Genomic DNA, 72,089 nt, shown 5'->3' on the forward strand with positions numbered 1-72,089 from the left:
CCTAATTTGGCTCAGTGGTTAGAGTCTGGATTGTAAGCTAACCCAATTGATTCTGGTTTGATAATTTGGTGTCTAAGGTAAGTTGGACAGATGCGACCGACTGATTTTTAATTGGGAGATACTCGACTCGAATACGTTCTTGTCGAGTTAATGGCATATCTCTTCCATCGATCTCACTTATCTGGCCATATGTGTCGATCCAATTATGATTTGAGGTGGCTAACAATTCGAGCTGACCCATACCACTAGGTTAGTCATAATTGTTATGACTATGTCAAGTCAAGTTCAATGAGATCTAAATCAAATCTCTCTAAGAAAATATTAAGTCTAGGTCTTCTACCATTGTGAATGTGCGGGTCCTTCCCGGAGTTGATTATTCTCGGCTGGTTACAGTGGCTCAGTTATACTGGAAAGATGCAACCATGTCCATTAGGCATTGGATGCCATGAATTAGAGGATGGGTTGGGCTCAATATTCCGGATACGGTGAGGGACCCAATCAGAAATCTAGTTCGTGCAAATGGTGGGTCTGACTTAACTAAGGATTGGAGCAATATTCCAGACACGGTGAGCTTCATGAATTAGAGACCAAGTTTTGGGTGCATCATGATTAGAGAATTATTGGACAAGAGTTATCCACTCATCAGTTGACCCATCACCAATAACTGTTAGGTGAGGTGATGAGCCAGGTGGTGAGACCGCACCACCCACTAGAAATCACTGATCATGGAGATTTTCACATCTCTACCAAGGGAGTGTAGGGATCTGAGAAAATAGTGGGAGCTTAATTTGTTTAAAAATGAAACTCCTAAACAAATTGGTTAAGTCTGATTACAAAATCTAACTAGAAACTTTTGACTCTCTACAGGAAACATGTCTACCTCCAACCTCCTGACCAAAATACTAGACACCCACAGATTGACTAGACCCAATTTCAAAGATTGGTTGAGGAACTACAGAATTATTCTGGGTTCTAAAAAATTGACTCATGTCTTGAACCAGGACCCACCTGCCATGCCAGCACGTCCGACTGCTGAACAGAGAGCATCTCTGAAAAAGTAGACGAATGATGATAACAAAGCAAGGTACTACATATTGGGTGCAATGTCTGATGACTTGTAGCACCAACATGAGAATATTTTGACTACCCACCAAATGTTGGCTCACCTGCAAGAGTTGTTTGGTGAACAGAGTCGCGTGGTCAAGTATCAAGTCTGTCAAAGATTTTTTAAGGCCAAGATGCGTTATGGGCAGTCAGTCCAAGATCATTGTTTGACAATGATCAAGGATCTTGAGGAGCTTGAAAAACTCGGTATCATCTTAGACAAATATTTTCAGATTGATGTGATCCTTCAGTTCTTGTCCGATGCATATGGTCAGTTCATCATGAACTTCCATATGCATAAGATGCAGTGTACCTTGATCGAGTTAATGAACATGCTGGTTACGGCTGAGCTTTCTATGAAGGGTTCAAAAGGCTCAGTTCTTACTGTGGAGCAGATTTCTTCCAAGAGAAAGTCTTTTGGAAAGAAAAAGAAGTCTACGAAGAAACAGAAGGTGGATGGCAAGAAGAAGAAGATAGAACCGAAGAAGAAGGCTGCTGATAAGGAAAAATTTTTCTACTGCCAATCAGATGGCCATTGAAAGCGAAACTATCCTCAGTACCTGACCACCATAAAGAACAAGAAGGATGGTCCTTCTGAGGTATGCTCATTTTAGAATCTAACCTTACGGTTTCTTCTGCATCCATTTGGGTGCTTGACTCTGGTTCTAGTGCTCATTTGTGCACTTCTATGCAGGGTCTTGAAGAGAGCAGGAGGCTGAGGGATGGAGAGATGATCCTACACATCGAGAATGGAGCAAGAGTTGCTGCTGTGGCTGTGGGAACCTAACCTCTGCGATTACCGTTAGGATTAGATTTAGTTTTAAGAGACTGTTATTATGTGCCTGCAGTAAGCAGGAATTTGATTTCTGTTTCATGTTTAGCACAAGAAGGCTATGTGATTAGCTTTCATAAGGACCATTGTAACATTTTTTATGAAAATAATAAAGTTACAAATGGTTTTATCATTAACGATCTCTATCAGTTACATGTTGATGTACCTGTATTTAATATCGAGCAAAATATGAATGCCATAGGAATTAAAACGCCTAGAGATAGTCTAAATAATAGGTATCTATGGCACCTAAGGCTAGGTCATATAGTGGAAGACAGGGTTAACAAATTGGAGAAATTTGGGCTATTGAGTCCGTTGACTTTCGAGTCATATCCAGTTTGTAAATCATGCCTTCAAGGCAAAATGACCAAGCTTCCTTTTGTGGGACATGAGGAAAGGGCCACAGACCTACTTGCCCTAGTACATACGGATGTGTGTGGCCCATTTGATGTGCCGGCTAGAGGCAACTACGTCTACTTCATTACCTTTGCCGATGATATGTCTAGGTACGGGTATGTGTTTCTAATGAAACACAAGTCTGAAGCTTTTGAAAGGTTCAAAGAATTCAGACATGAGGTAGAAAAATAAACAAGAAAGCCCATTAAGGTTCTTCGATCAGATCAAGGTGGTGAATATCTTAGTCGAGAGTTCCTAGACTATCTTAAGGATAATGATATAGTCTCTCAATGGACTCCACCTAGAATACCACAACTCAACAGGATTTCAGAATGGAGAAACTGGACCCTATTAGATATGGTCCGTTCCATGATGAGCTTCACAAACCTTCCTGAATTTTTTTGGGGACATTGTCTCATGACAGCAATATATGTATTGAATAGGGTTCCCTCTAAAATCGTTCCTACCACACCGTATGAGATATGGCATGGTAAGAAGCCAAGTCTGAATCATCTCAAAATTTGGGGTTGTCCAGCTCATGTTAAGAGACAGCAGGCGGACAAGTTAGAGTTCAGGTCTTTTAGAGCTCGATTCATAAGATATCCTAAAGAGTCATTAAGATACTATTTCTATATTTTGGAAGACCATAATGTGATTGTGAGTCGAAATACTATTTTTCTTAAAAAATAGTTTATTTAAGATGGTGGCATCAGAAGAATAATTAAGCTCAAGGAGAATGTCTCCCAAGAGCAACGAGCTAAAGAATCTGAGGAATCAAATCAATCAGAACCAGTCTTAACACAACCTCTTCCACCTCGTAGATCGACTAGGGTTTTCCATCCTCCTGAAAGGTACTTAGGTACCATACAAGAGGATTTAGAGAAAATATTTCTCATGGAAAATGGGGTTCATGGTGATGATCCCAAGACCTATGACGAGGTGATATCAGATATCGACTCTGAGAAATGGTTAGAGGCAATGAGATCAGAAATTGACTCGATACACTCAAACCAAGTCTAGACCTTGGTAGATCCACCTGAAGGTATTGTACCTATTGGGTGTAAATGAATCTTCAAGAGAAAGGTAGGTGCAAATGAGAATGTAGAGACATTCAAGGCTAGGCTCGTAGTGAAAGGTTATAGTCAGCACGAAGATATTGACTATCAGGATACCTTCTCGCCCGTAGCCATGCTAAAATCCATCCACACATTGCTTGCTGTTGCAGCCTATTTTGATTATGAAATATGGCAGATAGACATGAAAACGGCATTCTTAAATGGATATCTTGAGGAAGATATCTATATGGAACAGCCGCTTGGTTTCACATCCAGTGATGATGATCACAAGGTCTGCAAGCTGCAAAGGTCCATTTATGGACTTAAGCAAGCATCTCAGAGTTGGAATACTCATTTCAATGATGTGATCAAAATGTTTGGTTTCATCAAGAATGAGGAGAAACCATGTGTTCAAAAAGGTCAGTGGGAGCACGGTTGTCTTCCTCGTATTGTACGTAGATGACATCCTCCTAATTGGAAATGATATTTCCATATTGACCTCAGTCAAATTATGGTTGTCTAAGGAGTTCTCTATGAAAGATCTAGGAGAGGCATCCTTTATACTGGGTATTAAGGTCTATAGAGATAGACCAAATAGGATGCTCGGACTTTCACAGAAGATGTACATAGAGGAGATGCTAAAAAAGTTTAGCATGAAAAACTCCAAAAGAGGTTTAGTACCTTTTAGACATGGCATTCATCTCATCTAGGAGAGGCATCCTTTATACTGGGTATTAAGGTCTATAGAGATAGACCAAATAGGATGCTCGAACTTTCACAGAAGATGTACATAGAGGAGATGCTAAAAAGGTTTAGCATGAAAAACTCCAAAAGAGGTTTAGTACCTTTTAGACATGGCATTTATCTCTCCAAGAAGATGTGCCCTAGCACACCTAAAGAGATTGAACGCATGAGCAAGATCCCTTATGCTTCGACAATAGGGAGCCTCATGTATGCCATGCTATGTACACGACCTAATATAGCCCATGCTATGAGCGTCACAAGTAGATATCAGTCGAATCCAGGTGAAGAGCACTGGACTTCTATGAAATATATCCTTAAGTACTTGAGAAGGACTAAGGATATATTTCTAGTCTTTAGCAATGGAGAACTCCAGATTCAGAGATATACAAACTCAGACTTTATGTCTGATATAGATGATCGAAAGTCGACATCTAGGAGTCTATTCATTTGCAATGGTGGTGCAGTCAGCTGGAAGAGTTTCAAGCAGACGGTGATTGCTGATTCCACCATGGAGGCAGAGTATATTGCTGCATCAGAAGCTGCGAAGGAGATATTCTGGTACAAAAAATTTATCGCAGAGCTTGGAGTGATGTCATTGGATGCCATACCTCTTTACTGTGACAATAATGGCGCCACAGCCCTAGCTAAGGAGTCAAGGTCTCACAGAAGTCCAAGCACATCGAGTGGGGATTCCATTTGATTCGTGATTACCTCAAAAAGGGTTATGTCGAGGTCAAGAGAGTTGACTCCATAGACAATGTGGCAGACCCGCTGACAAAGCCATTAGGCCAGCAAAAGATCGAAGCCCACCTTGAAAAGATGGAACTTAGATATATAGCCAATTAGCATTAGGTCAAGTAGGAGTTTGTTAGATTTGTGTCCTAGATGCTAGATTGGCCAACACATTCTTGTACAAATCAAAGGGCAAATTTATAATTTTGACTATAAATCAATAAATGGGTTATTCTTCTATCACATTGTGTACATTGTGTCTGTGATACATCGTTTGAGTTAGTAGGAATGTCAATTCATATTTTCAAGAGTTGAAAATTTAAGGCATGAATTTACATAACTAACTCATAAACAGCTCCTGACCATAGGATCATCATGAGGATGGTGATCGATCTGAAAGGTTGGTGTACGATCACTTTCTTAGGATAGATGTGTCTTGAGTCTATGGTGTGGAGACACCGAAGCAAGAGTATAGTTATTCATTGAGAATGAGAGTACTGAGCGTGACCATATCGAGCAGTCATAAGGAAGTCTATCTTCTCGTCGATGACTAGCTCGATGCTACAGTTGTGTGTCTAGTTCTTTGACCTGAGTTGCATCGACAGTTTACCTTGAGTGTGTTATAGTTTGACTATACCATAACTCGATCTCCTAGCCATTCGAAACCCTGAAGTGTATGTTGGCTGTAGCATATTCATTATAGGAACTAGGTTGCACCAAGATGGGATCTATCAACCTTGGTAGATGAGATGAGTAGTCCTATGATGATCGAAAGATCGAGTCCTTAAGCCCATGGTCATGGCAGAGTGAAATAATGGAAAAAGAGTTTTTCATTGGGGTTTCACATTGGACTCAGATCGATCGATTGATTCATATGACTGATGTTGGGTTTGATGAGTTCACCTTAACCGTAATTCAGTCGGGACTCATGATAGAGGAACTCAATCACACAGGTAGCTGCACTGAGAGGTTCATCTTCAGTTCTGATGGGTTGCCACCACATACTACTAGATGTCACTGGTGGATTTTGGGAGCAATTAGAATGATATTGATGATCGATCATTCTAATTGTCTGAATCAGAAGAGTTCTGGTCCATCGAAAGAAGTTTCGATGATGTCGATGATGAGATCACGACATGTCTCATTACCATATGAAATTGAACCTAACTGGATCACACAAATAAGGGTTAGGATCTGGATGTCATCAATTGGGCTAGCCTAATTGATTTGGATAAGATCTAATTAGGTTCAAGAAAATCATGCTAGCACACGATTGAGCCTAACTTTCTCCTCGTGTAATCTTTTCTATCTCTACTCAGCCAAATGTGATTTGACTCATCCAAAGAACCTTGAAAAAATTTTTCTCAGTATAAATGAAGCTTGTCTAGCTCAAAAAAGGCTTATCTTAATTCATGAGATGAATTTAAGATAAGCACCTGCTAATTCCTGTCACCTGCCAATTTCATTTTAGGACATTTGTCAAAAGTTGACATATGGGTCTTAAATTGAAGGCCACTTGGCAAGAGCTTATTTGAGAATTTTTGTAGAGCCAAACCACATCAAATTGGATGCCATAATCAGATTATGGTGTGAGCCCAATTGGATTAAGTGGGCACCCCAAGTGGATAAGGTTGGAGAGTCTTGATAAGATTGGACTCTTTGGCGCCAACCTCTCTTTGTCCTTATCCAGTGTTGGTGCCAACTTTGAGATAGAGGCTTGGGTTCTTATCTGATGTGATCAGATGACATCAAGCAACCAATCAAAATTTTTCCAAAATTTATTAGAATTTTTTGATTGGTTGAATGATGTGGCACTATGCAGCATACAGGGTCTATATAAATCCTTCTGTGGCTAGGGTTTTAGAAGGAAGTTATTTTATGCACAAAACCTAATAGCTGCCACCCCCTCCCTTCTTCTCCACATCCTCCCTACTCTCCTATCTCCCCTCTTCACGTCCAAGGAGTTGGACATTCATCTAGAGTAAGGAAAAGGCATGGTGACGCCTAGAACAGGAAGACTGCAGGACATCTTCGACAGGTTGCTGCTCCAACTTCAGAAGGAGTTCTGAAGCACTTCCAAATCAGATAGAGATCTAATTTTTAGAGCATAGATTTGTGAGGAGAAGATGTTCTAGGTCCTATCTGAGTGGATATCGATAGAGGCCAGGCACTTGCATGGCTATATCATAACCTTGGGCTGTGCTGAGATCATCTACAGGGTAATCAGATTACCCTTGAGGTATGTCCATACTTCTCATACTTTTAGATTTAATTTTAGATTTTAAATATCAAATAATAAAATTAAATCTAATAGATATTAGATCTGAAATAGTGTAAGATAAAATTTTTAAATTATTCCGCCCCAGATTTGATGAAATCTGGAAGATCCTACAAAGAAAAAAGGCAGTTTTTCCTTCAGAACGAAGAGATGTATATGATACAACCTAAAAGGTTCACATCCACAGATGAGTCTAAGGTGTGCAAGCTTCAGAGATCCATTTATGGATTGAAGCAAGCATCCAGGAGTTGGAACATACATTTTGATAAGGTGATCAGAACATATGGCTTCGTCAAGAATGGAGAGGAATTCTACATATATAAGTGGGTTAATAGTTCAATAATTAGATTTCTTATTTTGTATGTGGATGATATTCTCTTAATCAAGAATGATGTCCCTGCATTACAAGAAATAAAAGTGTGACTGTCATCATAATTCTCCATGAAAGATCTAGGAGAAGCAGTCTACATTTTAGGGATGAGGATCTATAGAGATACATCTAAGAGGCTACTCGAACTCTCCCAATCTATGCATATAGATACCATGCTGAAATGGTTCAGCATAAAAAATTTCAAAAAAGGCTATCTTCTGATAGGCCATAGAATTTTTCTTTTGAAGAAGGATTATCCGACAACCCCTCAAGAGAGAGAGCATATGAGTAGAATTCCATATACCTCGGTAGTAGGTTTTATAATGTACGTCATGATATATACAAGATCAAATGTGGCATACTCACTAGGAGTAGTGAGCAGATACCAATCAGATCTGGGTGAGAACCATTGGAAGGTTGCAAAAATCATCCTTAAGTATTTCAGAAATACTAAGGACCAGTGGCTCATTTATGAAGAATCTGACTTGAAACTCATGGGATACACTATAATTTTCAGTTAGATCATGATGATAACAAAAGCGTGTCTAGATATATCTTTATCTTAAATGGTGGGGCTGTCTATTAAAAAAATTTTAAGTAATACACCATAACTGATTCAGTATGTGAGGTAGAATACATCATGGCATCTGATGCTACAAAAGAAGCTGTGTGGCTGAGAAAGTTCATTATCGAGCTTGGAGTGGCACCCTCCATCGATGGTCCAGTTCTACTTTATTGTGATAGTACTGGCACCATAGCTCAGGCAAAGGAGCCAAAGGCACATCAGCGGATGAAGTATATTCTGCATCCCCTACCACCATGTCCGAGAAATTATGAATCAAGGTGACATCGACTTTCAGAAGATCGATGAAAAGGAGAACTTGACCGACCCATTCACTAAAACTTTTACAGTAAAGAAGTTCAAAGATCACAAAATGAAGATGGGTATACGATACTATACCCGTTGGCTTTAGTACAAGTGAAAGTTGTTAAGAAATATATCTCAAAGTCAATCGTCAGTCTGTTGATGGTTGTGCTATTTGTTGTAATTATATATAAATTAATTATTAATAAAAATATTTATTTGATAATTTTTTATCATAAGCTTGTACATCTTCTATATCGAACTTCTATATTATGATGAAAGTCTTTAGGACTATTTTAAATTGATAAAGAAAGATTTATCATTTAGCCCTTAAATGAGTTCGTGATCGAATGATGTGCTATTACTAAGATGATAGACATATCAAGTGTAGGTCATTGTGTGTCATATAGGTTGGTTGTCCTTTTAACCAAGGAGCATGGAGATGCCAATATGGCATGTAAGTGAAATGCAAGAGTATATTTCATTGAACATGACCAACTCTGGAGCACTCTGCTGTCAAGAGTTATTTCGAAGGGATATGGGTATAAGTGTCCGTCTGACCTGAGATCATCATGGTGACTTGCAAGCAACTCACTGTGCTTTGGTGCCGGACTATCTAAATTTTTAATTTAGGATCGAAAAGTTTCTGGGCATAGTCAAGTACTTGTGAAGTCGGTGCGTGAGTCAAGATAGAATCGACCACTCCAAAAGATTGAAGAGAATGCTTTGTATTTCAATTTAGTAAGATCTTAGCTAGGGCAGTACTTATGAGGAGTCACAGAATTTATTAGGTTGAAACACATAATGGATGCACTGTTAAGAGTTGACAGTTTAAACTCTAAGTCATTCTAGCATCAAGGGTCAAAGGGATGAATTATACAGTAACTATATCCAAGTAGGTTCTTGAGTATTGCTTTGCATATATTCGGCCTATCCAAATATCGCATACCATTGCTAGATGGTTACTTCGATTGATGCAGAAATCTATTTTTATGCTACTGACTTAGATTCGAATCTATGGGGTCACATACATTAGAAGTTTTTCTCTGATCAGATAGCTAATCTGAAGAGTTTCACTGGACTCGGACTCTGGTGAAGAGTCCCAATAGATGGGGACTTTAGTGAAGAGTCCCACTGGACTGAGATTCTATCATTAATGGAGGATTAATTAATGATTAGATTACTAATTTGTTCAATTTGATGGAGCATTAAAGTCTGGATCAAGTCTGATTGAATTGGATTCAATTAGGTCAGATCTGATTAGGTTATGAGATGAGCTAATCGATAAGGGAGAATTGATCTTGATTTGATCAGATTTATGGATCAATTAATTTATTAATTTAATTAGATTTAATTAAAGTTATTGGAGCCTAATTAGATTAGATTCATCATATTTTATTTGGATCTAATTGGATTGGGTTTGAAAGAAATCCAATTAGTTAAACCCTGGAGTCCTAGATGAATGGAACTCTCTCCCTTGCGCCTTCCCTTCTCTCTACCCCTTCTTTCATCGCACAAGTTGGTTTGTGTGCTGAATAATCCATGCCAAAACTCTTCTTATGTCACCCATTAGTGATAGGATAAGGTTGGTTTTAAATTGAATTCAAATGGTTTGAATTTAAACCTAAAACCCTATCCTTCCATACGTTGGCTCCTTGTGAAGGTGCCTATTATGTGCAACAAAAAGGAAGTGTTCTTGATTGTTTTCCTTGCCCAAAATCCTCTGGAAGATTCCTCTTTATGTCAGATAATGGTGAAACAAAGTTGGTGTTAAATTAAAATTCAAAATGATTTGAATTGCAACAAACTCTGGCTCTTATCCTATCTAATCTGATGATGCTAGCAACCATAAAAATGCTTGATTTTTGTGCACCAATCACTCTAATTTTTATCGTAAGATACCAGAGGGTTGAATATCTTTTTTGGGATGTGAAAATTGGGGTGGGTTCATACCATCTTGGCATGTGCAAAGGAGGAGATCGATCTCCTCTAGGGTGAGAGACCTAGAACTATTCTACGATTTCTGGATGAGAAAAAAATCAAAAGGGAAAAGAATCTTGATCTAATTTTTCTTCACCATCCAGCATCCTCCTCTAATCTATCTTCGACATCGAAAAAGTCTAAGGTGATCGAAGAAAGAGTTCAAATCAGATCCACCATCAAAAGCCGACTGTATGAGCTAGCACTCCCACAGAGGGCTGTTCGGTCCGAATGCTTCGTGTGGACTATCTTAGAGGCTGGATGCTTATGCAACTATGAAAGATCAGAAAGAACTTTCAGATTCATATTCTTGATCATGGAGTTTGACTATGAAGGAAAAACCGGTTTTTTCCTTGTAGGATCTTCCAGATCTAATGAGATTTGGGGCAGAATATTTCAAAAATTATCCTACGATATTTCAGATCTAAGATCTATTAGATCTAATTTTTATTATCTGATATTAAATTTAAAATTAAATCTAAAAATATAAGGAATAGAGAAATACCTCTAGGGTAACTAGATTATCCTGTAGATGATCGCAGCAATGCTCGAGGTTCTAAAATAGCCATGTAGTCATCAAGCCTCTACCAATATCTACTCGAGCAAGATCTGGATTGTCTTCTCCTCATGAATCTTTGCTCCAAAAATTAGATCTGGATTTGATTTGAAAGATCTTCAAAAGATCTTCTGAAGCTGGAGCAGCAGCTTCTCGACAAATCTCTGCAGCCTTCTAATCAGGAAGCCACCACACCTTGGACAAGCACCAGATGGACGCCCAACCTCTTGGATGTGAAGAGGGGAGGGAGAGGAGTAGAGGGGGCATGGAGAAGTAGAGAGGATTTAGGCTTTTTCTAGTTATTGTACAGACTCTCTTAACCCTAGGCACAGACAGGGTTTAAATAGACCCCACTGCGCCATGCAGTGCCACATCATTCGACCCATCAAAAAAATTTAATTAATTATAAAAAAATTCTGATTGGTGGAGTGATGTTATTTGATCATATCAGAAAAGAATCTCCATAATTCCTCCTACTGTTGGCTCCAACACTGGATAAGCACAGTGAGATTGCGCCCCACAGTCCAAGTTAATCAAGGGATCAAAGTCCTCATCTCATGGAACTCTATCCTTATCCACTTGGGGTGCACGCCCAATCTGAATATGGTGCTCACTTTGAGGCCCAATTTAGCAAGTGGACACTCCACTAAAACTCTCCAATGACCTCTTGCCAAGTGGCCTTCAGTCTAAGGTCCATGGGTCAACATTTGACCAATGTCCTAAAAAGGAAATGGCAGGTGACAGGAATTAGCAGGTATTGTCTTAAATTCATCTCATGAATTAAGATAAATCTTTTCTAAACTAGATGAGAAATCTTCTCAAGGTTCTCTGGGTGAGTCAAATCACATTTGGCTCAGTCGAGATAGAAAAGATTACACGAAGAGAAAGTTAGGCTCAATCGTGTGCTAGCACGATTTCCTTGAACCTAATTGGATCTAATCCAAATCAATCGAACCGGGCTAGCTCAATTGATGACATCCAGACCGTAACTCTTATTTGTGTGATTCAGTTAGGTTCATTTTTGTATGGTAATGAAACATGTCATGATCTCATCATCGACATCATCAAAACTCCTTTCGATGGACCAGAACTCTTATGATTCAGACAATTAGAATGATCGATCATCAAGATCATTCTAATTACTCTCAAAATTCATCAGTGATACCTAATAGTATATGGTGGCAACCCATCAGAAATGAAGATGAATCTCTCGGTGCAGCTACCTGTGTGATTGAGTTCTTCTATCATGAGTCTCGATTGAATTAGGGTTAAGGTGAACTCGTCAAACCCAACATCAGTCATATGAATCAATCGATTGATCCGAGTCTGATGTGAAACCCCAATGAAAAACTCTTTTTTATTATTTCACTCTGCCATGACCATGGGCTTAAGGACTCAATCTTTTAATCATCATAGGACTACTCCTCTCATCTACTGAGGTTGATAGATCCCTTCTTGGTGCGATCTGGTTCCTATAATGAATATGCTACAGCCAACATACACCTCAGAGTTTTGAATGGCTAGGAGATCGAGTTATGGTGTAGTCAAACTATAACACACTCAAGATAAACTATCGATATACCTCAGGTCAAAGAACTAGACACACAACTGCAGCATCGAGCTAGTCATCGATGAGAAGGTAGACTTCCTTATGACTGCTTGAGGTGGTCATGCTTAGTACTCTCATTCTCAATGAATACCTGTACTCTCATTCTGATGTCTCTACACCGTAGACTCAAGACACATCTATCTTAAGAAAGTGATCGTACACCAACCTTCCAGATCGAGCACCATCCTCGTGATGATCCTATGGTCAGGAGCTGTTTATGAGTTAGTTATGTAAATTCATGCCTTAAATTTTCAACTCTTGAAAATATGAATTAACATTCCTACTAACTCAAAGGATGTATCACAGACATTATGTACACAATGTGATAGTAGAATAACCCTTTTATTCATTTATAGTCAAAATTATAAATTTGCCCTTATATTTGTACAGGAATGTGTCAGCCAATCTGGCATCTAGGGCACACATCTAATAGACTATCCATGCTCAGGTGTTGGGTTCGGAACCCTAATAGTAATAGCTTAGATCTATTACTGAATGTTGATTTTTGGTTCACATACTTATTATTTTAGATTTAGATTTTTATGCATATAAATTCATGTCATAGATCCATTTGTAAAAGTTTTAAGATCAGATCTTATGCATGCATTTGTAGATTAAATAGTTTAATCTAATATTCTTTCATTGTAAAATTTTTGAAATATATGCATGAAACCCCTTCACATCCCAACAAATTTTAACCCAGACACCTCTTCAGCAGGCGTGTGGCACCTCCATTGAAAGTCCTAGTTAGGTCCAACCATTAACATATTAGAATTCAATGCATCTGATAAATGAGTGACCAGGCCCGAGTTTGGCTCGACTAGCCTGATCATCGTTAGAAAGATACAACTAAATCAATATATTAAGAATGATAATTTCGACAGTCAGATGAGCACCAGATGTGTGGTGCCTCCAATGATCATCTAAACTGTTGGACCCATTTGTTAGATGTGTGCCCTAAAAGCTGATCTTGACTGACACATATCCTTTTTTAGGGCATATTTTGTACTTAATGGGCACTCTTTATAATTAATTATGTAATATATGTCTATAATTTATCCTAAAAATTAACAAAAATTATTTTGTATATTCTCAAGGTGTTGAGAATTTGAGACATACATCATTAGTGATTAATTTCTAAAAGCTCCCGATCGAAGGATCATTATGGAGGACAGTGATCAATACATTCGAGATCGATGCACGGAACACCTCTCTTTAGGGCAGATGAGTCTCGAGTCTGTGGTGTAGAGACATTAGGATGAAAGTACAGGTGGTTGTTAGAGAATACTTACACTGAGCGTGACCAACATGAGAAATCCTTGGATGTCTACCACTCGTTAGTGGTCTTTCTCGATGCTGTGGTGGTGTGACTGGTCCTTTGACCTATGATGTGTTGGCTATTTGCAGTGAGGCTACATAGTTTGATTATATATTTTCTTAGTCTCTAGCCATATGGATCCTTGCTGTATATGTTGGCTATGTAGGTTCAGATTTGCTATTTGGAGTAGGATGCACCTAGATGGAATCTATCGATCTTGATAGAAAAGGAGAAGTCTTATGCAATTCATAAGACTAAGTTCAAAAAAATCTCTAACTAGAGTAAGTGTGAATACTAGAAAAAAATTTTCATGGAATTCACAAATAAACTTGAGTCAATCTAATCTAGCATATGACTGACGATGGGGTTTGACGAGTTCTCCATGACCTCCATCAAGTTGGGATTCTCGATAGAGGGATTGTATCACACGATAACTGCACCTAGAGATTCATTTTTTTGTTCTATTGGGTTGTCACTACATGTTACTAGACATCACTGGTGAATCGTGAGAACTCACTAGATCATTTTCAGATCAACGATCTTTATTGAGGTGAGTTAGAATCGTTCTAGCCCATCGAAAAGAGTTTCGATTATACTATGATGGAGATCATGGTATGTCTCACTATCAGACAGAATAGAATCTGAGAGGTCACATATAAAAGGAGTATGACTTGATCAATGACTTGGATCATATTCAAATTATCAATCTGATTGATAGTTTGAATTTTGGAAACTGCTAATTTGTAAGCATTACAGTTTTGGCAGCTGCTAATTGTTAGCGCAGGGACATAATGCAAATATTATAATTTTTTTGAAGAATGATTAAATTATGAATTAAGTTTTAATTAATTTAAATTAGATTAAATTAAATTAAATTAAATATTAATTGAGTTCAGTTATCCAAATCAGATTTGGAGTTCAAGCCTGATTAGATCAGGCTTGATAGTCTTTTCGAATTCGGCTCATTTTGAATTTGATTTGAACTCGATTTGAACTCGATTGAGGCCAAATTTGACCCCTGAAACCCTCTCTCTAGATATTGTGCCAAGAAGGGAGTGGGGTGATGTTTTTCTCACTACTTTTCTTTTTATGCATGTGAAGAAAGGAGGGGTGCGAATAGTTGGCGCCCCATCCTTTTGGGACTCTCTCTCTTTTTGGACATCTATCCAAATTTGATTTGAATAGATGCCTTATCAAGAGAACTACATAATCTAATTTTGTTGGGGCATAGAAAAATTTTTATGCGACAAAAACCATTTGTTGTGGTGGGCGTGCGCTAATATATTGGCTTGAGAAATCTTATGTGATTATTCTTTGGTGCACAAAATTTTTTCCTTACTTTTTTACATGCCATATTTACCTATTTAGATAAGATCTGATCTTATCTCTTAATGGGGTGTGAAGGCATTGAGGTTGTGTGACAAAAATTTAAGGGGAGAGGAGATGGCGTGCCCTAAATACGAGAGGTCTTTTCTTTCTTACATCTATCCTTCATCTCTATGCCTCCTCTTGTCTTCTCCACTTCATGTCCATGCCTAGATCTAATAGAGATTAGATCTAAGAAGAGAAAAGAGAGAGAAGAAGAGAAAAAGAAGTATTTTTCTTCTCTTCATGGTGATCTGGTTCAGATCTCGATGGATCTGCGTAAAAGAGTTCGCACAGCGATCTCCTTCTTCAAGATCTAGAAGAAGAGATCCAGATCCATAGATGAGGAGTGAGATCTGTAAGGTGCTAGCACACTGATGATCTTGATACTCCAATTAGATGGCTCTGTGTGGATACCAGCAGAGGTTGGGTGCATGCACAGCTACGATCAGAATTCGAACATCCTAGGATCCAAGGTATGGAGATTTGATCTTCGTTTGATTTTTTTAACGATTTATTTTTTTTTTAGATTTTAGATTGTGGTTAAATGTTCATATAAAGGTTCTTACTATAATTTTTAGATCTGATTTGGTATATGAATAAATTAAAATTATTTTAATTTATTTATTTTCACTGCATAGATATCTAGAAAAAATTTTAAACTACAGGTACAAAATCATAGTGGTTTTCTAACAGTGTGTTCAGGGCATAAGTTTTGATATGACTAAAAAACCTCCTCAGATCTAAAATTTGATTTATGGAAATCAGATTTAAAGATTAATAAGATGATCACTTCATTCTGAAATAAGGTTGCCCTGGCATAACCCTGTTGTGCTAAATGGTTGTTCTAGAACGATGTAGAACATCATTTAAAGTTAGATCTGATTTTTGTGCATGCTGTAATATGATTACAAGTTTATTTAGATTTAAAATTATTTTAGATTTAAAATAAATTATGAGTTATTCAGATCTGATATTAGTTTTAGATCTAAATATATTAATTAGGGTTTAATTTGGATCTAGTATGGTTGCTAAAATTTTATTACATGCATAGATTCATAGTTATTGTTCATATATTTGACATGTGAAAGATAATTAGATCTAATTTTTAATTAATTACATATGTGATATGTTAGATTAAATTCTTAGTAGCTTAGTAATCGAATTGGGATAGTCACCATGACCGTTCGGTCATAAGATATGAAGAGATTAAAGTTCCTCTCTTGCCCATTCGATGGGTTCTCTCTTATGATGTGTAGGGATGTCGACTGTGATATTTTCTATGTAGATAAATAGGGAATAAAAAATTATAATTGTTACATATTTTAGATTTAAATCAAATTATGCATATATTTTTATATATTTTAGATTGATTAATATTATATGTGATATATTATTTTGATACACGATCTAAAACTTAATTTTTACAAAATTTTAGATTCAAAACCCTAGGCTTTGTTTGCATGAGAGCATGAAATTATGACTGGTATACCTATGGAATCGACTCAATTCTCGATTGGGTCAACTCGAGTTGTTAAGATGAGTTGACTCATTATTGTTGGAGTCGACTCAAGACCCTGGTAGGTTAGCTCATTTGCTGATGAGCTGACTCAATTGTGCAGGCTAGGTTTACAGATTTCTATTTGTCTCAGTATTGTGCTAACTCACTGTGACAAATTAATTCATGTACCAGGATGAATCGACTCGATTCTACAAACAGCGATATTGTATGAGATACAATATAAATGATTTAGATTAGAAAATATTTTGAGATCTAAATCCAAACCCATATACATAATGCACTTAATTAAGAATTAAGATTTAAAATTATAAGATCTAAAATTATGAATTTAAGATCTAAATTTTTATATATAAAATATGGGCTTCGGGTATGGGTTGAACAAATTAAGTTTAGAGATTAAACTATAATTAGGGTCATTGATTAGATCAGGTTAGAATCTTTTTTGATTTTGAGCAGTTGATCGAACCTAATCAAGAGTTGATTGAGATTAGATCAAAGGGGCTTAAAATTAAATTTAGTTATAGTCGGTCAAATTGATTCACATGTGATGTGAATTGATTAAGTCAAGACCAAATGTAGCTCAGTGGTTCAAGCCTGGATTTATAGGTTAACCTAATTAATTCTAATCAACCAATTTAGTGTCTAAGGTAAGTATTAGATGGTGATTATTTAATTGATTCTGTTGTCGACTTGATCAATTCATTGATGTCTAAAGAAAGCAATGGGGGCCACCCCACTTATCTTCACTTACCTGGCCATCTTGAGAGATTATGTTTTGTATTAGGTAACTTGTTGATCCGAGTTTACCCATGCCGATTAGGATGGTCAGACATGAAATGTGCTGACCTAAATCAGATTAGTCATTACATCGGATGTATGTGACTAATTAGAAGAGATCTGAACCTAAATTTTTTCACTAAATATTAAGTCCACTGGTCTTCCACCATTGTAGAGATGTGGGTGCCTTTTTTAGTGTTGATTGTTCTCGGCTGGTTACAGTGGTTTGGTTGCATCAAAAAGGCACAACCACTCTATTAGCATTAGATACCTTGAGGTAAAGATGGGGTTGGGCCCAATAACTATTAGGTGAGGAATCCAATGATGGCTTCGCACTCGCTGATGAATGATGGGTCGGACTTAACTAAGAAATGTGCCAATAACTGTTAGGTGAGGCCACAGAATTTAGAGATTAAGTCACTACAACATGCTTGAAGAAGCATCTAGATAAAGAGTTATCTATGCATTGGTATACGTGTCATCAATAACTGTTAGATGAGGTACCGTACATCAATAGGACCGCAACACCCACTAGAACCAATTATCATATTAGGATTTTTGTTTCTCCATTCGAAGAGTGTGAGAGACTCAAAAAATTAGTGAGAGCCTTTTGTTTATTTTTAAAGTTCCTAGAATAAACTATTATAAGTATAATCATCTAATTAAATTTTTACTCTCTATGATCAAGTCTTTCGCTTCTAACACTCTAGCTCGAATCTTAGATATCAATCACTTAACTGAAATCAATTATATATTCTAGTTTAGAAATCTAAGAATAGTTCTTAGCTTTTAGAAATTAAACCATATTCTTGATCAGGTTAACCCAATGTCATCAGCTTGTCCAATCCATAGTCAACGAGCTATACTTGATAAATAGTTGGACATTGACAATTAGGTTAAGTGCTATAAAATAGACTTCATAGTTAATGAAATCCAATGTATGCATAAGTACATGTGGACTGCCAATGACATATTGATTCATCTGCAATAGTTATGAGATGATCAGAGTCGCACAGTGCATGAGATATATGATGGGCAGTTTGTTCATGATCGATGATCAAGGACATTGAAGAGATTGAAAAGCTCGACATGACTATGCATAAGAAATTACTAATAGATTTGATCCTGTAATTTTTGAATCATATGGATAGTTTATGAAACTATTATATGAATAAATATTATAGCACCTTAACTGAATTGATCGATATGTTGGTAACTAAAGAATCTTGAAAAGAACCTAAAGAAACATTTACGTGCATTTGAAAGGTATGTAGAATTGCTCAAAATTGATCTTACAATTTTTTCTTTTTCATTAGACTCTAGTGCATATTATGCACTTTAATATAAGGAAGGAAGAGGATTAAGAAAAGGTGAAGTGACTCTTCTGAGTCGGCAATGGTGCAAATGTTGCACCTAATCTCGATGATTATCGTTTGAATTTATTTCTTGATCATTTGCATAGTAATATATTTTTAAGAAAATATTTAAGCAAATAGAGCATGCCATTGGGTCAGAGAGATCTAGATCAAAATAATCTAAAGTATATAGATTGTTCTTTTGCTCAGGTCATGTATGAGAAAAAATAATTTACGACTAGAGAACATGGGCCTTTGGGCTCATTGACTATTAAGTTATATCTAGTCTGTGAATCATCTTCCTGAGGATTAATGACCAAGCTGTCCTTTATGGGTTAAAAAAATAGGACCATTGAGATACTTGCCTTAGTACACATACAATGTGTATGGCCCATTTGATGAGCAAGACTAGGAGGTTGTCACTATTTCATCATCTTTATTGATGAGCATCATAGTATAGGTATGTATGTGAGATACAAATCTAAAAGACTTTGAAAGGTTCAAAGCATTCAGATATGAAGTAGAAAAGATAAATCAAAAAAATTCTAAAGATATTTTGATTAGATCGAGGATGCAATACCAAATAAAAAATTTATCGATTATCTAAAGAGAATGACATAGTTTCATGATGGAATTCTTCTTGTATACCTCAGCTCAATGATGTATATGTGAGGAGCGATGACACTATATGAGATATGATCCGATCCATCATGAACGTCACTAATTTAACTATTATTTCTTTAGAAATAAGATTTAATTTTTAAAATTTAAATTAGATTTTCTCTAAAATTAGTTTCACCACACCATATGAGATATGATATGACGGACAAGTTAGAGGAAAGGTCTATGAAGAGCTCGTTTATAAGGTATCCCAAAAGGTGTTTGAGATATCATTTTCTCTTTCCAGTGGTTCACAATGTGATTGTGAGCAATCATACTATTTTCTTAAAAATAGTGGGAGGATGAACTCAAAGAGAGAGTCTCTAAAGAACAACGAGTTACAAGACCTATACAACCTATTTAAGATGAGCCAGTATATGTATTACTTCTTCTATTTCGTAGATCTAGTAAGATCTCCCATCCTTTAGAAAGGTATTTGATATTCTTATAAAGGATTTAGAGAAAGTATTTCTCGAGGGAGATTGAGAATATAGGGATGATCCCAAAAATCTACAATGATGTGATATGAGGAATCATATAGTTACATGAAGGTCAGTGGGAGGGTCCCATACTGACATCGATTATGATGTGGTTACATATAAATTTTTTTTTTCAAAGACTTAGGTCAAACATTCTGAAAATAAAAGGTCTATAGAGATAGATCCTAAAAGGATGTTTAGTTTCCACAGATAAGTACATAGAAGAGGTGCTGAAAGGATTCAGTATTGAAACCTTCAAGAGGGGTCTGTTATCCTCTTGGGCATAGGTGTATGCCATGTTATGTACTCGACTTGGTATATCTTGCTGTGAAAGTCACGAACAGATATTAGTCAAATTCAAGTTGGGAGCATTGGATGGCTGTGAAAATACCTTTAAGTACTTGAAAAGCATTAAGAAATTATTTCTCATCTTTGAAGAAAAGTTAGAGCTAAGATTGGGAGGATACACTGATACTGATAGTAGAATGTCTACATCAGTATGTATTCTTAAGTTATGTTGGTTTGATTTGTTAGAAGGGTTCTAGGCAATCGCCAAAGGAAGCTGAATATGCTATAGATGTGCAGGATGCATTCTGGTTCTTCTGATAGTTGTAAAACTAGATACCATACCATTGGATGCTATGACATTGCATTGTAAAGATAATGATCCATAGCCCTTACTAAGAAGCCAAGGTCTCACCAGAAATCCATGCACATAGTGTTGGAAAATATATCCCAAAGCCGATCGTTAGGCGATTGTGCTCATCTTGTAAATTATATATGAATTTTTATTAATAAAAATTATTTAATATTTTCATTACAAATTGACTATCTTTGAACTCCTGTGTTTTAATGAAGTCTTTAGGACTATTATTAATCGACAAAGGAGGATTTGTCGTTAAGTCCTTAAAAAAGTTCACGACCAAATGATATGCTATTACTAAGACGATAGGGATATCAAGTGTAGGTCGTTATGTGCCATATGAGTTGGTTATCCTCTTAACTAAAGAGTGTGGAGACACTATTATGATATGCGAATGGAATGTAAGAGTACATTTGCATCGAACGTAACATGTATCAAGCTCTCTGCTATTAAGAGTAGCTTGTGAAGGGTGTGGGTATAAGTATCCCTCCGACCTGAGACCACCACGATGACTTGTAAATAACTCACTGTACTTTAGTATCAGACCATCTGAGTTTCTAACTTAGTGATGAAAAGATATTGGGTAGAGTCAAGTACTTATCAAGTCAGTATGTGAGTCAAGATGGAATTGATCCTTCCGAATTGGTAGGAGATATGCATCAATGTATTTTAATTTAGCAAAACCTTGGCCAGGATAATCTATGAGATAGATTTGAAAGGTTGAAATATAATGTGGTTGACTTAATTAGGGTTGATAGTTAAACCTTACGTCACCTTGAGAATTTGGATCAAATAAATGAATTATACGGTAACCATATGTTAGTAGGTTCTAGAAGGTTGCTTTGTAATATTTCGACCTATCCGGTCATTGGGTCATCATTGCTAGATGATAACATTGATTGGTATAGAAAATTATTTCTATGCTACTAGCTTATATTCGAACCTATGGGGCCACACGTATTAGAAGATTTGATCAGATCTGATGGCTGAAGAGTCCAATTGGATTGTGACTCTGGTGAAGAGTCCTACTTGGACTAAGACTCTGTGGGAGAGTCCCACTGGGACTGAGACTCTATCATTTATGAAGAATTAATTAGTAATTAGATTATTAATTAACTCAATTTGATTGACTGAAGAGCTTTGGAACAAGTCTAATTGAATTAGATTTAGTTCGACTCAGATTGGGATTGATGTGATCAAACTCGATTACAAGAGAAATTTGATTCTGATTCAATCAGGGTTTGGACTTGACTAATTCCTAATTAGATTAAAAATTTGATGAGATACTTAGATTTTTAATTAGATTAGATTCATTTCTATCAGTAGTTTCAATCCAAATTTGATTTGAATTAGAATTGAATTAGAAATGAAGAGTCCAAGTCAGACTAAGACTCTATTCTTATCTTTTGCACCACATCTGGATCCATGTCAATTTTTTCATACTTAATTAGATTTGGATTATGATTTTTGATGTCATGAGAGATAATCCAATAAGGGTGGTTAGTTATAGCTGATGAGTCATAATATTATCTCTTGCCTAATTTGAATGCGATCCGAATTAGAGATAAGATGCAGACTAGGAAAGAAATTTTTTGTATATGGTATATTGTTGGAGCTATATTATTTTTTTATTATTTTTCTTGGAGAATTCTTTGGCATGTAAGACTCTAAATTTCTTCTCCATATTTTAATAATTTGTTTGGAATTTTTTGGACTGCTTAAAGGAGGTTTTGGCATTGATTCATGGCACCTTTTCTTAGAAAGTCTCAATTCCTAGTCTATAAAAGAGGACCCCTCTCTTGGATGTCCCATAATCAATTCTTTTGTGAATTTTTTATTTCTAGAGCCTCTTCTTCTCCTCCTCTCTTTCTTCTTCAGATCTTCTATCACTTTAGAGTGTCTAAGATGCTTGTAGAAGAAGGATGAGATCAGCTATCAAAGTTGTTTGCAGACTAGCATCTCTGAGCTCTTGATCTGTGCCAATCTTCACGTGAATTTTTCTATAGAGGCCAGACGACTTCGTGTGGCTATGAGTGATTTGAGAAACATCCTCTCCAACCATTGAACTAGAGAAGATCAAGATAAAAATTTATTTGGTAACGATCTCTAATTTATTTTGATTCCTATGGTAGATCTAATAGTTAGATCTAAAATTTCAGCATCGATGAGATCGATGTGATTTTTATTTTTAGATCTAAAATATATATTTTTTATATCAAAAATTTTGATGTGATAGTTTAATATTATATTATATATATATAATTAGGATTAAATTATTTAATCTATTATTTTTACTGTATAAAATTTTAAAATTGCATGTACTGCACTACCACAAATTTCCTTCAACTGGTATCAGAGCTAGGTTGTTTTGATATGAATTAATTTGACTTTAGATATAATTTTTTTATTATTAAATTTGATTATTTATGATTTAGATTAAATCTAAATTAGTTTATTTTTATATCTGATTATTATTTATTTAGATTAGATGTTCTGAGTAGCAAAGTACTCGGATTGGATAATCACTAGGCCATCCAGTCATAGGAGCAAGTAAAATTTTATGACCCTCTCCTCTCATTTAATGGGGTGCTCTTCATGATGTGTAGGGGTGCCACCGTGAGGTCTCATGAAGAAAAAAGCAAAAAGAAAAAACTTACTTTCTTGCAAAATCCTAGATCTTGAAACCCTAGGTGTTGTTATACGTGATGTAAGTTGCGAGGATGGTTAGTTACATCTAATCTTGTTTAATAAAAATTATTTTAATTTAAAATCATAAAAATTTAGATTTGATCTAAAAAATTTTATGATTTGATGTAAAAAATTTATATAAAAAATTATTTTTGAAATCATAACCATGTTGATGCAAAACTTAATTGAGAATTAAGTATCAACTTGATTGGATCTAGAATAATGATTTGGATCTAATGATATTGCATAAAACATAGGGCATGGGTTAGCTTAAATCAGATCCTTCTCTTTAATTGGGTTAGACCTAAGGTTAGAATCAAAAAATTGATTGACCATGTAGAGAAATTGATTAAGTCTAATCAAATATTGAATTAGATTAATCATGATTTTTCTAGTACAATAGTTGTAGATGGTCAAGTCCATGTCTTTGATTAGACCAAATAGACCTTGATTGTGGCTTAGTGGTTGAATCCAAATCATTAAGTTGATCAAATCAAAATTAGTTAACAAATTGGTGTCTAAGGTAAGCTTGACATTTCGATCGGTGGTTTTTAATTGGGAGCGGCTTACCTGGCCATTTCGATGGTGTCTAAGGCAAGCTTAGCAGACCCTTCCATCGATCTCACATACTTGGCCAATTTGGTAAACTAGATTTTGATTAGATTGTTAAGTAATTCAAGTTAGTCCATGCCATTAAGGTTAATCAGTGTGACTGATCTAGGTGCCAATTCAATCAGTATGACCTAATCCGATTCAGTGACTTGGTGAAGTTAGTGAGAGGATTATGGCCTACTGATTGATCTTTTCTTCTCTTCTTTCTTCTCTAAATTGATTAAACCCTTTAAATTATTAGATCCCTAAAATGAGCTGGTTATGGTGATAACTAGATCATAGCCTCTCATTAAGGTGAGTGATAATAGATTCATTATTTTTGATTGACATTGCAGGTGCCATCCATCTGGTGTTCTCTCTGAATGATGGAATTATCATTCATCATATGATGACTCTGATGAACTATCTGATGATGGTTGGGTTGACCGAGCCATCTGTTGGAAAATATGTTCCAAAAGTCAATCATCAAGCTGTTGATGGTTGAACAACCAAGTATTGTAATTGATTTGTTAATAAATAAAATATATTTTTAGTATTTTTATCATAAGTTTTCATCTTCTAACAAACTCCATTATTATGATGAAGTTCTTAGGACTATTTAAGTTCGATAAAGAGAGGATTTATCGATTAGTCCTTAAAATTATTCACGACCAAATAATAGGCTGTTAATAAGGACGACAGCTTCTATCGAGCATAGGTCGATGTAGGCCATATGGGTTGGTTGTCCTCTTAACCAAAGAATGTGGAGATACTGGTATAGCATATAGGTGAGATGTAAGGGTACATCATCATTGAACGTGACCAACTCGGGAGCATTTTGCTATCGAGAATGTCTCTGATGGGATATAGGTATAAGTGTCCCTTAGACTTGAGATCGCCTCAGTGACTTGCAAGCAACTCACTGTGCTTTGGTACTGAACTAACTGAATTTCTAATTCAATGATGGAAGGCTTCTGGGTACAGTCAAGTACTTACGAAGTCAGAGTATGATCGAGAAGGGATTGACCACTCCAAGAGTTGGAGAAGAATGAGTTGCTGTATTTCAATTTAGCAAAACCTTGGCCAGAATAATCCATCAGATGGATTTGATATTTTGAAATACAATGTGGACAACCTGATCAGAGTTGACAGTTGAACTCTGAGGTATCCTATGATCATTTTGGTCAAGGAAATAAATTATATAGAAACTATATCCGCATGGTTTCTAAGGATGTTGTTCTACACATTCGACCTATCCGGCCATCGGGTACCATTGCTAGTTGATCATTTTGATTGGTATAAAAATTTATTTCTATGCTACTGGTTTAGGTTTAGACCTATGATGTCACACACATTGGAGTTTATGATCCGATCGGATGGTTGATCAATGATTAAAAATCATTCTAGGGTTAAACGATCAATACGATTAACATTTAACCTAGTGCAAGTGTTGCAGGAGGATCGATTAGCAATTTGATTGCTAATTGGCTTAATTTGATTAAGCCAATAGATTGAGATTAAGTCTAATTGAATATAATTTAATTAGATTTAGTTTGGGCTTGATTGGATCAAGTTCAATTGGTTTATTGGATAAGCCAAGTGCAAGGAAAAACTAGTCCTAGTTCAATTAGGACTTAGGTCAACCTAATTTCTAATTTGATTAAAAAATTAAAATAAATTTAAATCTAATTTAATCTTATTAAATTAAATTCTTAATTAGGTGAAGATTTATTTTAATTATGTTGATCTAATTTTGATTTGATTTGATTTGAGAAACCAAATTAAAACAAGTCATAAGATAGAATCCTAGTAAGACTAGGATTCTACCTTGCGCCACATAAGCCCCCCACGCCCTCTCTCTTATTCCATGCCAATTCCCTCTTATTTTGTGTGACAAAAATCCTCTCCCAAGTCTTCACCATGCCCAAAAGGTTTCCTCTCTTCTTTCTTACATGGAAGATGGTTGTGGATCAAATCAAAGTAGGAATAAGTTTGGATTTCAAGTTCTATGAGATAGAGTTTTAGAAATCCAAATTTTTTTCCTTTTTGCATTGATTTTATCCAGATTTTGTTTGAATTTTTTGTAAATTTTATGGCACTTGATAGGAACTCTTTGCTATTGGTCCATGCACAAAAAGAAGGAGGGGGCACCCAAGAGTTGGGCGCCCCTTATCTTGCCATGTTTGAATAAACCTTGACTAGGTATTTGACCTAGACAAGGACTCTATCATATCTCTCTATATAAAATGAATTTTTTTATAAAATTTTCATGAAAAATAGTCAAAGAGAGACCTTTGGGACAACCAAAAATCTAAGAGAAAAAAGATTAGGGCATGGAGATATAATAGACACAAGATAGGGTGTCTAGAGAGAGAGCAAAGAGAAGAAGAAGAGGGTCTTCTATTAGGGTTGTTGTGTTCATCTCTTTTCTTCCTCTATCTTAAGTTTTCTGAGAGTGTCTCAGATTTGAAACTCCTCCTTCTACTTCTCATCTTTGGAAGAGTCCAAATCAAGAAGAAGGAGGCACCTGATCAACTATCGAAGAAGGATCAGTGCAGTACTAGCATACTGTGCTGATTTTCTGGAGCAGGACTTTTGATCGAGATTCGTGGGCTCGTGTGGATGACTCCTAGAGGCCGGATGCATGTGCGGCTCACAACATCATCCTCATGCCTGAATCAGTAAGGTTAGAACGTCTAACTTGCTAGGTAATAGATTTGATCTATTGTTTATTACATACATTAGATGTAGCATAGAAACATGTTGATATGATCAACATGTAGTTCATTCTCTATATATTTTAATTTTTGATTTAATACCATGTAATAATCATGTAATAGGATCTTTGATCTAGAGATTTTTTAATTTTATAAAATAAATTTTGATTTATTTTAGTCTTCCACTGCATGATCTTGAAAAAGTTTCAAGATCTAACCCTGAAATTTTAGATCAGGTCCCTAAAATTGGTATTAGAGCCTAGATTATTTATTACATGATTATTTATATATACTTAAATTATTTTTTAGATTAGATCTAATTTATAATCTGATTATTAAATCTAAAATGAAAATTTTTAGATCAATCACGAACTGCAAGGTTGTCCTGCTGTAAGGTTTATCCGTTACAGTGCAAAGGTTGTCCTAGTTCGTGTAGATCTATCTTTAATCATAAATTTGTTAGATATGATGTAGATTAAATTTATAATTTATTAGATTTAAAAGATATTTAAATCTAAAATAAAATCTCTTTGTTAATATAACTTGCGCAAAGAACCATCATATTTTTGTCTGAAAAATTTGTGCAGTTTAAAGTTGAAATTATTTCAATTACATGAACCTGTTTAGATTAGATCTAAAGTAGTTTTATATTTATTTCATTTGCATCTTGATTATGAATCAAACATGAAACTTGGTTGATGGAACCATGTTGTAAAATTATTTTACAAATATGAAAATTATTTTCAAAAAGCCGAACCCCAACCCTCAGCCCAAAACTTAATTGAGAATTAAGAAGTTGTTTTGATTAGGTTCTAGGATTGTGAATTGAAGAACCTAAGACACAAACCATAACACATTGGGTTAATGGGTTAGTGGAAATTAGGTCCATTAATTGGGTTAGACCTAAGGTTAGATTAAAGATGGACTTAATTAGAGAATTGATTAAATCTAATCAATTATTGTCTTAGATTAGGTCAAAGATTCTCTAGATCAATTATAATAGTTGTAGTTGGTCAAGTCCTTGTCTTTAACAAGAACCAAATGGACTTGATTCTTGGCTAAGTAGTCTAGCACGAACTGTTAGGTTGATCCAATCAAAACTAATTAAACCAGTTGGTGTCTAAGGTAAACCAGACTGGTGGTTTTTAATTGGGAGCCCGCTTACTTGGCCATTTCTGATGGTGTCTAAGGCAAGCTTTGGCAAACCCTCCCACCGATCGAACTTATCTGATCTCTTGGTGAAATTATATTTTAATTGGATTACTTGACTATTCGAGCTGACCCATGTCAGCTAGGTAAATCAGTGTGATAGATTTAGGTGCTCCTAGACCAACCCTTTTAATGGTCTCCCTTAAGCTGACTTGGTGAAGCCAGTGGGAGGATCATGATAAGCTAGTTCATCTGACCTCATCCTCTAAATCAATTAAATCCTCTAAAATTATTAGGTCTTTAAAATGAAATAGTTATAGTGATAACAAGATCATAGCCTCCTATTAAGTGGATGATAATGGGTCCATCAGTTGGATAATCATTGAAGGCCCAAAGGCCTGGTGCTTATTGACTGATGGAATTATCATTCATAATATGATTTCTTGACTGTATCTTTCTAAATGGTGGTTAGGTTAGCCAACCAAAGTTGGGCCTAATCATTCATTGGCTAGATGGGCCAAATATGGTCATGTTAATGGTTAGACCTAACCAGACCTTTTCAGTAGAGGCCAAAGCCTACTGATTAGGGACTAGGGCAAAATTAAAATTACTAAAAATTATTTAGAGAAATAATTGGTTATGAACCTATCCTTAGATGTACATGGGTTAGCCAACCAAAGTTGGGCTTGTGTGCAGTCTAAGTGGATTCTAGTTCCCACTAAAGAATTAGGGTATTTCCTCGAATTGGAGGTAGAGGCTACCAATTCGAATAAAATAGTGAGAGAAACTTTTTGATTAAAGTCCAAATTTTTAGGTTTAATGAATCAATTACTAATTAGGTTATGGTTTTCCTTTGTACAGATATGGCCTCTTCTCTATCACTTCGATCATTGTTGGATAATGATAAGTTGGTGGGACCCAACTTCAGTAGCTGGTACCGAAAGTTGAAGATAGTTCTGGAGCATGAACGGATCCTATATGTGATAACGGATCCTGCACCTGAGGAGCCAGCTGCCAATGCACGTGGAACAGTCAGAGATACTTATTAGAAGTGGTTCAGTGATCGGACCATGGTGCACTGCATCATGCTGGCTACCATGAGCGATAAGTTCAGTCGTAAATTTGAGACAGCTCAGCCAAAGGACATGCTTCAAGTGTTGGAGGATGCCTTTGGCACACCCGATGATGTGGAGAGACAGATGACTAGTTGTGCCATCTTCAATGCCAAAATACGGGATGGTGCCTCAGTCACTGATCATGTATTATACATGATCGAGCTAATGGAGTGCTTGAGCAAGCTCAACTTTTTCTTGCATGAGTAGCTTGGGAAAGATGCAATACTGAACTCACTGCCCAAGTCTTATCTCCCATTTTTCACTCATTATAGAATGACAAAGCCTGAAGTAAACTACCATGGGTTACTAGGGTTGCTTCAAAACTTTGAGAAGGATCACCAACTCCACAAGGAGTCGGTGAACTTAGTCAGAGGTTCATCTTCTAATTCTCGACCCTTTGAGAAAGCAAAGAAGAACAAGAAGAAGAAAGTGAAGAAGGTCCAAGTTTAGGCTGGGACATCAGTGCAGGGCCAGACCAAAAAGATCAAGCCCGATAAGAGTCAAGCTGAATGTTTCTTTTGCAAGAAGCGGGGGTATTGAAAGAGGAACTATCCTCAGTACATTGCCTCCCTAGAACTAAACAGGCAGAGAAAGTAGCAAGCTATTGCTGGGCAAGGTATTTATATGATAACTCCTTATAATTTCTCTATTTATGATATAACTGACTGGGTATTGGATACCGGTAGCCCTTACCATATTTGCAATTCGTTGCAGGGGTTGCAGGTTAGTAGAAGATTCAAGCAAGTCTAGAGGTTCCTGAACGTTGGAGATGGAAGATCAGTTTCAGTTCTAGCATTAGAAATCTTGAAACTTATATTTGAGTCCCATATCGTTATTCTTCATGATTGTCATTTCTGTCTCAATTTTTTTTTTAAATGTTATTTCTGTAGGCCTTCTGATAAAAAATGATTATGAAATTTTAATAAAGAAACAAGTTTATAATATCATTATGAATGATGTTACTATTTTTTGTGGACATTTGAACAATGGTGTGTATATGTTATGACAACCTGTTAATGTAGTCTATTCTACTGGCAAGCACCCTAGATTAGATAGTGTGTTAGATATCTACTTATGGCACTGTAGGCTAGGTCATATAAACAAGAACAGAATAAACAGGTTGACTCAAGAGGGAATCCTTGAAGTCAGTGATTGTGAATCACTTCCAATCTGTGAGTCCTGTCTTCTTAGTAAAATGATCAAGTCATCTTTTACTGAAAAAGGTGAGAGAGCTACTGAGCTCTTGGGCCTAGTACATACTGATGTATGCGGGCCCATGAGCACAAGTGCTAGAGGTGAATATTTCTACTTCATCACTTTCACGGATGATCTATCTAAATATGGATATGTCTATCTGATGAAACATAAGTCGGATTCATTTGAAACGTTCAAACAATTCAAAAGTGAAGTAGAAAATAAACTGGGAAGAGTATTAAAACTCTTGATCTGACCGAGAAGGGGAATATCTTTCTGGTGAGTTTCTCACATACCTAGGAGAGAATGGGATTCTCTCCCAATGGACTCCTCTAGGAATACCACAACATAATGGTGTGTCTGAAAGGAAAAATCGGACTCTATGAGACATGGTCCGATCCATGATGGGTTTTGCTAGCTTGCTGATATCCTTCTGGGGATATGCACTCGAATCGGCCTGTTATCTATTAAATAGGGTTTCAAGTAAGTCTGTAATTTAGACTCCATATGAGATATGGACAGAGAATAAGCCAGCACTTTCACACCTTAGGGTCTGGAGGTGCCCGGCCTATGTCAAATGGTTAGTTACAGATTAACTCAGATCTAGGTCTGACAAATGCACATTCATAGGGTACCCCAAAGAGATCAAAGGATATTTTTTCTACCATGTTGATGAACAAAAGGTGTTCGTCAGCCTTAAGACAACCTTTTTAGAAAAGGAGTTCCTTGGTGAAGGAACCGTTGCCTGTAAGATTGAACTTGATGAAGTTCAACAAGTAGAAGGACCGACACCAACAGCTGAACCTGAGTCAGATTTGATTAGATCAGATTCGAAGCCCAATGTACCTACATCATTAAGGCGATCCGATAGAGTACCATATCAGTCGGACAGATACTACAGTTTTTTGGTCCGAAATGATGATCCCATCGAACTCGATGAGAACGATGAGGATCCGATCACCTATATGGATGCAATGCAGAGATCTGATTTCGAAAAATAGCTTGAAGCCATGAAATCTGAAATGGAGTCCATGAAGGTCAACGATGTATGGACATTGGTTGACCCACCTGAAGGGGTTAAACTCATTGGGTGTAAATGAGTCTTCAAAAGAAAGAGAGGCACAGACGGAAAGGTGGAGACCTATAAAGCCTGTCTGGTTGCCAAGGGATATCATCAATGTTATGATATTGACTATGACGAGATATTTTCTCCTATGGCAATGCTCAAATCTATTCGGATAATGCTTGCAATAGCTGTCCATCTGGTGGTAGATGGATGTAAAGATAGCTCTCCTGAATGGAGAGCTGACCGAAGAGGTGTATATGATACAACCTGAGGGGTTTACATCCACAAATGAGTCCAAGGTGTGCAAGCTTCAGAGATCCATTTATGGATTGAAGCAAGCTTCTTGGAGTTGGAATATGCATTTTGATAAGGTGATCAAAATATATGGCTTCGTTAAGAATGGAGAAGAGCCCTGCATCTATAAATGGGCAAATGGTCCAGTTGTGGTATTCTTTATCTTGTACGTAGATGATATTCTCTTAATCGAGAATGACATCCCCGCACTACAGAGAATAAAAGTTTGGTTGTCATCGCAGTTCTCCATGAAGGACTTGGGTGAAGCATCCTATATCCTAAGGATGAAGATTTATAGGGATAGATCTAAAAAGATGCTTGGGTTATCCCAATCCACGTACATAGACACTGTGCTGAAGAGGTTCAGCATGGAGAATTTCAAGAAGGGCTATCTACCGATAGGTCATGGAATTTTTCTCTCTAAGAAGGATTATCCGATAACTCCTGAAGAGAGAGAGCATATGAGTAGAGTCTCATATGCTTCGATCGTAGGATCTATCATGTATGTCATGATATGTACAAGGCCAGATGTGGTATACTCACTAGGAGTAGTGAGTAGATACCAATCTAATCCTGGAAAAAATCACTGGAAAGTGATTAAAACCATCCTTAAGTATTTGAGAAATACTAAGAACCAATGGTTGGTTTATGGCAAGTCAGATCTGAAACTTGTGGGGTTCACAGACTCCAGCTTTCAATCTGACCATAATGACAGTAGAAGCATGTCGGGTTATATCTTTACTCTGAATGATAGAGCCATCTGCTGGAAGAGTTCCAAGCAGCATACTGTGGCAGACTCTGTTTGTGAGGCAGAGTACATCGCAACATCGGATACCGTGAAGGAAGCTGTGTGGCTGAGAAAATTTATCACTGAGCTCGAAGTAGCACCCTCCCTCGATGGTCCGATCCTACTCTAATGTGACAGCACTGGTGCCATAGCTCAGGCGAAGGAACCCAAAGCACATCAGTGGATGAAGCACATTTTGCGTCGCTTCCACCTGGTTTGGGAGATCATGGATCGAGGTGACGTCGACCTTCAGAAGATCGATGAAAAAGAGAACCTGGCCGACCCCTTCATTAAAGCCCTGGCGATAAAGGAGTTCGACAACCACAAGTCGAAGATGGATATTAGATACTGTGTCGAGTGGCTTTAGGACAAGTGGGAGTTATTAAAAAATATATCCCAAAAACCAATCGTCAAGCTGTTGACGGTTGAGCAACCAAGTATTGTAATTGATTTGTTAATAAATAAAATATATTTTTGGTATTTTCATCATAAGTTTTCATCTTCTAACGAACTCCATTGTTATGATGAAGTCCTTAGAACTATTTAAGTTTGATAAAGAGAGGATTTATCGATTAGTCCTTAAAATTGTTCACGACCAAATGATAGGCTGTTAATAAGGATGATGGCTTCTATCGAGCATAGGTCGCTGTAGGCCATATGGGTTGGTTGTCCTCTTAACCAAAGAGTGTGAAGACACTGGTATGGCATACAGGTGATATGTAAGGGTACATCATCATTGAACGTGACTAACTCCAGAGTATTCTGCTGTCGAGAATGTCTCTGATGGGATATAGGTATAAGTATCCCTTAGACCTGAGATCATCTCAGTGACTTGCAAGCAACTCACTGTGCTTTGGTACTGGACTAACTGAATTTTTAATTCAGTGATGGAAGGCTTCTGGGCACAGTCAAGTACTTGCAAAGTCAGAGTATGATCGAGATGGGATTGACCACTCCAAGAATTGGAGAAGAATGAGTCGCTGTATTTCAATTTAGCAAAATCTTGGCTAGAGTAATCCATCAGATGGATTTGATATTTTGAAATACAATGTGGACAACCTAATTAGAGTTGACAGTTAAACTCTGAGGTGTCTTATGATCATTTTGGTCAAGGGGATGAATTATATGAAAACTATATCCACATGGGTTCTAAGGATGTTGTTCTACACATTCGATCTATCCGACCATCGGGTACCATTACTAGATGATCATTTTGATTGGTATAAAAATTTATTCCTATGCTACCAGCTTAGATTTGGACCTATGAGGTTACACACATTAGAGTTCACGATCCGATCGGATGGTTGATCAACGATTAAAAATCATTCTAGGGTTAAAGGATCAATACGATTGATGTTTAACCTAGTGCAAGTGTTGCAGGAGGATCGATTAGTAATTCGATTGCTAATTGGCTTAATTTGATTAAGCCAATAGGCTAAGATTAAGTCTAATTGAATATGATTTAATTAGATTTAGTTTGGACTTGATTGGATCAAGTCCAATTGATTTATTGGATAAGCCAAGTGCAAGAAAAAACTAGTCATAGTTCAATTAGGACTTGGGTCAACCTAATTTCTAATTTGATTAGAAAATTAAAATAGAATCTTAGTAAGACTAAGATTCTACCTTATGCCACATAAGCCCCCCACGCCCTCTCTCTTATTCCATGCCAATTCCCTCTTATTTTGTGCGACAAAAATCCTCTCCCAGGTCTTCACCACACTCAAAAGGTTTCCTCTCTTCTTTCTTACATGGAAGATGGTTGTGGATCAAATCAAAGTAGTAATAAGTTTGGATTTCAAATTCTATGAGATAGAGTTTTAGAAATCCAAAACTCTTTCTTTTTTGCACTAATTTTATCCAAATTTTTTTTGAAATTTTTGTGGCTTTTATGGCACTTGATAGGAACCCTTTTCTATTGGTCAATGCACAAAAAGGAGGGGGTGCCTAAGAGTTGGGTGCCCCTTATCTTGCCATGTTTGGATAAATCTTGACTAGGTATTTAAGCTAGACAATAACTCTATCATATCTCTCTGTATAAAATGAATTTCTTCATAAAAGTTTTGTGGAAAATAGATCAAAGAGAGACCTTTGGGGCATCCAAAAATCGAAGAGAAAGAAGGTTGGGGCATAGAGATATAATAGACACAAGATAGGGTGTCTAGAGAGAGCAAAGAGAAGAAGAAGAGGGTCTTCTTCTAGGGTTGTTGTGTTCATCTCTTTCCTTCCTCCATCTTGAGTTTTCTGAGAGTGTCTCAGATCTAAAACTCCTCCTCCTACTTTTCATCTTTGGAAGAGTCCAAATCAAGAAGAAGGAGGCACCTGATTAACCATCGAAGAAGGATCAGTGCAGACTAGCATACTATGCTGATTTTCTGGAGCAGAATTTCTGATCGAGATTCGTGGACTCGTGTGGATGACTCCTAGAGGTCGGATGTATGTGCGGCTCGCAATATCATCCTCAAGCCCAGATCAGTAAGGTTAGAACATCTAACTTGCAAGGTAATAGATCTGATCTATTGTTTATTACATACATTAGATGTAGCATAGAAACATGTTGATATGATCAACATGTAGTCCATTCTCTATATGTTTTAGTTTTTGATTTAATGCCATATAATAATCATGTAATAGGATCTTAAATTTAGGGATTCTCTAATTTTATTAAATAAATTTTGATTTATTTTAGTCTTCCACTGCATGATCTTGAAAAAGTTTCAAGATCTAAACCTGAAACCCTAGATCTGGTTCCTTCACCATCTTCAGGCCCGATCATTCATTAGGTAGAATCACTGAGTAGGTTCATGTTAATGGTTTGACCTAACTAAAACTTTCAGTGGAGGCCCATCACCTACTGAAATGAAATCTAAGGCTAAATTAAATACTAAAAATTATTTGGAGAAATAATTGATTGAGAATCTATCCATAGGTGTATATGGGTTGATCGAGCCATCCTCGGGCCTATATGTAGTCATGTGGATTCTAGTACCCACTAAAAAATTAAGATAATTCTTTGAATTGGAGGTAGAGACTACCAATTCACGTAAAATAGTGAGAGAACTTTTAGACTTAAGTTCAAGTCTTTAGGATTAATAAATTCATATACTAATTAGGCTTTGTACTTTCTTTGTGTGTACAGATATGGCCTCAAACTTGTCGCTCCGATCACTGTTGGACAGTGAGAAGATTATCGGATCAAATTTTGATAATTGATATCGAAAGTTATAGATTATCTTAGAGTACGAGTGGATCCTTTATGTGATAACAGATTCAGCAGCTGAGGAGCCTACTCTTAATGCTCGAGGAGCGGTCTGAGATACTTATTTGAAGTGGCTCAATGACCGCACCATGGTTCATTGCATCATGTAAGCCTCTATGAACGATGAGTTCAGTCAGAAGTTTGAAGAATTTCAGTCAGAGAAAATGCTTCAAGTGTTGAGGGATTTCTTTGGTACTCCTGACGATGTTGAGCGGCATAGGACTAGTTACACTATTTTTAATGTTCGAATAAGAGAGGGTGCACCTGTTACTAATCATGTATTGTATATGATCGAGCAGATTGAAAAATTGAGCAAACTCGACTTTCCTTTGCATGAACAGCTAGGGAAGGATGCGATCCTGAACTCTCTACCCAAGTCCTACCTACCATTTCTCAATTATTTCAGAATAATGAAGCCTGTAGTTAACTATCATGGTCTGTTGGGGTTGCTACAGACTTTTGAGAAAGATCACCAGCTCCACAAGGAGACAGTGAATCTAGTGGGAGGATCTTCTTCGGATAGTCATCATCCCTTTAAGAAAGGAAAAAAAAAGAAGAATAAGAAGATGCCTGGTGCTGTGAGTCAGTCCTAGAAATTCAAGTTTAAGGCTGATCAAAATCAGATAGAGTGCTTCTTTTACAAGAAGTAGGATCACTGAAAGAGAAACTATTCTTAGTATATCGCTTTTCTTATTTCGAACAGGCCAAAGAAGAAGAAGCAATCAGTTGCTGGACAAGGTACTTCTGTGATAATCTCTTGTAACTTTTCTCTTATAGATATAATGACTTGGGTATTGGATACTGAAAGCCCTATTCATATTTACAATTCATTGTAAGATCTTTAGGTCACTAGGAGATTTGGAAAAAGTAAGAGATTCCTGAATGTGGGAGATGGAAGATCAGTTTCAGTTCTAGCTTTAGGAATCATCAAGCTTATATTCGAGTCTCAGTATATTGTTCTTAATGAGTATCATTACTGTCCTAATTTTTTTTAAAATATTATTTCTGTAGGTCTTTTGGCCAATTTCAATTATGAAATATCAATAAAGAAAAAGTTTTGTGATATCCTTTTGAAAGGTGTTACAATTTTATGTAGACAGTTGAATAATGGTATCTATGTTGTATCTAGACCTAATGTAATGTACATTTCAAATAATCATCCTAGAATATATGATGTCATAGATGCCTACCTTTGGCATTATAAGTTAGGTCATATCAACAAGAATAGGATGAACAGGTTAGCTCAAGAAAGAATTCTTGATAAAGATAATTATGAATCATTATCTACTGTGAGTCTTGTTTACTTGGAAAGATGATCAAGTCATCTTTTACTAGAAAAGGTGAATGAGCCAGTGATGTGCTGGGTCTGATACATACTGATGTATGTAGACCCATGAGCACATGTGCCAGAGGAGGGTACAGCTACTTCATTATATTTACAGATGACTTATCTAGGTATGGATAGGTCTACTTGATGAAACACAAATCTGAATTGTTTGAAATATTCAAACAATTCCATAATGAAGTAGAGAAATAGACTGAAAAAAGTATTAAAATTCTTCGATCTGATCGAGGAGGTGAATACTTTTTCAATAAATTTTTGACATATCTAGGAGAGAATGAGATTCTCTTTCAATGGATCCCTCCAGAGACACCACAGCATAATGGCATCTCAGAAAAGAGGAATCGAATCTTGTTAGACATGGTTTGATCCATGATGGGGTTTGCAACTCTGTCGATCTCTTTTTGGGGATATGCACTTGAAATATCCTGTTTTGTGCTCAATAATATTTCGAGCAAGTCAGTTAGTAGGACACCATATGAGATATGGTTAGGATGTAGGTCGAATCTCTCTTAATTTAGGGTTTGGGGGTGTCCGGCTTATGTTAAATGATTACAAACTGACAAGCTCAGTCTTAGGTCCGATAAGTATAATTTCATAGGATACCCCAAGGAAATGAGGGGATATTACTTTTACCTGTCTACTGAACAAAAGATATTTGTCAGCAGTAAGGCATACTTTTTGAAAAAAAAAAATTTAGTGAAGGAATAAGTGCCTCTAAAATGGAGCTTGACGAAGTTCGACAGGTAGAAGAACTGACACCAATGATTGAATCTGAATCAGATTTGATGAGATCAAACCTAGAGCCCAATGAACAAACATCCTTAAGGCGATCCGATAAAGTACCACGTCAGTCGGACAGATACTTAAGTTTCTTGATCTGGGATGGAGATCCTATCGAACTCGATGAGAATGATGAGGATCTGATCACCTACATGGCTTGAAGCCGTGAGAACGATGTAGAGGTCTGACTCTGATAAAAGGCTTGAAGCCATGAGATTCAAAATGGAGTCCATGAAGGTCAATGATGTATGGACATTAGTTAACCCACCCAAAGGGGTTAAACCCATAGGGTGTAAGTGGGTCTTCAAAAGGAAGAGGGGTGCAGACAGGAAGGTGGAGATCTATAAAGCCCATTTGGTTGCCAAAGGTTATCAACAGCATTATGGGATTGACTATGATGAGATATTTTTTTCTGTGGCAATGCTCAAATCTATTCGGATCATGCTTACGATAGCAGCATACTTGGACTATGAAGTCTGGCAAATAGATGTGAAGATAGCTTTCCTAAATGAAGAGCTGAACGAAGAGATGTATATGATACAACCTGAAGGGATCATATCTACAGATGAGTCCAAAGTGTGCAAGCTTTAGAGATCCATTTATAGATTGAAGCAAGTATCTTAGAGTTGGAACATACATTTTGATAAGGTGATCAGAATGTATGACTTTGTTAGGAACGAAGAGGAACCCTGCATATATAAGCGGGCAAATGGTTCAATAATTATATTTTTTATGTTGTATGTGGATGACATTCTCTTAATCGAGAATGATGTCCCTGCATTACAGGGAATAAAAGTTTGGCTGTCGTCATAATTCTCCATGAAGGATCTGAGAGAAGCAGCCTACATCTTAGAGATGAAGATCGATAGGGATAGATCTAAAAGGCTACTCAGACTTTTGCAATCTACATACATAGATACCATACTGAAACAGTTCAGCATGGAAAATTTTAAGAAAGGCTATCTTTCGATAGGCAAAAAAAATTTTCTTTCGAAAGGAGATTGTCCGACAACTCCTCAAGAGAGAGAGGATATGAGTAGAGTTCCATATGCTTTAGCAGTGATTTCTATTATGTATGCTATGACGTGTACGAGATCGAACGTGGCATACTCATTGAGGGTAGTAAGTAGCTATCAATCTGATCTAGGAGAAAATCATTAGAAGGTCGTAAAGACCATTCTTAAGTATTTAAGAAATACTAATGACCAGTGGCTTGTGTACGGTGAAACTGACTTGAAACTTGTGAGGTTCATTGATTCCAGCTTTCAGTCAGACCATGATGATAGTAAGAGTATGTCGGATTATATTTTTATCCTAAATGATAGAGCAATCTGCTAAAAAAGTTTCAAGCAGAATACTGTGGCAGACTTTATTTGTGAAGCAGAGTATATCGTAGCATCTGATGCTGCGAAGGAAGCTGTATGGTTGTGAAAGTTCATCAAAAAGCTCAGAGTGGTAGCCTCCGTTGATGACTCTATCTTGTTATACTACGACAATACTAGAGCCATTGCTCAAGCCAAGGAGCCGAGATCCCATCAGTGCACCAAACATATTCTGTGTCGTTACACCTTATCCAGGAGATCGTGGATCGAGGTGATGTCGACCTTCAAAAGATCAATAGAAGAGAGAACCTGATCGACCTATTTAGTAAAGCTCTCAAAATCAAGGAGTTCGATGACCATAAATTGAAGATGGATATACGATACTGTACCGATTGACTTTAATCCAAATGAGAGTTATTGAAAAATATGTCCCAAAGTCATCGTTAGACGATTGTGCTCATCTTGTAAATTATATTTAAATTTTTATTAATAAAAATTATTTGACATTTTCATTACAAATTGATCATCTTTGAACTCCTATGTTGTAATGAAATCCTTAGGACTATTATTAATCGACAAAGGAGGATTTGTCGTTGAGTCCTTAAAAATATTCGCGATCAAACGATACGCTATTACTAAGATGATAGCGATATCAAGTATAGATCATTGTATACCATATTAGTTAGTTATCCTCTTTATCAAGGAGTGTGGAGATATTATTATGGCATGCAGATGGAATATAGGAGTACATTCGCATCGAACGTGACCATGTACCGAGCTCTCTACTATCAAGAGTAGCTTGTGAAGGGTATGGGTATAAGTGTCCCTCCGACCTGAGACCACTATGGTGACTTATAAACAACTTACTGTACTTTAGTACCAAACCATCTGAGTTTCTAACTTAGTGATGGAAGGATACTGAGTATAGTCAAGTACTTATCAAGTCAGTGTGTGAGTCAAGATGGAATTGATCCCTTTGAATTGGTAGGAGATATGCATCAGTGTATTTTAATTTAGCAAAATCTTGATCAGGATAATCCATAAGATGGATTTGAAAGGTTGAAATATAATATGATTGACTTAATGAGGGTTGACAGTTAAACTCTATATCACCTTGAGTATTTGGGTCAAAGGAACGAATTATACGATAACCATATGCCAGTAGGTTCTAAAAGATTGCTTTGCAACACTTCGACCTATCTGATCGTCGGGTCATCATTGCTAGATGGTTACATTGATTGGTATAGAAAGCTATTTCTATACTACCAGCTTAGGTTCGAGCCTATGGGGTCACACGTATTAGAAGATTTGATCAGATCTGATGGCTGAAGAGTCCAATTGGATTGTGACTCTGGTGAAGAGTCCTACTTGGACTAGGACTCTATGGGAGAGTCCCACTGAAACTGAGACTCTACCATTTATGAAGAATTAATTACTAATTAGATTACTAATTAACTCAATTTGATTGAGTAAAAATCTTTGGAACAAGTCTAATTAAATTAGATTCAGTTCAACTCAGATTGAGATTGATGTAATCAAATCCGATTACAAGAAAAATTTGATCCTGATTCGATTAGGGTTTAAACTCGACTAATTTCTAATTGGATTAAAAATTTGATGAGATATTTAGATTTTTAATTGGATTAGATTCATTTCTATCAGTGGTTTCAATCCAAATTTGATTGGAATTAGAATTGAATTAGAAATGAAGAGTCCAAGTTAGACTAGGACTCTATCCTTATCTTTTGCGTCACATCTAGATCCATGCCAATTTCTCCACTCTTAATTGGATTTGGGTTGTGATTTTTGATATCATGAGAGAAGATTCAATAAGGATGGTCAGCTATAGTTGATGAGTCATAATATTATCTCTTGCCTAATTTGAATGCGATCCGAATCAGAGATAAGATGCAGACTAGGAAAATAATTTTTCATATATAGTATATTATTGGAGTTATATTATTTTTTTTATTTTTTTTTTTGAAGAATATTTTGGTATATGAGAATATAGATTCTTTCTTCACATTCTAATAATTTTTTTGAAATTTTTTGAGATGCCAAAAGGAGGTTTTGGTGTTGATTCATGGCACCCTTTCTTGGAAAGTCTCAATTCATAGTCTATAAAAGGGGACCCCTCTCTTGGACCCCTCTCAATTCCAGAGCCTCTTCTTCTCGTACTCTCTTCCTCCTCTAAATTTTCTATCACTTTGGAGTGTCCAAGGTGCTTGTAGAAGAAGGATAAGATCAGCTGTCTTAGTTATTCACAGACTAGCATCTCCGATCCCCTGATCTGTGCCAGTCTTCGTGTGGATTTTTCTATAGAGGCATGTTGTGTGAGTGACCTGAGGAACATCCTCTCCAACCATTGGACCAGAGGAGATCAAGATCAAAATTTATTTGGTGATAATCTCTAACTTGTTTTGATTCCTATGGTAGATCTAATAGTTAGATCTAGAATTTCAGCATCGATAAGATCGATGTGACTTTTATTTTTAGATCTAAAATATATATTTTTTATATCAAAGATCCTGATGTGGTAGTTTAAGATTAGATCTTATATATATAATTAAAATTAAATTATTTAATTTATTATTTCTACTGCATAAAATTTTAAAATTACATGTACTGCACTACCAAAATTTTCTTCACATAGAGCAGAGATATACGCGATCACCTCAAATAGAAATACATGGAGGTATAGAGAGTAGACTCCACATAATAGTGGTAGTTCCAAGTCACTTGGCTAGCTAAACACCGAAGCTTGTCTTCAGAAGATGGGGCTCAGGTATATGACAGATTGGCTTTAGTGCAAGTGGGAATTTGTTAGATGTGTGCCTTAGAAGTTAATCTTGGCTGACGCATATCTTTTTTTAGGGCATATTTTGTACTTGAAGGGTAGTCTTTATAACCAATCATGTAATATGTATTCATGATTTATCTTAGAAATTAATAAAGATGATTTTGTATATTCTCAAGGTGTTGTGAATTTGAGACATACATCATTAGTAGTTAATTTCTAAAAGCTCTCGATCGAAGAATCGTCATGAAAGACAGTAATCAATCCATTCAAGATCGATGCATGGATCACCTCCCTTTAGAGCAGATGAGTCTTGAGTCTGTGATGTAGAGATACTGGGGTGAGAGTGCAGGTGGTTATTAGAGAATAACTTACACTGAGCGTGACCAACACTACAAACCACTTGGATGTCTACTCACTTGTCAGTGGTCTTTCTCGATGCTGTAGTGGTGTGAGTGGTCTTTTAACCTATTATGTATTGGCTATTCATAGCGAGACTACATAGTTTGACTGCACGTTCCCTTGGTCTCTAGCCATATGGGTCCTTACTGTGCATGTTGGCTATGTAGGTTCAGATTCGTTGTTTGGAGTAGGATACACCTAAATAGAATCTATTGACCTTAGTAGAAAAGAAGAAGTCCTATACGACTCATAAGATTGAGTTTAAAAAAATCTTTGATCAGAGTAAGTGTGAATACTGAAAAAAAAATTTCACAGAATTCACAAATGAACTCGAGTCGAGCCAATCTAGCATATGACTGATGATAGAATTTGACGAGTTCTCCATGATCTCCGTCAGGTCAGGATTCTTGATAGAGGGATTGTATCACATGATAACTGCACCTAGGAGTTGATTTTTCTATTCTACTGAGTTACCACTATATATTGCTAGATGTCACTGGTAGATCGTGAGAACTAACTAAGATCATTTTTGGATCAATGATCTTTGTTAAGATGAGTTGGAATCATTCTAGCCCATCGAAAAGAGTTTTGATGATACTATGATGGAGATCACGGTATGTCTCACTACCAGACAGAATAAAATCTGAAGAATCACACACAAAATGAGCATGACTTGATCAATGGCTTGGATCATATTTAAATTATCAATCGAATTGATAGTTTGAGTTTTAGAAACTGCTAATTTGTAAGTGTTACAGTTTTGACAGCTGCTAGTTGTGAGCGTAGGGACTTAATTGTAAATATTATAATATTTTTGGAGATCGATTAAATTATAAATTAAGTTTTAATTAATTTAAATCAAATTTAACTTAATTAAATTAAATTAAATTTAATACTAATTGGGTCCAATTATCTAAATCAGATTTGGATTTCAAGCCTGATTGGATTGGGCTTGACAGCCTTTTTGAATTTAGCTCATTTTGGACTCGATTTGAATCCGATTGAGGCCAAATTTGAACCAGAAGAACCATGACTCAAAGAGCCCAAGTCCCTTGAGACTCTCTCACCAAATATCATATCAAGAAGGGAGTGGGGTGATATATTTCTCGCTGCTTTTCTCCTTGCATGCGTGAAGAAAGGAGGGGAGCCAATAGTTGGTGCCCCATCCTTCTGGGACTCTCTCTCTTTTGGACATCTATCCAAATTTGATTTGAATAGATATCTTATCAAGAAAACTATCTAATCTAATTCTTTTAGGGCATGAAAAAATTTTTATGCGACAAAAACCATTTGTTGTGGTGGGCGTGCGCTAATATATTGGTGTGAGAAATCTTATGCGATTATTCTTTGGTGCACAAAATTTTTTCCTTAATTTTTTACATGCCATAGTTCTCCATTTAGATAAGATCTGATCTTATCTCTTAATTGGGTGTGAAGGCATTGAGGTTGTGCGACAAAAATTTAAGAGGAGAGGAGATGGCGTGCGCTAAATATGAGAGGTCTTTTCTTTCTTACATCTATCCTTCATCTCTATGCCTCCTCTTGTCTTCTCCACTTCATGTCCATGCCCAAATCTGATAGAGATTAGATCTAAGAAGAGAAAAGAGAGAGAATAAAAGAAGAAGAAGGATTCTTCTTCTCTTCATGGTAATCTGGTTCAGATATTGATGGATCTGCGCGAAAGAGTTCGTGCAGCGATCTCCTTCTTCAAGATTTAGAAGAAGAGATCTAGATCCATGGATGAGAAGCGAGATCTGCAAAGTGCTAGCACACCGATGATCTTGATGCTCTTATTAGATAGCTCTGTGTGGATACAAGCAAAGACTAGATGTATGTGTGGCTACGATCAGAACTTGGGACATCCGTAGGATCCGAGATATGGAGATCTGATCTCTGTTTGATTTTTCTAATGGTTTGTTTTTCTTTTTTAGATTTCAGATCTTGATTAAATATTCATATCAAGATCCTTACTATGATTTTTAGATCTGATCTAGTATGTGAATAAATTAAAATTATTTTAATTTATTTATTTTGATTACGTAGATGTCTAGAAAAAATTTTAAACTATAGGTACAAACTGTAGTGGTTTTCTAACACCATTATCATCCAATTTAATGAGAGACTATGATCTAGTTATCACCATAACTATTTCATTTTAGAAACCTAATAATTTTAGAAGATTTAATTAGATAAAATAAAAGAAGAAAAATGACTTGACCAGCTAATCTTAATTCTCTCATTGACTTCATCAAGTCAGATAAAAAAGGACTAGGCATAAGCTGGTCCAGCCAATCAGTCATAAATTCTCCCACTGACTTTATTAAGTCATGAAGAGGACTATAGACAAGTTGAACTAGGTGAAAGAATAATGTCCTACAAGCCAATTGTATATGGGTTGCGATCAGATGTTTATTGTAATTTATCTTTCAAACTCATGTAATTAACATTTATATTATTAATAAAATAGATATTTTTGATTCATTATATGCTGCATCTTGTTGCTCTTAAGATTATAATGAACCCCATAGGTCTGGACAATAATTTTAGGACCGTGATGAGATCACGTCAGTGAGACCTAAATTTTTGATAGCCCTAATCTAAAATATTTCTAGTCATTGATATATTGAGTCGGAGATCAATAATACCGATAAGACTAGCATATCCTATGTATGCTCAGAAATGAGAGTGGTTGATCTCACAACCACTTATGTGGTGATACTAATATAAGAGTATGGATGCTCATTAGAGAATGAGTTCACTGAATTGACCTATGAGAGAATATTAGATAGAGTCTTATTTATATGTCAACTGATGATTCTCTAGTGGGAGTTGTGTAAGTGATCCTTAGACCTGAGGTCACCATGGTACCTTGTGTACATGGATCCATGTTTTGGTTTACTATCTAATTTAAATTTTTGATCCTTGTGTGGGATATTCTGGATATGGTAAAATGTGCATAGAGGTTGTGAGTGATCAATAAGGAATCAGTCACTCCTAATAAGAAGAGCGAACATCTTATGTGATCTCATAGGTTGGTGATTCGAAAGTCTTTGGCCAAAGTAGGATGATAATTAGAAAAAAATTTCTAATATATTATCAACTAAATCATCACCTTTAGATCGAGATATATAATGATAAATAATTAGATTTGATATATTTTCATACCCACAGCTCATCTGGGATGTTGTTTGACTGAAGGATTGAATTACACAAGAACTTACCATTGAAAGATATTTTGATAATTTTTTATCAAAATTTTAAATCTTTTGGATAGTCATGATATATTTTTAGATATCAATCTTAACTTGTAGGCTCATTAGAATTAAAAGAATTTGATTCTAGAATCAATTTGGAAGAGACCAAGTTGATTGGGACTCTTCGGGTGACCTAATCTCATCGTATTAGGATTACGTCGAAAGTTTTGATCCACTGCTGGCTAGATTTGGAACCTAATGGGTCACACACTTTAAGATTTGATCTTGATCTAATTTAATTAAAATTTAATAAAAATTTTATGGGTTAATTTGATATGCTAGCATGTTGTATTAACCCAAGTTCTTAAATTGGTTTGGTTCAAAGTGTTTGAGCTAACCTAGACCAGTTGCCTTTGATCCAATGGGATTGGATCAATTTAAATTAGAACCTTATCCAATTTGAACCAGTTTCAAGTGGAGAAGAACTCTTCTATTCCCACTAGAAGTCACACAAAAAATAAATGCCGCCCCATCTCAAATTAGCATGTGAAATGGAGAGTCCTTAAAGAAGGCTCTTAATTATACGTGTTACCTTAAAAGATAAACCAGATATCCTATGATTTAATGCCAAAATTGATTGAGTTTTTTATGACATGTAGAAGAGGGAGAGGCCTTCTTCTATAAGTATTAATATACCAAAAATTCACATGGTGAATTTATTCACCGCATGAGAAGATGGAGCACCAAAGGTTGGCACCCCTTCATTCCATGTGATGTCCCTTGGTCTCCTATTTATATGGGATGTCCCACTTGGTTTCTTGCTATGATTTTGGATTGAAACTAGAGAGGAGGGATGTGGTAATCATAAGAAAAATTCTAAAAAAAATCTGAATAAAAAGCAAGGGAAATATGAGTGGCAAAAGTTGCAACAAGGGTGGTGAGATTTTTAGCATGTGTTGCTAGTGTGCCCTAGGATTTGATTTTTTTATATGTTGGAGCCAAAAGTCAAATCCAAAGTTGTATGATATTTGAAGATTATCTTCTTGGTATCATTCTGGTGGCACGATCGAAAGCAATTGGGCTTTGACGCGATCGTAATGGAAGTTCGAAGCCGGCAGTATTCTTGAGAAGACAAGGCTACGACAACGCACCAGTTAGGAAAGACCTTGGCTAACTTTCGTGTGGATCACCATTGAAGGACTTCTACCTTGGGGTCTTATGGAGAACATCAATGTGCCACTTTTTTATTTTTATGAAAGTATAAAATTCTATCTCTTTTGCATGCTTGTTTTTATTTTATCGATATCGGCAAAGTGATTCTAGGGTTTGGATTCTGACTTGATAGTTTTATTTGATAAAGCTATTGACTTATTTGATTTTAAAATTTTTAAAAATCACTTTTCACTGCATGGTCGAAACCCAACAGTGGTATCAGAGCTACCCTTGTCTGATTCGATCAAACAAGTGCAAAGTTATTGCATAGAATCATTCTTGTGCATATCCTGCCAAGATTTTACATTGATTTTTTAGCATCAATCCTTTAAAATTAAAAAATTATTTTTAACTTTATATATACTATGATATTAAATTTTAGTTATTAAATTATAAATTTATGATAATTTTGAAATTTATATTATCATGGTAGTATGATGTTTAAATTGATGTATTGTTAAGGGTGTTATGTATGCCTAATATGATTAGGGTTTGCTATATTTCTTTGATATGCTTGTCATTTGTTATGACTCCAATTGCATCATTGTTTGATTTTTGGAATGATAATATAATTGCTATTATGAATAGTAGAATCATGTCAAATTGTATAATTTGTAGTGTATATTTTATGTAGTCATAGTTAGGATGTGCCGAGATTAGTTCAAAATCTCTCTTAAAAATTATATTAAGTTGTAATGTCAGAATTCACTTTTAAATCAAAAGTTGAATTCTTAAGATTAATTGGTGTCGAGAAAAGTATGAATGGTGATTTTCTAATTAGGTCTATATGTTATCTTGGCCAACTCTATTGGTGTCTAAGAAAAGCTACGGGGAGCCTCCCACCTACTTACCTGACCAATTTGATCTTATTGAATTTTGAACTTAGATTAATTAGTGATATAGACACTACAAGGGCCTTACTTCAAACTTGATCAATAGAGTACGTCAAAATCTTAGTGAGCTTGTTGTGCTATCTACAAGGCTTACTATAGAAATTGACATGATATTGATCAAGTACATATTGATGCTTATGGCATATTTGAATAGTGTTGCTTTGTTGTGCTATCCACAAGGACAGCATTGTTTGGGTATGATCATATAGGATTGAAGGATCAACTTAACTAGAACACTATAGTTTATTGTGATATCCACAAGGCTATATGTGATCTTGAGGTCAGAGAGAAAGATGTTGAAATTTGTAGTAGTATAATTGGTAAAGAGTTACCTACTCTTGAACTCATCAATACTTGTTGTGCTATCCATAAGGTATTTGTGAGGAATAGAGATCTCAACCTCACTAAGAAATATTAATATGTTTCTCAATTTTTATAGATGAGGGCTATGAAGTTCGATAAAATAGTGAGAGACATAATTAGATAAAAATTTTAGTCTAGTTATGAATGTCATCATGAGTCATCCACTTATGTTGTGTTCTTGTGGTTATAGATTAACTATACACATGGCATCCTCACTTTCACTTAGAGATATCCTAGATGCAAACAAGTTGATCGGATCCAACTATATCGACTGGTTAAGAAACTTGAGAATTATTTTCACTCAGGAGAAAGTTTCGTATATTTTGGATACATCTACTTCAGATTCTCTTGGAGAAGATGCTTTCGAGAAGGATAGGGCCGCATATAAGATGTGGAAAGATGACAGTGTGACTGTCAAATGCATCATACTTGCTTCTATGAGCAATGAGCTTCAGAGACAGCATGAGGACATGGATGTTCTCTCAATTCTTCTTAATCTTAAGGAGTTATATAGGGAACAAAGTCAAATTGCTCGATATAAGATATCAAAGCAGTTGTTCCATGTCCGTATGATTGAAGGCACCTCCATGCAAACGCATGTCCTAAAGATGATTGATTTGATCACTCATCTGGGACAGCTGGGATTTGTCATGGATGGTGAATTGAGTCAAAATTTGATCCTGCAGTCTTTTCCTGACTCTTTTTCTTAGTTTGTTATTAATTATCACATGAACAAACTGAACATCAGCCTGTCTGAACCGCTAAATATATTGAAAATAGTAGAGAGTCATTTCAAGGGTGAAAAGGCTCAGGTCCTTTATGTTGATAAGATCAGCAAGAAGAAGATAAAGAAGGGTTCTAAGAAAAAGATGAACCCTAAGGCTGGCATCTTTAAGAAGAAGGTGAAGAAGGTCTCTGCCAAAGGTACTTACTATCACTGTGGCAAGGAGGGCCACTGGAAGAGAAATTGTAAGGAGTACCTTACAATCATGAAACCAGCAAATGTTGCTAAAGATTTGTATGTGATACAAACCAATTTATCATTAAGTACTTCAATGTCAGATTCTTAGATATTTGATACCGCCTGTGGTTCACACCTTTGAAAATCATTACAGGGTCTACAGGAAGTAAAGAATCTGAATAAAGATGACTTCGAGCTGTTCGACGCTCGTGGAGAGTCCATTCAAGTCGAAGCTGTAGGAACCAGGGTTTTGAAGTTACCTTTGGATTAAGTTTTGGAGCTAAAGATCTGTTATTATATTTTTGATATTGTTAAAAATATTATTTCTGTACCATTGTTATTGGAATAAGATTTTAAAATAATTGTAAAGAACAATGGTTGTTCTATTTACTTTTCTAACAAATATTATGGAAGTGCTTTTATTGATAATGGTCTTTTATTTTTTTCACTTAATGATAATATACTTCATGTTGATAATATGAAGAAAAAAAAGAGAGAGGATGTGAATGTCACATATCTCTGGCACTGCCGATTTGGCCATATAAATGAGGTAAGGATTAACAAGTTATTTAAAGATAATTTCTTTGAGCCTTATGATTATGAATCATATGGAACTTGAGAATCTTACCTCATAGAAAAAGTGATCAAGACTCCATTTACTGGACATGGAGAAAGGGCAAGTGACATATTAGACCTTGTACATATTGATGTATGTGGTCCAATATCGACTCAAGCTACAGATGGATACTCTTACTTCATTAGATTTACTGATGATAGATATAGGTTTGGATATGTGTATTTAATGAAATATAAATTTGAAGTCTTTGACAAATTTAAAGAGTATCAAATAATGATTAAGAAATAAACTGCTAAAAGTATTAAAACTCTTTGATCTGATCGAGGAGGAGAATATTTGTCTAGTGAGTTTTTCGATTATTTAAAATAAAATGGAACACTCTCTCAATGGACACCTCCTTATACTCCATAATTAAATGGAATTGTGGAGAGAAAAAATTACACCTTATTAGATATGGTGCTGTCCATAATGTGTTTCATGGATCTTTCGATATTTTTCTGGGGATATGCTCTCGAGGCCGTAGCGTATATCTTAAATAAAGTGCCATCCAATCTATTTCTAGCACTCCATATGAAATATGAAAAGAGAAAAAATTCAATCTTAAGCATCTTAAGATTTGGAGTTGTCCAGTTTATGTGAAAAATATTGATGGACATAAGCTGGATGCTAGATCAGAAAAATACAGATTCATAGGTTATCCCAAGGAGAGTATAGGATACTACCTCTATAACCCTACTCAACAAAAGGTGTTTGTTGGTAGGTATACCATTTTCTTGAAGAAAAAGTTTATTTAAGAAGGAGGCAGTGGGAGGTCTGTTGAACTTGAGGAAGTTCAAAACCTACAATCCATCCAGGATTCACAAAACAGTTCTCAACTAGATGTGTCTATTGTTGAGGCATAACCACTACACACACTTTTTCTCTGAAGGTCGAGTAGAGTGCATAATGTACCACTCAGGTATGGGTTTGTCATTGAGAATGACAACACATCCCACATCATTGAGAATGATAATCCCATGATCCATTCAAAAGCTATCATGAGTAGTGACTCTGACAAGTAGCTCAATATCATGAATCCGAAATGAACTCCATGTATGTCAACCAAGTATGGACTTTGGTTGATGCGCTTGAGGGTGTGACCCCAATAGGCTACAAATGGATCTTCAAAAAGAAGATTGGAGTAGATAGCCAGGTAGAAATCTATAAGGCTAGGCTGGTGGCAAAAGATTTTAGACAAAAATAAGGTGTTGATTATGAAGAAACCTTTTCGTCGGTAGCCATGCTCAAGTCTATTCGGATTATACTTGCTATTACAGCATACCATGACATGAGATTTGGCAGATGAATATCAAGACTGCCTTCCTCAATAAAAATCTTGAGGAAGAAGTCTATATGACTTAGCCAGAGGGATTTGTCTCTAATGAGAGAGCAAATCAGGTATGTAAGCTGAATATATCTATATATAGATTAAAGCAAGCATCAAGAAGCTGAAACATCCATTTTGATGAGACAGTCAAATTGTTTGTCTTCATAAAAAATATAGATGAACTTTATGTGTACAAGAAGAATAATGGGAGTGCTATTATCTTCTTGATCCTGTATGTGGATGACATGCTGCTCATTGAAAATAATATCCCGATGTTGCAATCGATCAAGATTTGACTATCATAAAAATTTTTCATGAATAACTTGGGTGAAGCATTCTATATACTTAGTACAAAGATCTATAGGGATAGATTAAAAAAGATGCTAGGCTTGTCCCAATCTAGGTACATTGACCTAGTGTTTAAGAGGTTCAACATAGAGGGAAGTAAAAGAGGTTACTTGTCCATAGGTCATGGCATACAACTCTCTAAGAAGATGTCTCCTAAGACACCTGAAGAGAGAAATAGAATGAGCTCTATTCTTTATGCTTTGGCTATAGGATCGATTATGTATGTTATGTTATGTATCAGGCCTGATGTGGCTTATGCCTTGAGCATTGTAAGCATATTTCAGATTGATCCCAAAGAGAATCATTGAAAAGTTATGAAAAAAATACTCAAGTACTTGAGAAGGACTAGAGATATTTTTTTGATATGTGGTGGATTTGATTTAAAGCTAGATGATTATACTGATTCTTGTTTTCAATCTGATCCGAATGATAGTAAATCTATATCTGGATATGTGTTCATTTTGTATGGTGGTGCAGTAAGTTGAAAAAATTCCAAACAATAAACTGTTGCTGACTTGGTTATTAAGGCTGAGTATATTGCTGCAAGTGAGGCTTCTAAGGAGGCTGTCTGGATGAAGAAATTTATCACAGAGTTGGGTGTGATTTTAGAGATTGAACAACCAATGTCCCTTTATTATGATAATACTAAGACAGTTGCTCAAGCCAAAGAATCAAAGTCTCATTATAAATCTAAGCATATCCTAAGACGGTTCCACCTCATTCGGGAGATAGTTGAAAGACGCGATGTGATCGTAGAGTGAGTTGACACCAGGAACAATATAGCGGATCTGTTCACTAAGGTCTTGTCAATGCAGCAGTTTGATCGTCATCTTGATGGCATGAATATCAAGTATAGGGGCGATTGGCATTATGTACAAGTGGGAGATTGAAAGAGTAATGCCTTACAAGTCAATCGCATATGGGATGCGATAGAATGTTTATTATAATTTATCTTCTAGACTCATGTAATTAACATTTATGTTATTAATAAAATAGATATTTTTGATTCATTATATGTTGCATCTTGTTGTTCTTAAGATTATAATGAACCCCATAGGTCCGAGCAATGGTTTTAGGGCCATGATGAGATTACATCAGTGAGATCAAAATCTTTGATAGCCCTAATCTAAAATATTTCTAGTCATTGGTACACTGAGTCGGAGATCAATGATATCGGTAAGACTGGCATGTCCTATGTATGCGCAAAAATGAGGATGATTGATCTCATAACCACTTGTGTGGTGACACTAATATAAGGATATGGATGCTCATTAGAGAATGAGTTCACTGAATTGACCTACGAGAAAATATCAGATGGAGTTTTATTTACATGTCAACTGATGATTCTCTAGTGAAAGTTGTGTAAGTGATCCTTAGACCTGAGGTCACCATGGTACCTTGTGTACATGGATCCATATTTTGGTTCACTACCTAACTTGATTCTTTGATCCTTATGTGAGATGTTCTGGATATGGTAAAGTATCCATGAGATTGTGAGTGATTAATAAGGGATCAGTCACTCCTAATAAGGAGAGCGAACATCCTATGTGATCTCATAAGTTGGTGATTCGGAAGTCTTTGGCCAAAGCAGGATGATAATTAGAAAAAAAATTTTAATATATCATCAACTGAATCATCACCTATAGATCGAGATACATAATGGTAAGTAATTGAATTTGATATATTTTTATGCCCACAGCTCATCTAGGATGTTGTTTGACTAAAGGATTGAATTACACGAGAACTTGCCACTGAAAGATATTTTGATAATTTTTTGCCAAAATTTTAAATCTTTTGGATAGTTATGATACATTGCTAGATATCAATCTTGACTTGTAGGCTCATCAAAATTAAAAGAATTTGATTCTGAAATCAATTTGAAAGAGTCCAAGTTGATTGGGTCTCTTTGAGTGACCTAATCTCATCGGATTAGGATTACGTCGAAAGTCTTGATCCACTGCTGGCTAGATTTGGAACTCAATGGATTACATAGTTTGGAATTTAGTTTTGATCTAATTTAATTCAAGTTTAATATAAATTCTATGGGTTAATTTGATATGCTAGCATATTGTATTAACTCAAGTTCCTAAATTGGTTTGGTTCAAAGTGTTTGAGCTAACCTAGACCAGTTGCCATTGGGTCAATTTAAATTGGAACCTTATCCAAATTGAACCAATTTTAAGTGGAGAAAGACTCCTCTACATTCACCAGATGTCACACAAAAAATAAATGCCGCCCCATCTCAAATTAGCATGTGAAATGGAGAGTTCTTGTTAAAGAAGGCTCTTAATTATTTGCATTGCCTTAAAAGATAAACCAGATATCTTATGATTTAATGCCAAAATTGATTGAGTTTTTTATGGAACATAGATGAGGGAGAGTCCTTCTACTGCAAGTATTTGATATGCTAAAAATTCGCATGATGAATTTATTCACCACATGAGAAAATGGAACGCCAAAGGTTGGCACCCCTTCATCCCATGTGACATCCCTTGGTCCCCTATTTCTATAGGACACCTCACTTAGTTTCTTATTATGATTTTGGATTGAAACTATAGAGGAGGGATGTGGTAATCATAGAAAAAAATTTAAAAAAATTTGAGAAAAAGGCTAGAGAAATTTGAGTGGCAATAGTTGCAAGAAGGATAGCAAGTGTGGCTAGTGTGCCCTAGGGTTTGGTTTTTCCATGTGTTGGAGCCAAAAATCAAATCCTAAATTGTGTAACATTTGAAGAGTATCTTCTTTTATCATTCTGGTGGCAGGATCGAAAGTAACTGGGCTTTAACATGATCGTAATGCAAGTTCAAAACTGACAGTATTCTTGAGAAGACAAGGCTGCGGCAGCATACCAGTTAGGAAGGACCTTGGCTAACTTTCGTGTGGATCACTATTGGAGGATTTTTATCTTGAAGTCTTATGGAGAACACCAATATGTCATTTTTTATTTTTATGAAAGTATAAAATTCTATCTCTTTTGCATGCTTGTTTTTATTTTATCGATATCGGCAAGGTGATTCTAGGGTTTGGATTCTGGCTTGATAGTTTTATTTGATAAAGCTATTGACTTGTTTGATTTTAAAATTTTTAAAAATTATTTTTTACTGTGTGGCTGAAATCCAACACTAGGGGCACCTAAATCAGTCATACTAATTTTCTAGTTAGCATAGGTCAACCCTAACCATTAAGTGATCTGACCAAAATATGATTCACCATATTGGCCAAATAAGTGAGATTGGTGGGAGGGATATGCCATTAACTCATCATTGACTCAATCTATGTTAGTAGCTCTTGATTAATGACCATCGATCAAGACTGCCATACTTACTTTAGACATCAACTGATTAATCAATTTCAATTTGATCAACTTATAGACTTGGGTTCGACCATGGAGCTTCGGATATCCTATGATTTAATTCCAAAATTGATTGGGTTTTTTATGAAACATAGATGAGGGAGAGTCCTTCTACTGCAAGTGTCTAATATGCCAAAAATTCACATGATGAATTTATTCACTGCATGAGAAAATGGAACGCCAAAGGTTGGCGCCCCTTCATCCCATGTGACGTCCCTTGGTCCCCTATTTATATGGGACACCTCACTTGGTTTCTTGTTATGATTTTGAGTTGAAACTAGAGAGGAGGGATGTGGTAATCATAAAAAAAATTCTAAAAAAATTTAAGAAAAAGGCAAGAGAAATTTGAGTGGCAATAGTTGCAAGAAGGATAGCAAGTGTTGCTAGTGTGCCCTAGGGTTTGGTTTTTCCATATGTTGGAGCTAAAAATCAAATCTTAAATTATATAACATTTGAAGAGTTTCTTCTTTTATCATTCTGATGGCAGGATTGAAAGTAACTGGACTTTGACGTGATCGTAATGCAAGTTCAAAGCTGACAGTATTCTTAAGAAGACAAGGCTGTGGTAGCGCACCAGTTAGGAAGGACCTTGGCTAACTTCCGTGTGGATCACCATTGAAGGACTTTTACCCTAAAATTTTATGGAGAACACCAATATGCTATTTTTTTATTTTTATGAAAGTATAAAATTCTATCTCTTTTGCATGCTTGTTTTTGTTTTATCAATATCGATAAGGTGATTCTAGGGTTTGGATTTCGACTCGATAGTTTTATTTGATAAAGCTATTGACTTGTTTGATTTTAAAATTTTTAAAAATTATTTTTTGCTGCATGACTGAAATCCAATACTAGGGGCACTTAAATCAATCATACTGATTTTTTAGTTAGCATAGGTCAACCCTAATCATTAAGTGATCTGACCAAAATATGATTCACTATGTTGGCCAAATAAGTGAGATCGATGGGAGGGATATGCCATTAACTCATCATTGACTCAATCTATACGAGTAGCTCTGGATTAATGACCATTGATCAAGACTGTCATACTTACCTTAGACATCAACTGATTAATCAATTTTAATTTGATCAACTTATAGACTTGGGTTCGACCATAGAGCTTCGATCAAGGTCTACCTTGGTCCACTCAAAGACATGGACTCTGACCAACTATTGCTGGAATTTGGAGTTTGAAGCATGCATATGTGTTTCAAAAACTTAATTTCTAAATATTGTAGCAGAGAATAAGATTAAAATAATTTTAATCTGAATTTTTCATTCATAAAAATATAAAATCATATGGATCTATTTCATATACTGAAATTGATATATGCTGTATTGGGTACAAAATACCCCAACAGCCGAAGTTCGCGCCAGGAGTGACCCTCCGGGGATTCCGTCAACTTCTGACCTTCGGCGGCATCTCTCCGAACCTCTCTAGCAGCTGAGCCTCCGCAACATTCCCAAGTTTTGCCAACAGATCAACCCTCGCCAGCGTCGACCAGATTCTTCACGGTAGACGGGCTCCTACGGGAGCCGGACTTCACCGACTTTGACTGCGTGAAGACCTCGTTCGGACTCCTACGGGAGCCGGACTTCACCCCCAACTTCACTTGCAGGAAGACTTCACCCGGACTCTTACGGGAGCCGAACCTCATCCCCGACTTCGACTGCAGGGAGACTTCGCCCGAACTCCTACGGGAGCCGGACCTCGTCTCCGACTCCGGTTGCAGGCAGGCTTCGTCTGGACTCCTACGGGAGCCGGACTTCGCCCAAGACTTCAATTGCAGGAAAACTTCACCCAGACTCCTACGGGAGCCGGACCTCATCCCCGACTCCGGCTGCAGAAAGACTCCGTCCGGACTCCTACGGGAGCCGGACTCCGCCCACGACTTCAATCATAGGTAGACCTCATCCGGACTCCTATGGGAGCCAGACTTCGCCCCCAACTTTACTTGCAGGAAGACTTCGCCCGGACTCCTATGGGAGCTGGACCTCGTCCCCGACTCCGGCTGCAGAAAGACTCCGTCCGGACTCCTACAGGAGTCGGACTCTGCCCATGACTTCAATCACAGGTAGACCTCGTCCGGACTCCTACGGGAGTCGGACTTCGCCCCCAACTTCACTTGCAAGAAGACTTCGCCCGGACTCCTACGGGAGTCGGACCTCGTCCCCGACTCCAACTGCAGGCAGGCTTCGTCTGGACTCCTACGGGAGCCAGACTCCACCCACGACTTCAATTGCAGGAAGACTTTGCCCGGACTCCTATGGGAGCCGGACCTCGTCCCCGACTCTGGCTGCAGAAAGACTCCGTCCGGACTCCTACGGGAGCCAGACTCCACCCATGACTTCAATCACAGGTAGACCTCGTCCGGACTCCTACGGGAGTCAGACTTCGCCCCCAACTTCAATTACAGGTAGACTTCACCCGGACTCCTACGGGAGCCGGACCTCATCCCCGACTTTGGCTGCAGGCAGGCTTCGTCCGGACTCCTACGGGAGCCGGACTCCACCCACGACTTCAATTGTAGGAAGACTTCGCCCGAACTCCCACGAGAGAGCCGGACTTCATCCCCGACTTTGACTGTAGGAAGACTTCGTCCGAACTCCTACGGGAGTCAGACTTCGAGCTCCTGTTGCAAGTGACCCACTCTGAGTTACCGCTGCAAACGAACTACTTCAAGTTTTTCCCACGAGCGGCCTTGATCGAGACTCCTCGACAAATGATTCCCGTCCGGGCTTCTACGAAGATCGAACTCCAACCGAACTTCGGTTGACAGGCCTGGGCCCCCTGGCAGGCCATAGTAACGGCCATGGCTCTGCTCCACTTCCTGCGATGGATTTCGTGCGGCTCCATCACTCCCTGGCAGGCCGCAGTAACGGCCACGACTCTGCTCCACCTCCTGCGACAGATTCTGTGCGGCTCCACCACTCTCCACAATAGGCTCCACGCGGTAGGCCGCAGTAATGGCCGCGAATCTGCTTCACTCCCTGCGGCGGATGCTGCATGGCTCCACTACTCCCTGGCAAGTCGCGACAACGAACACCGCTCCACTCCCCGCAACTGATTCCACATGGCGAGCCATGGAAACAGCCACGACTCCACCCCATTACTCTTCATGATAAATTCCTCCTGGCCCCGTGCGGCCCACGATGAGACGGTTACAAACAATCGCTATCAATCCGTTACTCCCCCTGCCTATAAAAAGGAAACCCTAGATACGTTATTCTCTAAGCTCTCATTTCTTACCTAGAAACTCTGCTAAAATTTTTATTCGAGCACTCCATTCTTGTTGAGGCAGAGAACTGACTTGAGCATCGGAGGATCTTGCCGGAGCAACCCCACCTCCGGTTTAGACTTCTTTTGCAGGTCCCGACGGCAACCGCGACTCCCTCGACTCTAGCTTCTCCAACGTAGGTGGATTTTTGCACCAACAGGATTGGCGCTAGAGGAAGGGCCCCTGTATCTTCGCAGTACCCTTGTTCTTAAAGGAGCGCTCAACGGGACCGCCTTCGGTCATCTTTTCTGGTATCCTCTCCTCCTTCCTCCACTAGGTCCTCGCCCGATGCCTCCCCGCAGGGCATCCATGCGACGATCCATGGCCTCCGCAGCCAGGTCTCAGGCTCCGACCTCACCTCCAGTTTTCCAGCCTTCTCCTCCTCCTCCGGTAATGGCCATCAGCGTGGGGCGGTCAGGCAATCGGCCCTCGATGGATTTTGCCAACACCATCTCTGGAGAATCCCGGCAGGGAGCAAGCAACGTATTGGCCGTACCCCCCAAGCGGCAAAAGATTGAGGAGCCCATAACTTTTACTGAAGAAGATGCTCGGGGAGTTCAATTTCCTCATAACGATGCGGTTGTAGTTTTCTTGAATATAGCAAATTACGATGTCCGTCGCATTCTTATCGACAATGAAAGTTCGGCCGATATTTTGTTCTACGATGCCTTCTCAAGAATGTCCACCCTTGATGGCTATTTGGGGTTGATTAGCTCCCCTCTAGTAAGGTTTACCGGCGATGCTATCCCGATGGAGGGAATGATAACTTTGACTGTAGCTGCGGGTCAATATCCAAGACAATCCAGGGCTTTGGTGAATTTTCTGGTGGTGAAGGCACCGTCAGCCTACAACGCGATCCTCGACCGACCTGGTCTCAATGCTCTCCGGGCCGTCGTGTCAACCTACCATTTGAAGTTGAAATTTTCTACCAACCAGGGGATCGGAGAGGTCAGGGGAGACCAAGCCCTGGCCAGACACTGCTACAACATAGCCTTGCAAAGAAGTAACCAATTCGATCCCTGCCCAGTTGATGGGCTGGACACCCGTGATGACCTCGCTGAGGAGAGGGGTGGCCCAATCGAAGATCTGGTTCCGATCCCTTTGAATGACGGGAATGCGGAGCATGTGGTGGAGGTCGGCTCCAACCTGGGGAAAGAGGTGCGGACGCATCTTATCAATTTTCTATGAAAGAATACGGACGTTTTCGCTTGGGTTCCAGCAGACATGCCGGGGATTGACACGGAAGTCATGGAGCACCGTCTGGCCGTCGATCCAAAGCATCGACCGATGAAAGAAAAAATTTGAGATCATGCACCAGAGAGGCAGAAAGCGATAGTCGAGAAAGTGGACAAACTCCTGAAAGCCAGATTCATTAGAGAAGTCAATTACCCTGATTGGATTTCCAATGTCGTCCTAGTCAAAAAGGCAAACGGCAAGTGGAGGATGTGTATAGACTTCAAAAATCTGAATAAAGCCTGCTCAAAGGATAGCTACCCTCTGCCCAGAATTGATCAACTGGTGGATGCGACCTCGGGCCATGAGCTTCTCACCTTTATGGATGCATTCTCTGGCTATAATCAAATCAAGATGGCACCGAAAGATGAAGAAAAGACTGCTTTCATTACTAACCGTAGCCTTTACTGTTACAGGGTCATGCCATTCGGCCTCAAAAATGCAGGTGCGACCTATCAGCGGCTGGTAAATAAAATCTTCAAGGAGCAGATCAGTCGCAACATGGAGGTCTACATGGACGACATGCTCGTAAAAAGTAAATCTTTCATGAACCACGTCGCCGACCTCGAGGAGACCTTCAGTGCCCTCCGAAAATATAAGATGAAGCTGAACCCGACTAAATGTGCTTTCGGAGTGACCTCAGGAAAGTTCCTGGGCTTCATGGTATCGGGGCACGAAATTGAAGCCAATCCGGAGAAAATTTGCGCCATCCAGGAGATGGCCGCCCCAAAGTCGATAAAGAAGATTCAGCGCCTTACAAGGAGGGTAGCAGCCCTGAATCGCTTCGTCGCGAGGTCGGCCGAACGGTGCCTACCCTTCTTCCAAACCCTCAAGCGGCCGAAGGACTTTTGCTGGACCCTCGAGTGCCAACAGGCATTTGAAGAGCTGAAGAGCTACCTCAGCTTGCCTCTGTTGTTGGCGAAGCTCGAACCTGGAGAGGAGCTATTTTTGTACTTGGCAGTCTCCCCTATGGCTCTCGCAGCAGTCCTCGTTAAGGAAGAGGCGAAAATTCAACGGCCGATCTACTACGTCAGTCGCGCGTTGAGAGACATCGAAATCAGGTATAGTAAATTAGAGAAACTAACTTACGCCCTGTTGATTGCAGCCTGGAGGCTCTGACCCTACTTCCAAGGGCACACTGTAACGTTACTCACTGACCAGCCGATCAAGGCTATTCTACACCGGGCAGATGCCTCCGGGAGGATGGCGAAATGGGTGATCGAGCTCACCAAATTCGACATCAACTATCGACCCAAATCGATGGTAAAAGCTCAGATATTGGCAGATTTTATAGTAGAGTGCACAATCTTGGAGGAGGCCGAACCAGAACAAGGTGAAACGGACGACCTTGAGCCCCGACCGAACTCCCCTGAAGAAGAAGCCGACCTCCTTGGTTGCTTCTGGGCCCTCTACGTGGATGGGTCTTCCGACATGTCGGGTGCAGGTGCGGGCCTGATCTTGATCAGTCTGGAGGGAATCATCGCAGAGTACGCTCTGCGCTTCGAATTCTCTGCAACAAATAATGGAGTTGAATATGAAGCTCTGATTGCAGGATTGAAGATCGCCAAAGAGTTGGGAGTAGATCAGCTCCAAGTTCACAGCGACTCCCAACTGATAGTGGGACAAGTCAGCAGAAGCTATGAAGCACGAGAGGACAACATGGCTAAGTATCTTGAAAAGGTAAAGGAGCTCGTCCCCGCCTTCAGTAGCTTCAACATCAGGCAGATTCTAAGGATGGAAAATATCAGGGCCGATCTTCTCTCCAAGCTAGCTACGCTGGCTCCGGTCGAGTTGCCCAAGGGTGTTCTCTTCAAAGTTTTGAAGTGCCCGAGTATGGAAGAATCGTAGCCCGTGATGGAAATTGATCACGAGCCCAGTTGGATCAACCCACTGATGGCATATCTCAAGGACGGAGTTCTCCCTCATGATGCAAAAGAAGCTCGAAAGCTCAGAAATCAAGCCTCCCGGTACATCCTCTATAAGGACAAGTTGTACAAGAGATCATACTCTTTGCCCCTTCTAAAATACCTCCGGCCTTCGGAAGCTGAATACGCCTTGTGGGAGGTGCATGAAGGAATCTGCGGAAGCCATTTGGGGGCTAGATCTTTATCCCACAAGTTGCTCCGCCAAGGATATTACTGGCCGATAATGCATCATGACTCGATTAAGTACGTCAGAAAGTGTGACTGATGTCAGAGATATGCCAACATCCAGAGATAGCCCGCCACCGAGCTTACCCCCTTAAGTGCCCCATGGCCGTTTGCGCAATGGGGGATGGATATCCTTGGGCCCTTTCCCGTGGCGTCGGGGCAGAGGAAGTTCCTCCTGGTAGCGATCGATTACTTCACCAAGTGGGTCGAAGCCGAACCACTGGCGAAAATCACAGAAGTTAAAGTGCAAGATTTCGTCTGGAAGTCAATCGTTTGCAGGTTCGGCCTGCCAAGAACCCTAATCACTGATAATGGGCGGCAGTTCACGGGAGCAAGATTCGTCGAATTCTGCGAAGATCTAAATATCTCCCACAACTTCACATCCATAGCCCATCCTCAGGCGAACGGCGAAGCTGAGGTGACCAACAGAATCCTACTGCAAGGAATCAAGACAAAGCTCAAAAAGGTGAAGGAAACTTGGGCAGACGAACTTTATCATGTGCTGTGGGCTTACCGAACTACCCAAAGACTGCCCACGGGGGAGACCCCCTTCGCTCTAGCCTTCGGAACGGAGGCCGTTATCCCAATTGAGCTTAAACTCCCATCGGCATGAGTCATGGCATTCAACGAACATCACAATTCGCAAGGTCTTAAAGCCAACCTCGACTTACTAAAAGAAAAGCGAGAGGTAGCTCAAGTTCGGATGGCGGCCTATAGACAGAAAGTCACCCGCTATTACAATTCCAGAGTCAAGAATAAAGTCTTTAGAGCAGGAGATCTAGTGCTTCGATGAGCCGCTGTCTCGCAACCTCAGGATCGAGAGAAGCTTGCCCCAAATTGGGAAGGTCCGTACGAAGTCAAAGAAGTAGCCCGGCCCAAAACTTATTACCTCAAGGAGCTCGGAGAAGCAGACCTCCCACGATCATGGAGCTCAAAAAACTTGTGAGTGTATTACCGATAACTTTATTTTAAATAAAAGTTTCATATCTACATGTCTCCTCTCTTGGCGCGAGCCTATATCGACAGGACAGTCAAAACAAACCGTGCCGGGAGTAGGAGGAGAACTTCGTCTCGACAAAGTCGAAGGCCCGGCTCTCCTTAGACCGGATGGGGGGAGAGGCCAAACAGCGCCCACATGCGCCCCCACAGCCATGTTAGGGACAGGAGGAGAACCTTACCCTAACATGAGCAAAGTCGAAGGCCCGGTTCCTCTTAGATCGGATGGGGGGAGAGGCCAAACAGTGCCCACATGCGCCCCCACAGCCATGTTAGAGACAGGAGGAGAACCTCGCCCTAACATGAGCAAAGTCGAAGGCCTGATTCCTCTTAGATCGGATGGGGGGAGAGGCCAAACAGCGCCCACATGCGCCCCCACAGCCATGTTAGGGACAGGAGGAGAACCTCACCCTAACATGAGCAAAGTCGAAGGCTCGATTCCTCTTAAATCGGATGGGGGGAGAGGCCCTGCAACGCCCACATGTGCCCCCACAGCCATGTTAGGGACAGGAGGAGAACCTCGCCCTAACATGAGCAAAGTCGAAGGCCTGGTTATACTCAGATCGGACGGGGGGAGAGGCCCCGCAGTGCCCATATGCACCCCCATAGCCCTGTTAGCGACAAGAGGAGGACCTCATCCTAACCTGAACTGAAATCGACTATTGTCAGAAATAGGGGAAGAACCCCATCCTAACGCCAGTCGAGATCTGGTCGCTTAAGACCAGATAGGAAGAAGGAGACCTTCCCAATGACCCCTTCACACTCCCGTGACCCCACCAAGAGTAGAGGAAAAACCCTCACTCGAAAAAAGAAAAGGAAAAAGGGGAGGGGAGTTAAGAAAGAAAGCGACGGACTGCATCAGCGACGAATGGGAAAGAAATTGCATCAAAGATGCAAGGAACCTCGTCTCAGCAAGGATCGGAGTTCTTATCAAAATCTCTGACCTTCACGAAAGCCCTCCACGCAAGTCCGAGAGAGGATGACTTCCTCAGGGTGACGAGAAGCTCGGACCTCCGAGCTCGAGCTCTGAAAGAGGGCGGCAAACCCGAGCGGCCCCGGACAAATCTGCGGCCATGGACGAAAGGGTGGGCCGATGCGATGGCAATCGGGTACCTCCGAACGGCATCGACTTCAAGCAAGGCAAAAGCCGAAAGAAGCTCGGCAAGCGACAATCCAACACATAAGTAAAAGAGGTAGCGAAAAATTTCCTTCTCATGTTATTTATTAAATATGCATTACAGAGCCATTGAGGTTGAAGAAAAAGGATGACTGAAAAAGCGGGCTGACGCAACGACCAATGACCTCCGAACGACCTCAAAAAAAAAAAAAAAGAGAGAGAGAAAAAGAAAAAAAAGAGGAATACAACAATAACAATGGTAAGTGAAAGAAGTTCGGCAGGCAGCAACTCGACGCAAAGTGCGGATGAAGTAACAAAATCTCCTTCTCATTCTTGATTAACAAAGATGTACGTTACAAGGCCCTGGGGGCCGAGAGAAAAAAAAATAATACATTACTACAAGGCCCAAAAGGAACATGTTGGAGACCACTTCAAGCTCCCAACTTCTCCTTCCGATTTCGTTCGTCTCGGCAGCATTTTCTAGTGCGTGTGACAGATCCTTCAGCTCTCGCCCCCCGTCTCTTTTCGCTCCATCGTCGCAACCCTAGCCCTAGGGGGAAAAGGATGGGATAGAATTCAGGGGGCAGCGACGACAACGACAGCGGCGACGACGACCTGCATCAAGAAGAACTGGAGGTGCCCCGGAGGCCGCGATGGCGCCGGAGGCATGCACCACCACCGTGTGCTCCACGACAACCACCGTCCTAGGTACTTCGGCAAGGTTGGCATGCACTACTTCCACCGTCCCCGCAACATGTTCTACTGCCCCACCATTGGCACTGACCGCTTCTGGTCCCTCGGCCCCGACAACGTCAAGAATCCCGCCATAGCTTGTGACGACAACTCTGTCCCCTTGACCGATGTTGCCCCGTTCAGCTACTCCAAAATTCTCGAGCAGAACGCCCTCACTGGTTGTCCCCTCTATTAAACCCCTGTTGTTGAAGGAATTCTCCCTCGAGCCCCCTTTGAGGTGATGGAAACCCTCAGTGACGGTTCGACAGTCGAAGAATTCGCAGGCTGCTGTTTTCCCCCTTCTACTCCTCTCGATCTGTGACATCCTCTCGAGGTTGGCCTCCGGGGTGGGAGCCCCGGTGGGAGAACCCGTCGGAGAGGCTCGGGGGGCTGAAGATGGCTGGGAGCCGACGGGGATGGCGAAGACTGGTGCGAAGAGCGCTCAGAGTCGAAAAGGGCACCGATGGAGTGGCTGAGTGACTAAACTCTCAGGCAGAAGAAAGGTGTCGACCCTCAGGCGAAGTAAAGCCCCTGGAGGAAGGGTGGGGGCTTAAATAAGCGATGGGACCTGGCATAGTTATGGTGGCGGACATCCCTAAGTCCACCAGCACCCGCCACGTGTCCCACTTACCGTGACGTAGGGCCGACTGTCGGTGGATCATTATGGCGAGGCGCTTAGAATTACGCCCTGGTGAGAGTTCCGAAAGGACTCTTCGGATTGCCCTAATCGAAAAAAGACTCCAGCACGTGCGCATTAAATGATGAGATTTTCGAGGGCGGTCGTGAGCAGAATTCAAGGAAACGACCTCGGCTATGAAAATTTTTTGTACTTCCTTCGATCGAAACTCGAACTCGAAAGTAGGGGGACTGGTGTTGGGTAAAAAATACCCCAACAGCCGAAGTTCCCACCAGGAGTAACCCTCCGGGGATTCTGCCAACTTCCGACCTTCGGCGGCATCTCTCCAAACCTCTCTGGAAATCGAGCCTCCGCAACATTCCCAAGTTTTGCCAACGGATCAACCCCCGCCAGCATCGACCAGATTCTTCACGGCAGACAGGCTCCTACGGGAGCCGGACTTCACCGACTTTGACTGCGTGAAGACCTCGTCCGGACTCCTATGGGAGCCAGACTTCAGCCCCAACTTCACTTGCAGGAAGACTTCGCCCGGACTCCTACGAGAGCCAGACCTCATCCCCGACTTCGACTACAGGGAGACTTCGCCCGGACTCCTATGGGAGCCAGACCTCATCCCAGACTCTGGCTGCAGGCAGGCTTCGTCCGGACTCCCATGGGAGCCAGACTCCGCCCATGACTTCAATTGTAGGAAGACTTCTTCCGGACTCCTACGGGAGCTGGACCTCATCCCCGACTTCGGTTGTAGAAAGACTCCGTCTGGACTCCTACGGGAGCCGGACTCCGCCCATGACTTCAATCACAGGTAGACCTCGTCCGGACTCCTACGGGAGCCAGACTTCGCCCCCAACTTTACTTGTAGAAAGACTTCGCCCGGACTCCTACGGGAGCCGGACCTCGTTCCTGACTCCGACTGCAGAAAGACTCCATCCAGACTCCTATGGGAGCCGGACTCCGCCCACGACTTCAATCACACAGACCTCGTTCGGACTCCTACGGAAGCCGGACTTCACCCCCAACTTCACTTGCAGGAAGACTTCGTCCGGACTCCTACGGGAGCTGGACCTCATCCCCGACTCTGGCTGCAGGCAGGCTTCATCCGGACTCCTACGGGAGCCGAACTCCACCCACAACTTCAATTGCAGGAAGACTTCGCCCGGACTCCTACGGGAGCCGGACCTTGTCCCTGACTTCGACTGTAGAAAGACTCCGTTCGGACTCCTACGGGAGCCGGACTCCGCCCATGACTTCAATCACAGGTAGACCTCATCCGGACTCCTACGGGAGTCGGACTTCGCCCCCAACTTCACTTGCAAGAAGACTTCACCCTGACTCCTACGGGAGCCGGACCTCATCCCCGACTCCGGCTGCAGGCAGGCTTCGTCCGGACTCCTACGGGAGTCAGACTCCGCCCATGACTTCAATTACAGGAAGACTTCACCCGAACTTCCGCGAGAGAGCCGGACTTCATCTCCGACTTCGACTGTAGGAAGACTTCGTCCAGACTCCTATGGGAGTCGGACTTCGAGCTCCTGTTGCAAGCGACCCACTCCGAGTTACCGCTGCAAATGAACTACTTCAAGTTCCTACCACGAGCGGCCTTGGCCGAGACTCCTCGACAAATGATTCTCGTCCGGGCTTCTACGGAGATCAGACTCCAACTGAACTTCGGCCGACAGGCTTGGGCCCCCTGGCAGGCCATAGTAACGGCCATGACTCTGCTCCACTTCCTACGATGGATTTCGTGCAGCTCCATCACTCCCTGGCAGGCCGCAGTAATGGCCACGACTCTGCTCCACCTCCTACGATGGATTCTGCGCGGCTCCACCACTCCCCACAACAGGCTCCACGCGGTAGGCCGCAGTAATGGCCGCAAATCTGCTCCACTCCCTGCGGCGGATGCTGCGCGGCTCCACTACTCCCTGGCAAGTCGCGATAACGAACGCCGCTCCACTCCCCGCAACTGATTCCACATGGCAAGCCATGGTGACAGCCACGACTCCACCCCATTACTCTTTATGATAAATTCTTCCTGGCCCCATGCGGCCCATGATGAGGCGGTTACAAACAATCGCTATCAATCCGTTACTCCCCCTGCCTATAAAAAGAGGACCCTAGATACGTTATTCTCTAAGCTCTCATTTCTTACCTAGAAACTTTGCTAAAATTTTTGTTCGAGCACTCCATTCTTGTTGAGGCAGAGAACTGACTTGAGCATCGGAGGGTCTTGCCGGAGCAACCCCACCTCCGGTTTAGACTTCTTTTGTAGGTTCCGACGGCGACCGCGACTCCCTCGACTCCAGCTTCTCCGATGCAGATGGATTTTTGCACCAACATGCTGAAATTTAAATTATGATCAAATCACATATCTTTTTCGCAATCTCTTTCTTTAAATCTTGATCTGAAAGAGATGAGGCTCTCTGTTAGTTGCACAAGTGTTCGGCCTCTACAAGTATCCACTCGGGATCAACTTAAAATAGCCCTCTAAGATTTGAATTTTGATTCTCTAAAATTCAGCCTGCTGAATCTGAACAAAATCTAGATCACGATCAATGTTTGATCTTTCTCCTTGATCTTCTTCTTCTTCTCTTCTCTAATTTTTTTTCTTGCTTATGTGTTGCTACCAACACTAAAAACCAGCAATCAATGGATGCCCAACAGCTTTTGGGTGTGAGATAACTTGGGACGCGCATCCCAAGTGGTATGGCATGGGGACGCCTAAGGAGAAGAGAAAGAGGGAGGAAGAGCGGGCGTGGGAGGTTCTCTTGGGGTGGAGAAGGACTGGCTTGGATGATATTAGGACCTTAAGGGAGGTCTCCTTTTATAGGCACAAAGATTGAATCCTATTCAATCATATAATACAAGTCCTACTTGCATTAGGATTCCTATTAACTTTAGTTATCCAACTTACATTAGGAAGCCCATTAGGTGCCAACTATTGGAGCTCTTGCACCCATAACTAGACACCCTCTTTTACACCCAAGAGACACCTCATATGAGAACTAAAGGCCCTCTAATCAATGGACACTCCCAAATTGAACAATTCAAAGTGGCACCCCAAAATAACTAACAAAGAGATTCATAAGGGACTTACACCCTTAATTTATGTGATCCATAACCTTAGAAATCTGACAATTAGAGTCTCATGAATCTTATTTATATAGATAATTAGCAGATAATTAAGTTAGAATTAGCTTATCAAATAAGTAATCCTAATAGAAAGAGGAATTGGGTCCAACCATATGCTAGCAAGGTTACCATGAACCCAATGGATTTTTCTAAACTTAATTGACACTTCATAAGCTTAATTACTAATTTCAGACATGATCCCTTTGTTGTGTGACCTCGTAGGTTCAATTTTATCTGATAGTGAGACATACAATAATCTACATCATTATATCATTGAAACTCTTTTCAATGGGTCGAAACAATTTCACTCTAACTTAATCAATGATTGTTGATCCAAAACAACCCTAGTAAGCTCTCATAATCCATCAGTGACACCTAATAATATATACTGACAATCCAGTAGAACTGAAATAAACCTCTAGGTATAGTTAATGTGTGATTCAGTCCCTCTATCGTGAGTTTCGACTAGATGGCAGGTCATGGATAAATAGTCAAACCTCAACATCAGTCATATGATAGATTTGATTAGCTGAAGTCCAGATGTGATATCTATAGAAACTTTTTTCCATCAATCACTCTATTATGGTCATAGATTCATGGACTTAGCCTTTCAAATCTCATAGGACTACTCTTTATCAAGGTTGATAGATCCTATCTTGATGCGCATACCTACAGTGGACCAACTGTCGTCAATATCCACTACAAGGGCTTATTGAGACCCATATTTATGTGTCAATCAAACTCCAATAGCCTCACTGTGAATAGTAGTACCATCTCAAGTTAAAAGATCAGTCACACAACTATAGCATCGAGATAATCACTGTTGATTGAATAAAAATCTAAGTGATCTCTGGTATGGTCACGCTCAGTACTAGTTATTCTCTAACAACCACCGGTACTCGTCGCCCTGTGTCTCTACATAGTAGATTAGAGATCCATCTATCCTGAAGGAAGCGATTTGTACATCAGTTTATCTGGATCTGTCACCATCCTCATGATGATCCTATGATCGGAAGCCTTTAGGAATGAAATACATGTCTCTAATTCTCAACACCTTGAGAGTATGTATTGAAACTAATTTCATGGACAATTTTAGGACACATTACACTTAAATGAAAAAAAATTATCCTTTTATTGATCATATCAATATTGTTGGGTATAAAATAACCCTAGCCGAAGTTCGTAAGAGGCCGATCCTCCCAGGGCTCTTCCGGCTTCCGACCTTGTGTGGCATCTTTCTGAGCTCCCCCGACCGTCCGAGCTTCCACAATACCATCTGGACTCCTCCAGCAGTCGACCTTCCACAGTGTCCTCCAGATTCTTCCAACGGACAAACTCCTATCATGCCATCCGGACTTCTCCAATAATGAGCTCCTCCATTCATCTACCGAACTGCTCCAAATACTCTCTGGACTTCACTATCGGCCGATTTTTTATAGTGATCGACTATTCTTCGAATCTCTTCCAGACTTCCTCCCGTCACGATCGACTATACTTCGAGTTTCTTTCAGACTTCATCAATGTCAGAGCTTCTCCAGTAGCAGAACTTCTACAGTAGTCAGACTCCATCCAAATTCCTGCGGTGGTCGACCACCTTCCAAATTTCATCCGAGCTCTTGCAAGAATCGGACTCCGTCCGAACTTCTATAATGGATGGGCTCTAGCAGTCGGATTTCTACTCCGAACTCCTATTGCAAGCAGACTCCATCTGAGCTTCTATGCTAAGCGGTCTCCATCCGGACATCTACGACAACCGATCTCTATCCGAGCTTTTACAGTAAGCTGCCTTCTTCCGGACTCCTACAAGAATCGGACTCCATTCGAACTTCTATAGCGGTTGGATTTCGGACGAACTTCTACAATGGATGGGCTCCAACAGTCGGACTTCTATAGTGATCGACTATCTCCTGTGCCTACTGTACCTCCCCAGCCATCAACCTTCAACAGTGCCAACCGACCTTCCACAGTGTCCTCCAGACTCCTCCAGCGGATGACTTCCATTTGTAGCATCGATGCCTAAGGCACCCAACAGCAGTTAACCCATCAGCAACCTCAAAAATTTTCGAGCTCCTCTTAGATTGTTGAGACAGAGAGCTATTTCGCTCTACCAGACGTCCCAACCGAGCTTCAGCCATTCAACCCGAACTCTCTGATAAGTCGCGACAACGGATACTACCCCATTCTCTGTAACAGACTCCATGTGGCCCCACCACTCTCTGGCGAGTTGCGACAACGGACACCACTCCACTCTCCGTAACAAACTTCACATGGCCCTGAACAACCCACTATCAGGTAGTTACGGACATCGCTGTCAATCGATTATGCTCTCTCGTCTATAAAAGAGACCCTCCAGATACATTCTCCTCTAAGCTCAAAACTCTACCTCAAAACTCTACTAAAATCTCATTCGAGTGCTCCATTTTTGTTGAAGCAGAGTACTGACTTGAGCATCGGAGAATCTTGTCGGAGCACCCCCAACTCTGGTTTAGACTTTCCTTGCAAGTCCCGATGGTGGCCGCGATCCCCACAACTCCAGCTTCTCCGGCATCGGTGGAATTCTACACCAATAGAATTGGTGCTAAAGGAAGGGGCTTTGTGTCTTTGCAGGACCCTTATTCTTAAAGGAGTACTCAATGGGACTGTCTCCGGTCATCTTCTTCGGCATTTTCTTCCTCTTCTCTTGCCAGATCCCCACCTGATGCCTCCCTGAAAGGCATCCATCAGACGATCTACGGCCTCCGTTGCCAGATCTCAGTGAGATCCGCAAGCTCCGGCCTTGTCTCCAGTTTTTCAGGCTTCTCCTCCTCCGACAACGACAGTCAGCATGGAGTAGTTCGACCTGCTGGTTCTGCAGATCAGGGGCCTTACCGAAGTAGTGCAAGCCATGCAGCAGTAGTAGCAGCAACCACAGGCATCTGTGCGGCTGGAAAGAGCATCACCAGAGTTTCAGAATCTGATGAATGGGTGGCCCACTTGGGCCAGTCACCCTATCTTCCCTGGAAAGGGGAAGCAGAGGGTGGAGAGCCCTCTGTCTGATCACGATTCCACCCCCAGAGGATCCCTACCTCTGTTCTACTAGAAGACCCTCGAGACTCGCAGTCGAGAGGATTTTCTGGATCAAAGGTTCCAGGAGATGAACCGACGGATCAAAAAGCTCTGCCATGCTCCCTCTGCTTACGGTGAGGATATCTGTACTGACCGTCCTTTCTCTCAAGTAATTATGCAGGAACCGATCCCACCGAACTTCAAGCTCCCCTAATTTGAGAGCTATGATGGGACCTTGGATCTGGTTGACCACCTGGAGGCCTTTCGGATAATGATGCTGCTCCATGGCGTGCTAGACGCCATCCTGTAACGAGCTTTTCCATCTACCTTGAAGGGAGCAGTAAGAAATTAATACTTGACACTAAAGCCGGGCACTATCTTCTCCTTCAATCAAATGAGCCATCAGTTTGCGGCTCATCTAGTCAGCAACCGGCATCCCCGAAGAGGTTCGGAGTCCCTCATCAACATCAAGCAAAAGGAGGGAGAATCTATCCAAACTTATGTCAACCATTTTAATGCCGTCACATTGGAGGTCCGAAACTTGGACCAATCAGTTACAATGGCTGCTCTGAAGAGCGATCTTTAAAAGAACGATCTTCTGGCTTTCTTGAAAAAGAAGTATCCCAGGAACTTTGCTGATTTGCTGGCTCAGGTCGAAGGATATGCCCGACCAGAGAAAACCTTCAAGCTGAAGGACGAGGAGGCCACGAAGGAGTGGCAGGTGGGTGACTCCAGCAAGTCTACAGCTGAAAAAAGGTCGAGTGAAGCTCGGCCACGTTCTCGAACTCCCCCCGGACACAAGCATGTCCAAACTCCTCCCCAAGCTCGTAGGCAGAGGAGCCCAGACTGCAGAGTTCGATGGAGCTCTCTCCCAGGAAGATTCCACAGCTATGCCCCTCTCAATGCTCTAAAAGCCCAAGTATAGATGGAGGTCAGGGAGCAGCTGCCAAGGTCGGAAAGGATGCACACACATCTCAGGAAGTACAACCTTAACAAGTTCTGCCTCTATCATCGTGACCACGGTCACGACATGGAGGAGTGTATCTAGCTTCGAGATGAGATTGAGGAGCTCATCAGATGAGGTCGGCTCGATAGATTCATCCGACGTCGGCCTGAGGGTAGGAAAGATCGGTCGAGGGCCCTACCACAGCTAGAGCCATCGAGGAGGGAAGAACAGCCTAAAGATTGGCCTCCAATCAGGATCATCAACACTATCTCTGGAGGATCCCGATGGGGAGCAGCCAGTGGATCAGCCAGACCGCCCAAGCAGCAGAGGACTGAAGAATCTATAACCTTTACTAAAGAAGATGCCCGGAAGATTCAATTCTCCCATAATGATGCGGTTGTAGTTTCTTTAAATATTGTT

The sequence above is a fragment of the Elaeis guineensis genome, chromosome 2, assembly GCF_000442705.2.
Source record: "Elaeis guineensis isolate ETL-2024a chromosome 2, EG11, whole genome shotgun sequence".
Lineage (NCBI taxonomy): Eukaryota > Viridiplantae > Streptophyta > Magnoliopsida > Arecales > Arecaceae > Elaeis > Elaeis guineensis.